The following is a 72,089-nucleotide window of genomic DNA, read 5'->3' as shown; positions in this document are numbered from 1 at the left end:
TTCTACTGGCTATGCATTTTCTTTATTAGCTGTTTTATGTCCTCTCCCGGTCCTCAATTCTTGTTTTTATATAGCTTTATGTGAATCAAACAAGGCCAGACAGCAGTGCCTTGCAGTTCCCATTGCAGATATATAGAAAGGACATATTTATAAATAAAGCTTTTTCCTGCACCTCAAGAAAAATAAAATTTAATTCCTCACATATGATGGTGGTGTTTAATTTCAATAAGCGTATTGAGCAAGATATTTAGATTTACTTTTTTGGATGTCCAAATTATCTGTTAAGTATAAGAAAAACAAGTCATTGACCTAATTTGTATTTATTTAAATATCACATGTTAATACAACAGAAATATATTGAGATGTGTTCATATTTTAGTTTTTTTGTTATTTTATATATTTAAATGCATGGCTTATAATAAATCATAGTTGAAGTTGCAGTCCTAGATATAATTAATTTTTAATGTTTAGCTCAATAAGAGACATACTGTTTAGCTATCCATTATCTAACTAGTGCTGAGAGAACCTCGCTGAACTTGTTTCACCTTGAGTTTTGTGAAAACATGAAAATGTCAGTAATTTCAGTAAACTTTGCAAAACGCATGCAGTTTTGAGTGGATTATAATGGTGCAATTGCCATTGAAAAGTCCCCGGGGTCTAGGGAAGCATCAGCCAACTATGCAGGACCGATTATTGTGTCCATAATGTGATGCAGCAGTGCCTCCCTGAGATAAAATTATACTTGGAGTTCACAATACGGTAAGTTCTTAATCTCTCGTTGCATCTCCTGAACTTCTATCGCTCCTAACCCCTATTGGAGTTCCAGTGAGATTTCTTGGCCTGCGAAGGGTGAAGGGAGTGACTGGCAAGGTCTTGACGTCCACTGTTCTGTGAGATCTAATAAAAGTAGTGTTAGCTTTCCATCAAGCAGAGATAAGTATTTTTCTTGCTGCTGAATGTAATTTGAGCTCAGGGAAAACTAACAGAACATTGCCCTGAAACTACTAGAGCCATAATGATTAAGAAAAATATAGTTGGCTTATTAAGCGAATATTCTAGTTTTGTATGCAAGGTTGAACATTGAGTTGTGATATATTTTGGCTTAGTAAATTATTGATTAATTAGTGAACATCTATTGTTCTGTCTTCTGCTGAATTAGAAAGTGTGTTACTTTTATTTTCTCTAAGCTATACTTTGTTTGAATCCTTTTCTCGATTCAGGAGAAAGCATTTAAATTTAACAGAATTGATTTGTGTCCAAAGCATTCTTCAGTAGAGCATTGACTCTCATTTTTGTAATTGCCATTTTATTATGCTGTATTGAAGTTGAATTATTGCAGTGTAATATTAATGCTTTAAAGTTTGTTCAGTGCTTATATGAGTGGGAAAATGTTATTCTATAGAATTTAAATTGTCTATAGCAGGGGTCGCCAAGTCCGGTCCTGGAGGACCATCGTGGCTGCAAGTTTTTATTCTAACCCTTTTTTTAATGAGTGCCCTGTTTGTGCTGCTAATTAACTTCTTGTGAATTCATTTTAATTGAATTGCTTTTTTAAGATATGCTCCCCAGAAGTTCTTCATTGTTCCTCTTAATTTTTTCATTTCTTTCCTTAAATGGCACCCAAACAGAAATGAAATGTGAAGTGAGGGGGCCAACAGAAGATCAACTAAGTCAGGGCCTCAAACTCCAACCAGTTTCACTCCAACCAGCTGCTTAATTAGGTGCCAATTCTTGTTAATTTAACCCGTTCTTTAATTTCATGGCTTGTTGCTGCTCTCATGGTGCATTAGCAGACATTTCCAAAATTGTTGATGTTCTCTTTCTAAGAGCACTGTTAAAATGTTTTGGGGACCTGAGCAGATCAGCATTCCTGAGACATTCATATTTTTTTATTTTCAGATACTGTATGATGGACACCAGTTGTTTTGGCTCATTTTGTATCTCATTATTGTTTGGCTGCTAATTAAGGAAAAATAAACAATTAAGGGGTCTGAGTCTTCAAGAACAAGTCAATTCAAATTAGTTCAAAAGAAGTTAATTAGCAGCAAAAACAGGTCACTAATTAAGAAAAGGGTTAGAATGAAAACCTGCAGCCATGGTGGTCCTCCAGGACAGGAGCTGGCGACCCCTGGTCTATAGGACTGCATTAAATATGAATATGTAAGAGAAAACCAACTGGTTGTACAACTGATTATGCTGGAGAGGATATAATAATATCCCTTGAGTTTAATTGTGGTTAATTCTATAGTTGAAATAAGTATTTTTATGTCGAGCTTCCATTAAGTACAGCAAAGTACTTAGTTTTGATACATTTCCTTCCAATGAGGAAACCTAAATTGATTGTTACTATCTAGAGAGAGTGAATTACGGTTAGTCCCCATGCCCGAGTTTGTAGCTGGAATTTAATAAAGGAGGATTTACACAAACCAGAGCTATGACTGTTGAATAAGGGAGTAGTCCCTGCATTGTTTGAGTGGAACAATGTCTCCATTCCACTTTCAAGACAGGGGGGTTTTGAGAGATGAAAGCAAGTGATAGAAGATGACACACCAGGTGAGGAGTCTTCTTCTTCTTTCGGCTGCTCCCATTAGGGGTTACCACAGCGGATCATCTTCTTCCATATCTTTCTGTCCTCTGCATTTTATTCTGTTACACCCATCACCTGCATATCCTCTCTCACCACATCCATAAACCTTCATTTAGGCCTTCCTCTTTTCCTCTTCCCTGGCAGCCCTATCCTTAGCATCCTTCTCCCAAAATACCCAGCAATCCCTCCTCTGCACACGTCCAAACCAACGCAATCTTGCCTCTCTGACTTTGTCTCCCAATCTTCCAACCTGAGCTGACCCTCTAATGTACTCATTTCTAATCCTATCCATCCTCGTCACACCCAGTGCGAATCTTAGCATCTTTAACTCTGCTACCTCCAGCTCTGTCACCTGCTTTCTGGTCAGTGCCACTGTCTCCAACCTATATAACATAGCTGGTCTCACTACCGTCCTGTAGACCTGCCCTTTGCTCATACCCGTCTGTCACAAATTACTCCTGACACTCTTCTCCACCCATTCCACCCTGCCTGCACTCTCCTTTTCACCTCTCTTCCACAATCCCCATTACTCTGTACTGTTGATCCCAAGTATTTATACTCATCCACCTTCACCAACTCTACTCCCTGCATCCTCACCATTCCACTGACCTCCCTCTCATTTACACACATGTATTCTGTCTTGTTCCTACTGACCTTCATTCCTCTCCTCTCTAGAGCATATCTCCACCTCTCCAGGGTCTCCTCAACCTGCTCCCTACTGTCGCTACAGATCACAATGTCATCAGCAAACATCATAATCCACGGGTACTCCTGTCTAATCTCGTCTGTCAACCTGTCCATCACCATTGCAAAAAAGAAAGGGCTCAGAGCCGATCCCTGATGTAATCCCACCCCTACCTTGAATGCATCCGTCACTCCTACCGCAGACCTCACCACTGTCACACTTCCCTTGTACATATCCTGTACAACTGTTATGTACTTCTCTGCCACTCCCGACTTCCTCATGCAATACCACAGCTCCTCTCGAGGCACCCTGTCACATGCTTTCTCCAGGTCCACAAAGATGCAATGCAACTCCTTCTGACCTTCTCTAAACTTCTCCATCAACATCTTCAGAGCAAACATTGCATCTGTGGTGCTCTTTCTTGGCATGAAACCATACTGCTGCTCACTAATCATCACCTCACTTCTTAACCTAGCTTCCACTTCTCTTTCCCATAACTTCATGCTGTGGCTCATCAATTTTATTCCCCTGTAGTTACTACAGTCCTGCACATCAGCACCAGTACACTTCTTCTCCACTCCTCAGGCACCTCTCACTTTCCAAGATTCCATTAAACAATCTGGTTAAAAACTCCACCGCCATTTCTCCTAAACACCTCCATGCTTCCATAGGTATGTCATCTGGACTAACGGCCTTTCCATTTTTCATCCTCTTCATAGCTGTCCTTACTTCCTCCTTGCTAATCCGTTGCACTTCCTGATTCACTATCTCCACATCATCCAACCTCTTCTCTCTCTCGTTATCTTCATTCATCAGCCTCTCAAAGTACTCTTTCCATCTGCTCAACACACTCTACTCGCTTGTGAGTACATTTCCATCTTTATCCTTTATCACCCTAACCTGTTGCACATCTTTCCCAGCTCGGTCCAACTGTCTAGCCAATTGGTACAGGTCCTTTTCTCCCTCCTTAGTGTCCAACATCTCATACAACTCATCATACGCCTTTTCTGTAGCCTTCGCCACCTCTCTCTTCACCTTGTGCCTTATCTCCTTGTACTCTTGTCTACTTACTGCATCTCTTTGACTATCCCATTTCTTCTTTGTCATCCTCTTCCTCTGTATACTCTCCTGTATTTCCTCATTCCACCACCAGGTTTCCTTTTCCTCCTTCCTCTTTCCAGATGTCACGCCAAGCACCCTTCTTGCTGTCACCCTTACTACATCTGCTGTGGTTTTCCAGCTGTCTGGTAACTCTTCACTGCCGCCCAGTGCCTGTCTCACCTCCTCCCTGAACTCAACCTTGCAGTCTTCCTTTTTCAACTTCCCCCATTTGATCCTTGGCTCTGCCCTCACTCTCTTCCTCTTCTTGATCTGTAATGTCATCCTACAGACCACCATCCTATGCTGCTTAACTACACTTTCCCCCACCACCACTTTGAAGTCTTCAATCTCCTTCAGATCAGCTCTTCTGCATAGTATGTAATCTACCTGTGTGCATCTTCCTCCACTCTTGTACGTAACCCTATGTTCCTCCCTCTTCTTAAAATATGTATTCACCACAGCCATGTCCATCCTTTTTGCAAAATCCACTGTCCTCTGACCTTCTTCATTCCTCTCCTTGACACCATACCTACTCATCACCTCCTCGTCTCCATTATTCCTTTCCCAACATGCCCATTGAAATCCGCTCCAATCACCACTTTCTGTGTCTTGGGTACACTGTTCATCACTTCATCCAACTCACTCCAAAAATATTCTTTCTCACCCATTGCACACCCAAATTTCAGTGCATATGCACTTACAGCATTCATCATCACACCTCCAATTTCCAGCTTCATAATCATTACTATGCCTGACACTCTTTTCACCACCAAAACACTCATGACATACTATTCCTTCAGAATAACTCCTATCCCATTTCTCCTCCCATCCACACAATGATAGAACAATTTGAATCCACCTCTAATCCACCTGGCCTTACTCCTCTTACATTTAGTCTCTTGCATGCACAATATTTCAACCTTCCTTTTTTCCATCATATCTGCTAACTCTTTTCCCTTACCAGTCATACTGCCAACATTCAAAGTTCCTACACTCAGTTTTACTCTCTTTACTTTCCTCCTCTCCTCCTGCCTCCAGACACGTCTCCCCCCTCTTCTTCTCCTTCTTCTTCTTCGGCCAACAGTAGCTCAATTTCTGCCAGCACCCTGTTGGCTAACAGTACAGGTGGCCGTCGTTGTTAACCCGGGGCACGACCAATCCGGTATGGAAATTTGTATTGTTGTCCGTATATTGATTTGGCAAAATTTTACACTGGATTCCCTTCCTGACGTAACCCTCCCCATTTATCCGGGCTTGGGACTGGCACGAAGAAACACTACTGGTTTGTGCATCCCCTGTGGCTGGGTTTTCAGTTTTAATATATTGTGTATTAATTTAAATGATAAGGTGTTTCATTTTTATTCTTATTTTTGTATTTATTGTATTATCCCAATGGGAGAGGCACAGTGTGAGTCATATCCACAGTCAATAGTACCACACTTCAGGTCATCACTGTGACATTGATAGCATTTATGAACTGATCAAACACATGACTGCGTTTGCATGATTCAGTATTCTGTAGTTCATTTTTGTAGGAAAAATATTGTAGTTTTTTTTTTTTTATAAAATAAATGTGTTATCAAGACAAAGCCTGGCAGCTTCTCATTATCATAAAATGTAATTAGGACCCAAGGATCGGGTGCCCCGGCACAGACAGAGTAATATAGTTTACGCAGTTAAGTGCCAAGAGGATTGCCATGAATTATACATCGGGGAAACCAAACAACCACTGGTGAAGTGGATAGCACAACTCAGAAGAGCTACCTCGTTAGACCAGGACTCCGCAGTCTATTTACATCTACAGGACAGTGGTCACTGTTTCAGTGATGAAGATGTGCACATCCTGGACAGAGAGGAACGCTGATTTGAGTGAGAAGTCAAGGAGGCCATTTATGTGAAAAAGGAACGACAATCTCTGAACCGAGGAGGGGGCCTAAGGGTACATCTTTCACCATCTTACAATGCTGTGATTGCAGCCATTCCCCAACTCTCTGTGAATGGTACTCATGGCCATTGATCAATGGACAAATTGCATATCATTGATCACACGGCCCATTGTTAGTCAATGGTGTTAGTTTCGGTCATTATGCAAAGGTACTGTTTATAAGGTTGGAAAAACCTGCAGTCAACTGAGACTGAGGAAGTCACTTGAATGAGTGATATAATGTATCTCCCTGGAAAAGAACTACTGTATGTCCAGATGAACTGAATCAACTTTCTAGAATTTCCTTACCTGGATTATTGAGCATGCATCGAGACATCATAAAATGTACTTTTACTTTTGGTACTTAGATACTTTTGAAAGCACATTCTTATTTTAATTTTACTCAAATATGTTTTAGCTGAAATACATCTTAGTTCAGTGGAGCTGAAAGTACAAAGTACTTTTGACTTTTACTGAAGTATCATTTTTGAGTAGATTTTACAACTCTGAGCAGAATCAACAGTGACCAATACTGTACAATGGCAAACAATGTAAAAAATATCTATAGAGAACAGAAAAAAAATCTCATGTTACTTGTGTGGCATAATCCATATGTCAGTTATCCAGCTGTATGCTCAAAATGTGCAAAACACATGCATGTTTTGCTAAGATATTATTAAATAGACTAGTCATTTAGCCCGTTACAATAACGGGCACTAGAACAGTAGTGCATAAACATTAGTAGGTACAGTCTATATTAAATGGTAAGGGACTTTGACCTCATTCTTTTTGTTGGTCGTATTTTTCTTTCTTTCAGCCTTTCTTTTGTTGATGTTTAGTTGCTGAGCTGACCGTTCTTCGTGGGCTGCCGCCGTGTATTGTGTGTCTTTAATTTTCTGTGACAGTAATACTGTCTTGTACGGCTCTATTCAATAAGGACGCGCACAAAAAGGCGAGCTTCAAAACGGCGACCTCAATTGAGCGCGGCGAATAAAGGTGTTTGTAGATAATTTAGTTCAAATAGCTATGGAATATGCGAAGAGCAACAAAGGTGCAGATCTTTATTTACGCGCACCTTTATTTGCTGCGCCCAATTGAGGTCGCCCTTTTGAGGCTCGCCTTTTTGTACGTGCCCTTATTGAAGGATACTGGCTTGTACGTCCGCTGGCTTGTACATCCGTAATATACCTTTAATTTTCTCTGGCAGTAATACAGGCGTGCGTGTCGGTAATATGCCTTTAATCTCCTCTGACAGTAATACTGGCTTGTATGTGGCTGTAATATGCGTCACTGTGTTGTGTACCTTTAATTTCCTCTCGCAGTAATACTGGTTTGTATTTCCGTAAAACGCCTGTAACTTTCTCTGACAGTAATATCGCACATCACACCGTGCCCCATGCATGCGCACTTCACCAGAAGACATCCACACACGGACACCTGGACGCACACAGGGATTTTATATATATAGATACTTTAGCAAAATATCAGTGCACAAAATAAATGCGTTCCAATGGTACTGTTTGAATTTAAGATCTACATTCCTCCTCATTCATCCATATTTTCTGCATATTCTTAGTTTTTTTAAAGCAAGGAACCAGTTTCTGCCATTATTCTTATGTTTTGCTTTGAATTTTAAAGATTGATCTTCATTAACAGCTTGGTTTACTTTATTGATGTGATGCCATTAGTTGGTAACATGACCTCAGCTACCACACCAATGACGTAATGGGTGTTACTCCATTAATATGGCAGAGTTTGCAATAGACATTATCCCACAGTGAATAAAATAACTTCAGAAGAATCTTTAGCATCCATTAACTTAATTCCCAAGTAGGCCCTAGTGTATGGATTTTGTTTTTGGGTTTCACTTTCTCTTTATATCTGACTATTGAGTTTTCATCTTGTACTTTAATTCTTAGTTGTCATGGTTTAGTTTTGATTTCAGAACTAAAACCATTTTTTTATTTGCCTACGCAGATCTTTTTTCTTGTTATCATCTCCCAATATCTTTCAGTGGTCACGCTATAACGTTAACAACATTAAGTAGTGGCATAACGTTCCGTCACTTCTCTCTGACTTCTAATGGAACAACAAGATATCTAGTATTAAACACTCCACACTGATTCAGAGCATGGTTGCTGATGGAGTGTCCCTGTCAGCTCTAGAACTATACTGTTGGACTTATATGCAGTGTTCAATATGGCAATTGATATCTCCCCCCTTCATATTTATTTTGAAGTTAAACAATGTGTACCTGAGTTATTTTCCCATTCTCCCCTTTTTTATAGTTAAAGTCAGGTTTTAATCCATAATTTGGTCCATGCCTCTTAGTTAACCAGAAAGTTTATTGTATAGTTCCTTTGTTTTGATACTTTGTCTCCTCTCTTGTGTTACCTCTCCCTTAGTTGTTTAAAAATCCTGTCATACACGTCCATGTGGGAAGCAGCTAAAGGGCCTGAATGAGAATAATTCCATGCCAGACCAGGAGGTGGTGGAGTGGACTAACTCTTTCTCTCGATTCTCTGCTGACCAGTTATGGGAAATGCTGCCTGGCCCCAATGACGTCATTTCCGGTTCTGGACTCAATAACGCTACTCCAGGTTCTGGCCCCACTGATGATGTCACTTCCGGTCTTGGCTCCAAAGACGCCAGTTCCAGTTCTGTGCTATATAATCAGCTCTGTTGTGGACTCCAGTCTGTACATATATGTACATTATCAATATCCATTTTGCAGCCAGGAATAATATACGGGTGGCTGCCCCAAGCATTTTTGTGTCTCTTTTGTTGTGATTCTGATCTGCCTTGTTTTAGCCATTAGCATTTTTTGTGTAGTACAGGAATGCCTCAAGACTGCCCCTTACACATTGTCAACTTTTAAGTAAAAACAAAATTTATCTATTTAATAATCATCCTCGACTTGGGACGTTGTGAGTCAGTGGGGGGAGTACTTCGAAGACCTCCTCAATCCCAATAACATGCCTTCCAATGAGGAAGCAGAGCCTGGGGACTCGGAGGTGGGCTTCCCCATCTCTGGGACTGAGGTCACCGAGGTGGTCAAAAAACTCCTTGGTGGCAGGGCCCCGGGGGTGGATGAGATACGCCCGGAGTTCCTCAAGGCTCTGGATGTTGTAGGGCTGTCTTGGTTGACACGTCTCTACAACATCGCATGGACATCAGGGACAGTGCCTCTGGATTGGCAGACCGGGGTGGTGGTCCCCCTCTTTAAGAAATGGGACCGGAGGGTGTGTTCCAACTACAGAGGGATCACACTCCTCAGCCTCACTGGACAAGTCTATTCGGGGGTTCTGGAGAGGAGGGTCCGTCGGATAGTCGAACCTTGGATTCAGGAGGAACAGTGTGGTTTTCGTCCTGGTCGCGGAACAGTGGACCAGCTCTACACCCTTAGCAGAGTCCTGGAGGGTGCATGGGAGTTCACCCAACCAGTCTACATGTGTTTTGTGGACTTGGAAAAGGCATTCGACCGTGTTCCTCGGGGGATCCTGTGGGGGGTGCTCCGGGAGTATGGAGTACCGGACCCCCTGATAAGGGCGGTTCGGTCCCTGTACAACCGGTGTCAGAGCTTGATCCGCATTGCCGGCATTAAGTCGAACCCGTTTCCAGTGAGAGTTGGACTCCGCCAGGGCTGCCCTTTGTCACCGATTCTGTTCATAACTTTTATGGACAGAATTTCTAGGCGCAGCCAGGGTGTTGAGGGGGTCCGGTTTGGTGGACTCAGGATTGGGTCACTGCTTTTTGCAGATGATGTTGTCCTGTTTGCTTCATCAGGCCGTGATCTTCAGCTCTCTCTGGATCGGTTCGCAGCTGAGTGTGAAGCGGCTGGGATGGGAATCAGCACCTCCAAATCCGAGACCATGGTCCTCAGCCGGAGAAGGGTGGAGTGCCCTCTCAGGGTTGGGAGCGAGATCCTGCCTCAAGTGGAGGAGTTCAAGTATCTCGGGGTCTTGTTCACGAGTGAGGGAAGAATGGAGCGTGAGATCAACAGGCGCATCGGTGTGGCGTCCGCAGTGATGCGGGCTCTGCATCGGTCTGTCGTGGTGAAAAAGGAGCTGAGCCGTAAGGCAAAGCTCTCAATTTACCGGTCGATCTATGTTCCTACCCTCACCTATGGTCATGAGCTATGGGTAGTGACCGAAAGAACGAGATCGCGAAAACAAGTGGCTGAAATGAGTTTCCTCCGCAGGGTGTCTGGGCTCTCCCTTAAAGATAAGGTGAGAAGCTCAGTCATCCGGGAGGGGCTCAGAGTAGAGCCGCTGCTCCTCCGCATCGAGAGGAGTCAGATGAGGTGGCTCGGGCATCTGATCAGGATGCCTCCTGGACGCCTCCCTGATGAGGTGTTCCGGGCACGTCCAACCGGGAGGAGGCCCCGGGGAAGACCCAGGACACGCTGGAGGGACTATGTCTCCCGGCTGGCCTGGGAACGCCTCGGGATTCTCCCGGAAGAGCTAGAAGAAGTGGCCGGGGAGAGGGAAGTCTGGGCATCTCTGCTCAAGCTGCTGCCCCCGCGACCCGACCTCGGATAAGCGGAAGAGAATGGATGGATGGATGGATGGATGGATGGATGGATGGATGGATGGATGGATGGATGGATGGATGGATGGATAATAATCATCCATATTTTGATTAATTTGATCAGGGCATTAACATATGAACAGGGGTTAATTCATTCTTACAGTCTAAAATATGCCATTGAAGAATTTCTATTTGTCAGGAATCATCACACAAAACAACACCATACAGCATGTCAGATTTTGTGAGGGCTTAAGAACATGTGAGCTGTATAGCCTCATCTAACACACCCACCATGACAGAACACACTGGAGAGTAGATTTGATGCATTACCTTTAATTCCACTGTCCTGAATTTTACAGTATATTGACAAATTTATTTTGGGAGGAAAAAAATGAGCATTTAATACACTGAACTGAACTTTCCTGTGAACGCTGCCTTGACATTTGTGCTTCACAGAAAAGACCACACCAGCTGAAAGAATGTGCCAGGAGGATCTCGGTGCAAATTTGCAGACTGAGTTTTACAACCACATAGTAAAAAATAATGGAATTACTGTGTGGCTGCATTTAGAGCCGTTCCATAACAGATGTTCATAATTATGTATGGCAAAAACAAAAAAGCATGTTTCTTGTGTCCTGTAGTTTGATATGTAGATTAATATGCATATGCATGTAGGTATAATGAATTGGAAAAAGAAACCAGACAAAGGATACAGAATTTTCAAACAACCCAGTGTCAGAAGCGCCAGATTGAAAACCACAGGTTGCATTAGGATTTTTTTATTCATTAAGCCTGGTTGTGTTTCCTGGCATGTCTTTGAGAACCGCGTGGGTTAAGACCAACTGCAGCAGGAGCAGCTGGCATCGAAAACTAGTCCAGAAGCACAGCTCTGACTGTAGGTCTGGCCATTCAGGCACTGATAAAAATGATTCTTGTTGGTTGGGTCAGGGAAAAGGCCGTTACTCTTGCCTGCACAGAAGCTACTGTTGCCTCCACTGCTGCTGCCTCCACTGCTGCCTCCACCAGAGCTGCCACCACCACCCCCACTGGGAGCCGGAGTTGCTGCAGTCGTTGTGACTCCTTTAATAGGCGGCAGGGCTGTTGCTGGTGGTTTGCAGGCTGAAAGACATAAAATGATTCAAGCATATAAGTTCCAAATTGCTTTGTGATTCATCGACTTATGTTATTTTTGGACATGATGACTTACATGTGTATCCCTGCTGTTCATTTTATTTCTTTGTTATAGTTTGGGTAAACAATTCTGATTTTTTTGGTGTTTTTGTTTGGAGATTTAATTTGAAAACAATTTCATTATTCAACAATGTATATGCAGAGACATACCGTATGTAAGCTTAATAAACATTTGCCATTTAGTATCAGTCATCCTCTGACCTTTGTAAGTGAAACTGAGTAATCCCACCTCGCAGAAAAGCCCATTTCAGTAAAACAGCTGAAACTGGCTAGGCCAAATTAACCATTTAATATTTGATGCTCTGTTTAATGCTGGATTCTCTATGGTCTTAAAAGCTACAATCTCATTATTCGACAGAATCACCAGAACTAGCACTTGATGTGTGCAACATATGGAGGACAGTTTTCTGTATTTGTCCTAAAATAAAAAGCATGGCTCAGATTTGTTTGTACAGAAAAGAGAGGCTCAATACTCTGCGACAGAGTTAGCACTACCGCGGCTGCCATCATTGGCATGCTTGCACCTCTTGGTCAAATCTAGATATTCTTTTGCTAATATTGTTGCAAATACTTTTTTCTTTGATTTGTCAGTTATTATTTGTCTTTTCTGGCCCGTGTGTGTCCTGGAATTCATCAGAAGGAGATATCGACTGCCGTTGAGCATACAGTGGTCTGGTCTTTACAGTCTGATAAGTTACTACTGTGGCTGTCACAGGGAGAAGCCAACCAAAATGTGTGTGTGAGTGTATGTGTGTGCGTGTGTGTGTGTGTGTGTGTGTGTGCGTGTGTGCATGTGTGTGTGCGTGTGTGTGTTTGTGTGTGTGTGTGTGCGTGTAAATACAGGATATCTGAGGACAGGGATGTCTGCAAGTATATACAAGTAATCCTTGTCATTCTGCAACTCCTAAACTTCATGATCAGCATATAAAACCATTAATAATAATGACTGAATGTTATGATTTATTGTCTTTATAAAAATCAAAAATGGTTAAGCTTCTCACTATTGCTAAAACTGATTCAGCAGCAATCAGTGAACACCTTTTCAGTTTTTGTGCTCATCCTCTGTATGGCTCCTACTCAGGTCTGTTTATAGCACATGATTTTTCTCTCTGCATATATTTTTTTACTTCTTAATCTTCTGTAGCTAACATGTTGATGACTTTTCTATTCAATTGACACTTGATCTGAATTTACACTGGTGTATTATCCTTTTTTTTATTAATTATGTGCCCTACATTTCTCTATCATTTATTTGAATTGTGTTTTATTGCTCTTTTTAAAATCCCTCTTAGTGATATGCTCTGCGAAATAGACAGATAGATAGATAGATAGATAGATAGATAGATAGATAGATAGATAGATAGATAGATAGATAGATAGATAGATAGATAGATAGATAGATAGATAGATAGATAGATAGATAGATAGATAGATAGATAGATAGATAGATAGATAGAAGTTTATATGTCAGTCAGTCAGTCAGTCAGTCAGTCAGTCAGTCATTTTCCAACCCGCTATATCCTAACACAGGGTGACGGGGGTCTGCTGGAACCAATCCCAGCCAACACAGGGCACAAGGCAGGGACAAACCCCTGGCAGAGCGCCAGTCCACCGCAGAACTTTATTTGTCCCTAAGAGAAATCTGGCTTCTTACATAAGCTCTTTACATAAATAAATGCATAAGGATTTAGGAGGATTTAGGAGTCATAGTGAATTCTAAGCTATCGACTTTCCGACAGTGTTCAGAAGCCATTAAGAAGGCTAACAGAATGTTAGGTTATATAGCACGATGTGTGGAGTACAAGTCCAAGGAGGTTATGCTCGACCTTTATAATGCACTGGTGAGGCCTTATCTTGAGTACTGTGTGCAGTTTTGGTCTCCAGACTACAAAAAGGACATAGCAGCACTAGAAAATGTCTAGAGAAGAGTGACTAGGCTGATTCCAGGGCTACAGGGGTTGAATTATGAGGAAATATTAAAAGAGCTGAGCCTATACTGTTTAAGCAAAAGTAGATTAAGAGGTGACATGATTGAAGTGTTTAAAATTATGAAGGGAGTTAGTACAGTGGTTCGAGACTATTATTTTAAAATGAGTTCATCAAGAACATGGGGACACAGTTGGAAACTTGTTAAGGGTAAATTTCGCACAAACATTAGGAAGTTTTTCTTTACACAAAGAACGATAGACACTTGGAATAAGCTACCAAGTAGTGTGGTAGACAGTAAGACTTTAGGGATTTTCAAAACTGGACTTTTTTTGGAAGAAATAAGTGCATAGGATTGGCAAGCTTTGTTGGGCTGAATGGCCTGTTCTCATCTAGAGTGTTCTAATGTTCTAATAAATAAATATACACACACAATATGGTCTGAACACATGCCAGAATGACTAAAAAGGAAGTAATTTTAAAAAGAAAGAAAAAAAACACAGTCATAGTGAGGTATTATGCAGGTGTATGGAAGTGTATGAGGTGTATGAAGGAGCTCCAGTAGCATTTCTTGAGACACTTCTACTGAATAATTTATTGTGTGATATTTAAGATAACCACTTTTTGATTAATTATCTAGGTAACACAGTAGTTCAATAGGAATTGTAGTAGTACGAAGTATGGTTATTCAGTCCTTTGAATAAACAAAAATTTGAAATGTTCTTACAAGTTATTTTTGCTGTTTTTATTTATCACAAAATATTTTGGGTGTTTTTGGTCTTATCTTTTTTTTATTTCCTTTTATCCAAGATTACAGAATTGCAAAACTAAAACTAAGTTTAGTGTTCCTGGTAAAAGATATTAGTGGTTGGAGTTTCTGACTGTAAATTTTGTTTTTTTTGTTTTGTACTAGACATCAGATTGCATTCTGTTTTTTTTATTATTTGACTAGATTATTTAACTAAGGTTTTAACTCCTGGTCTTAAAATAAATCCAGGTTGACATCTGGTCACTCCAGGTAGGAAAACCATTGTAGCAAAAGACAGACCCCAAGAAAACAACAAGAGCTGGTGCCTCATTTATAAAACATTGCATGGATTTGACCATGAAAATATGCAAAAGACATAAAAACAGGAAAATACGTACATCAAAAAAATAAAAAAGAAATTAGAGGTATCAAGTCTGCACATTACTATGTAATTTACTGTTTATAAATGGATGCTAGAACAGCCTCCCTCCTGATGCATCAGGATTCCACCACCTGCATTAAAGAGTTTGTAGCTATGCTATGCAACTGAGAGTGTAATATCATGCATGGCATAATATTGCCTCTCCTCTGCGTTCTAGGGCACGGTAAAGGCATAAGGCACCAGGATCTCATCGAGTTGCCACCATCACCTGGTACATGCAATGACATGATTGCTGTTACAATGAATAGCACAGGCTACAGTAACTAATAGTTCAGCCAGTTACCTTACCAACCAGTCATTCACCATGTAAAATACCATCATGTCTGCAAATGCTGCTTTGCCTCAAAATAAATGAATCATTGGTTGAGCCAGGCCACTGAGTAGTGACATTTGTCAACCAACCACATCATGGCATCACAGATTACTTGTACATTTACAGAATGTGACTACTTACAGCTAACAAAAGCAGCTTCATTCTCTCTAGGTGCCCTTATTACAATATGAATGCAGTAAATTGGTCTGATTATGTCAGGAGAACTGGACACTGTTGTAAATAGCCTTTTTTGGTTGTCAAAAACATGTTATACTTAATATATATGCACCCACACCAAACAGAAACTGGATGTAGTGCCTCGCGGTCAGTTAATAGCTTTCTGCACGGCAGACATAATGAAGTGTAGCTTAGGTGAGATATTCCTAATCAGTTGGCTAGCTCCCTGAGAAGCAGCAATAAGCAGCCAATATAAACTGACAAAAAAACATAGTTCTTCAGTGCCTTTATGTAGCAGTGGCCTTCTTAAAAGGGAACTACAATGAAGTCTGCACATCATATTCATTACATTTAAGGTGTAATATATTTGTCAAATTGTAATAAGTGTATAAGTTTAATATGTTATTATGCTCTGTGCAAATATATTTTATAAATCTGCCTTTTTCTACTCACATGCACAGATGACACAGAGCCAGATTTAGCACAGGAGTTCACCATATAAGAACTGCTAGGCAAGCATTTTAAGACAAGAAAAGTTAGGGACAACTGCGAAATGGGTAGTCACACTGAGGCCATTGTATACTATATTTGTGTATCAAACTCAATATGAAATTGTATCCTCTTGCCTTGTTTGGAATTGTATTATTCACCTAAGTGGGGTCTGCACCTTTGAAGCCAACGGACGGATGGGAGATAATGTCATCCGATCCTGAAAATCCTTCCAATGCAGTGATGAAAATGGCAGACTGTACACATCGGGCCCCCACTCCCAAACTGGCTTTTTTGCCATTGGCTTCCTTCCTCTGTTATGTAGCATAAGCTGTCATTAAAGAAAGCTAAGTTATTTTTCCTATGTGATTTCTTACCGCCATATCACTAAGGGAGGGGAATCGCCTTTTAATATCATATCTATATAGATTTTGGTTATGTAACACGCTGCAATTACAAAAGAACTCATTCCAACAAGGGAGCTAACGCCCCCTGCTGGATACACACATCAATGCTCATTACAATCACAGCTCAGTGATATGTATTATTATGCCTGTGAATCATTATTTAGCTGGTTTGCCTCATTTCCCTACAGTATAAAGGGTGTTGTCATTTCCCAGTTTCTCTGAAATATATGCATGTTTCCCCATCAGGTTTTCTTTTATAAAACCAAACATTTGCATGGCAAGTTGTGTACGTACATTTCAAGCTTCTTTTTGTGTATACAAGTCAAATCCCCTTATAGTGAATACCGAAGTAACACAATTTTCAGAATAATGATTACTTTTTGTTGGCCTTATCAAACATTTCATTTCATGTTTAACGGGTTTCATTTTAACAAAATATAAATTTCAGTATAAAGAACTTTTTTTGTCCAAAAATGGCCGCTGAAAATAATAATGTGATGCAAAATATAGTTAATGCTACGCCTATACTTTCACAGAGTCTTGGGAACCAAAAGAAAGTGTCAGTCTCTTGTGAAATTTCATACAGGTATAGCCGAATTCTGTGTCAGTACTCCACCAAGCATCCGTGTGGGTAGTTGTATCATTTGCGGATTCTGTACTGTTCGAGATTCATAGCGCTTCTCAAAGTTTTCTTTGCAATGAACAAAAAAAATTGAGAAATGGTGTCAGTTTATGCTGAAAAAAAGTAACATCTAACATCTCATTTTCATTCTGTTTTCATACCTGTATTAATATTAAAAAAATTACATCTATCCTCTCATTTTCAAATAAAATATTTTTTGCAGTTTAAGAAGGCAGGCACAGTCTCAAGACTTCAATCAAAATAAGAGCTGTTACTTCAGCACACAAGATAGGAGCCGCGATATGAAGGCAATTGTCCTGATTTAGCTCCCATTTTCAGCTTACAAGAACACCAACAGCTCGGAATCACTTCTGTGGCAGACCAGGAGAGTAAAAGGAAGACCAGGTTCAAGGCCAGTGTCAATTTTTCTAAAAATCATTTGACAAGCACAGTACTTGGTAACCCTAATCCAGCAGAGGGCAATTAATTGCTTTGCCCTTGGTTTACTGTTTACCAGAAGCAGCAGAGCAGCTATGGAGCTGTCCTTGAGCCTCTCCCTTTAGAATTGCCGGCGATGCCAGTCACAACAGTATATGTATTTTCCCCTTATTAGTTATAACAAAATTTCTGTTATAACAAAATATTTTTATGGTCCCATGAATTTCGTTACAATGGAATTCCACCTGTACACAAGTTTTATGAATAAGGCCCTTGGAGATGAGAGAAAAATTTGTTGTCACAAAGCAGGCTAGTGTCAAAAATCAGAAATCATAATACAGTATAGCCAAAGACCAATACATTAATCTAAAATCTAGTCAAAGAAAACATGTAAAAGTCCTGAATGCTAAGCTGATTTTGAAATAACTATTGTAGGTTAGTTGGTTCAAATTTCTTGAAACTTGGACCCAGAGGAGATGGCCTTCCCATCTTTAAATGAGTGGTGCAATTATGTCATTGTACTGATTGCTCAAAATGATAGCAGTCAGAAATAAAGATGAAATCAGGAGTCAGGGAAAAAGAGTATCAACTAGCCAAAGTCAAAACCCAGGACTACACAAAACAAAAATTGTAGTCAGAGTGAAGCAAAAAAATGAAAAACTAAGGTTTGTATGTAAACTGAGCCAAAATGCAAGTGGTTAAAAAGACAGAAAGGCGTTTGTAGCCAGGGATCAAAATAATGTATAGAAATTAAGAGTAGGTGCTGCACACTCCCTATCATCTGGTCTAACCACATTTCGTTAGCTAAGAAAACACAACACACAAAACAGTCATGCCCACACTGAAACTATTTAAAATGCGTTTAAAGCGGATTTCTGGATATCTCAAACTCCCAAAGCTATGCTTAAACTATTTTTTGAGACCAAGGAAAATCTACAAAAAAATGAAAGTAAAAGTCATAACAATCACAGTTTGCACTTCTGAGATTCATGTGGTAGTCACCGGGGTGCCGTTGCTAACAACAAAACATACACAACAACTGTGCTTGCATTCTTAAACAATCAACAAACTGGCTATAAGAAAACTCAATTTCACAACACAGTATTTAGCCCATCTGACTGTTCCTGACTATAGTCTTGTTTTATTCCATTCAGTACTTCCCTGGGTGTATTATTTTTCTATCCTTGCCTTTTGACATTCTTGTATTCACATTTCCCTCTCTCTTTTTAGTTTATTTTTCCCAGGCTGTTGTTAAGGCTTCTTGCACCACCTACCGTTTTCTTTTTTGGCTTCCTGTTATTGCATAAAACATGAGTAACTCAGTAATACATTTACCCCTCACTGGACATTTTACATTTTATTTTTTTATGACTGACATAGTAATAGCATTAAATAGACACCACTGCCTTGCAGTAAGGAGATTGTGGATTTGCGTCCTGGGTCCTCTGTGTGTGGTTGTTCCTTGAGTAGTGAGATAAGTGCTATATAAATGAAATTAATTATTATTATGATCACTGGAGAAAATGGTCTTCTTTGTGACTGCTTTTTACTGTTAATTTGTATACCTATAATTCATTGGCCCAGTGCACATGATGTACCTCCCAATTTCTAGTGGGATCATGATGAAAATGTCTTACCGACTTGATCCAATCCAAATGCTTTGTGCAATACGTTGATCAGTGGGTATTTGCCTTGATTACAGAAGGTACCCAGATAGTCATCCATGTCAATAGTCCAGACAACAGCTCCTCCAAACTGATTGTTCATAAGCCACTGAGCCTGAAACATAAAAATGACTGCTGAGCAAACTTAGAAAGAAGATCTGATTATGAAACATAATTGTGGAAACATAAGAATGTTGAAAAATGAGAGGAGACCATTCAGTTCATCAAGCCCATTAGTTAGGCTAATAGCTAAGCTGTTCCAATTTCTCATCAGGATTCTTCTTAAAGGTTGTCCAGGTTTCTGTTCTAACTAAACTAGGGGGCTCCGCCCCCTGCTCGCTTCGCTCGCCAACCCCTGCCGTTGGGGCATGACAAAGATTGAGATGTATGAATTAGATATAGAATAGTGTGCAGGTTTGGATGATGCCTATATAAATAAAAAATAGAGTGTTTGGCATAGAGTAATGTTTTATTGGAATATTTCTTTGTATACAACATTAGTAGTAAAGATGGTGTCTTGTCTTTGAATGAGTCTTCCTTGGCATGGATCATGTATAACTTTAACTTTAACGTCAGATGAACGTCGAACACGTGAGAAGGCAACATAAAGTTGTCCATGTCCAAAAACGGGTTCAGAGAGGTAGATGCCAACCTTGTCCATGGTTTGTCCTTGTGATTTGTTGATGGTCATGGCAAATGCAGGTTTAATGGGGAACTGTCGGCGTTTCAATGTAAAAGGTAGTTCTAGGTCAGAACTCGTAAGGTCAATAAAGGAATGAGAACAGTATTGTTAGCATGTGATTCGGTAAGAACTGTTGCTTGAATAACATTGTGTGTCATGGTGTTGACGACTAACCGTGTGCCATTGCATAAACCCTGTTTAGTGTTAAGGTTTCTTAATAGCATGATTATTGTTCCGTTTTTAAGGGTAAGGTTGTGTTGTGGTCATCCGTCCGGGTTAATAGTGTTCAAATATTCTAAGGGGAAATTCAGATGTTCATTGTCGTCATCAGAGTCAACTTTGTCAGAGCTTAGAAAGAGCCGTGTCTCTCCAGGAAGTAATGAAATGACCTGGTTATTAATGTGATTAACATTAATATTTTTTGGACATAATATAGTGCATTGTGTTAACCACATATGTGAAAGCAGTATGGGCCATTGCCTTTTGGTGGCCTGATATGTACTCCGGTAGATGCAAAAGCAAATGAACTATTGTAGGATCTAATGCAGTTCATAAAGTTTTTACTTTCAGGCACATCGTTAGTTAGAAGCTTCTGTAGATATTCAGGATATGAATGTAAAGGAGGCAGTCTAATCTGCCCCTTTTGACAACAACGTGTAAATTCATTATTTGTATTGCCAGTTGTTTCTTCTGGGAAGTTAAGTGAATGACAATGATTGCAAATGACATTCATTAATCCCAATGAATTTTCCTCAATAGTGGACTCATTATTGAAGGCGTTGTCAGCCAACTGGCGTAAGCGTTTAGCAGGTGTCTGGCGTTGATGTCCGCGACGGGCATGTTTTGCTTGTGGCGTTTGAGTGCCGCGTTGTTGCATGTCCATTATTTATGACGCGCTATTTTTGAGTTTTAATTGATTCGCCTCCGCTTTGCGAAAAGTCCGTTTCAGTCTACGTCGTGCATTGTTTGTATCGAGCCTTGTCCGTTTTTGTATGTCGGTCAGTTGAGCTTTCTGCTTTTGGAGTCTTGCTTGCTTGTTTTCTGGCAGGTCATATGCGCGTTGTACACGTCTGCGTTCATTTATTCTGTCTCTTCGCTCCCTTTTTTGTATGTCTGAGACGCGAGCTCTTTCTTTTGAAATCGTGCTTGTTTCGATGCAGCACTTTGAGACGCGCGCTGTATGCGTCTACGTTCATTGTGTCTGTCCATTTGGGCATGTCTCTGTAACGGGGTTACTTGAGCTTTGCGTTTTTTGATCCGAGACAGTTTTTCTCCCGGAGTTTCCGAAGCGCGTTGTATGCGCCGCCGTGTATTTTGTTGTTTCATTCATGTTCGTGTGTTTTGTCCCGTTATCCGATCCGAATCGTTTTGTACCCGTGACCGTGTATTCATGACTTGTTTGTTCCTCAGCGTGCGAAATATGGATAAGTAATAAGGAGGATCGCACTCACTGTTAATATGGAGTCTTTTCTGCAGTTGAACGGTTGAGTGCTTTATTGTAAGGAGATCCACCTATGCTGCCTAGTGTGAAGGTGTTGAGATGACGTATGTTTAATATGGACGTTTCCTTTAGATATGTGGCTTTGGGTGTCACTTCTTATTGATGTGTGTGTGGGGGGTGGGGTGGGTGAGGATTGTTGTTGCGCGAGCGTCTTCTTTCTTTTTGTGTTCCAGGGGCTTGTTGAATCCCCCTCTTTGTGTGTGTCCCGTCCCTTGCTTGTAGGGTGTGTGGGGTGGTTTTGTGTTCTTTTTTTTTGTGTTCCAGGGGCTTGTTAAATCCCCCTCTTGGTGTGTGTCCCGTCCGGTGCCTATAGGGGGGGGGGGGGGTGCCTTGCTGTTGTGCGCGAGCGTCTTCTTTTTTTTTGTGTGCTAGTTTCGTGTGCAATGGGTTTCGTGCGGCGCCTGCGTTTGACTACTTTTTTCTGTGCCTTTTCCTTTTTTCTGTGCTCGCGGCGCCTCATTTCTTTGACTCCTTTTTTCTGTGCTCACTCCTTTTTTCTGTGGTCTTGTCCGCCTCTCGCGGCCCCTCATCCGCCTCTCGCGGCCCCTCATTTCTTGGGGCGCCTGCGCAGTACGTCTTTTTGCGGCTACGGCCCATGGCCGGATGTCCCTGCGTCCATCCGGTTTAGCATTCTCGGTTAGTAATATGGATTCCTTTATATTTTGTTCCAGAATCCCACAACTCTTTTCGTAAAGAAGTGTTTCCTGGCTTTAGTCCTAAACGCACTTCCCCTTAATTTCTACTGATGTCCTTGAGTATGTGATTCACCCTGCAGAAGATTGCATGATACTAAAATACATAACTCTGAAAAAGATCAATCTGAGTAGAATTAAAGTCTAAGAAGAAATCATTTCCGAAACTTTAACTCACTTCTCAATGACAGTCTATCCTGACAGCATCTCTGACTGGAACATCATTCCATTACAGTGTTTCTTCATGAACTGACATCAGGCCATTTAAGAAACACCAGTTATTTAGCACATGCCTTTTATGAAGAAATTGGACTTCCTGGAGTAAACCCTGACAACTCCCAGGCTAGCCAATGTACCACCAGGCCATGTTTAGGCAATATGTTTAGATAGGAAAATCATTATTATTGTCATAATTTGTATTAATATGAAGAGCGAAAAAGTTTCTTTCAATTTGTCTTTGACCTTTTCTAGAATTTTTACTGGATGGAGTGAAGTGGGTGACATCTTGTTCAACTATGATATATCTCATCAACCTCTTCCTGTAATATTTCAGGAAACGTGTCCTGCCAAGATTTCCTCCAGGAAAAATTAATGTTGAAAGTCCTTTCTTCTTGCTTAGTGAAAGTTAAAGACATTACCTTAACTAGCCGGTCCATAGTAATTTCTAGGCAAGTAGCTCTGGAATATATATTTTTATTCACTCAGGTGATTGTTAAACCACTACTAGACACATTAAGACATTTAAAAAATTACCTTAATTCCAAAACTCTTTTCATTGTCATAGCCAACCCACTGGTTTCCTTTGTATGCATACGGCACATCTTGTGGGGTATACCACACTTCAGTAGCTCCTTCCAAAAAGGTACAGACCTGTAACCAGAGTAAAAATGGCACTGTATTATTTTCCTTTTTATTTGGCACTAATACAAGGCTAAACACACAACTACCATTATCTGAATAATGCTTGTTATATTTAATGGCCTTCAGGCTTAGTTAGGTTGGACGCCAATAACGCTGTAATGCATCTTCTCTTCATAGGGAATCAATTGATCCAGGTACTATTGACCTTAATAGCCAACTCTCAAAGTAAGGTGCTCTTGACATGTCTTGCCTACTTTGTCCCCAAAAGCTTCTTCCCTTCAACTAATGCTTATTATGCTTTTCCCTGACATTTTGATTGAGATGCAAGGAATGTGGGATACAGGATTAATGCTCTATGACATCATGGTTCACTAGATCAGTCTATTTGAAATTAACTTTTGACCTTGTAGTTTTTAATTTTTAGAGTCAGAGACAAACATATGACACACTAAACCTATTTGTAACATTTCAAAAAGTCAAGGGCCATTTTCCATAATGATCTGAATAAACAAATATGTCAAAGAAAAGACGTTTCACTAAGCTATCCAATAAACTGGACATCAGGAAGTTCACAAAGCCAACTCTTTACATTGTCGTGGCAATGACGTCACTTTCAGGCATAAGAACATAAGAAATACGACAAAGAGACCATAAAGTCCATCAAGCCTGTTTGTTTAGCTAATTGCTAAGCTGTGCCAATCATCATGACATAGCAACCAGAGTAGATGCTAACATAAAGAAACTCACAGAAAGACAAAACACTAGCACCAGTGAAAACTAAATCATGGCATGGCAAATAATATAAATAATATATAAAATGGACAAAATAGATACAGAAATGAATTATGATTTTAAAAACAGCAATAATTACAAAAGGACCAGTCTGAAGTTGCCTAAACTTTTTAAGAGCAAATTTAGCACAAATGCTACAAAGATGTTTTTACACATGTACAAAACTCAGCTTGAAGTAAATTAGGTGAATTGGACTGGTAAGCCTGTTATTGAACAAAATGGCCTGTTTTTGCCAACATTTTTTCTAATGTTTGATCCAAAAGAATGGATTTCCTGTGCAGTAGTAGCTCACACTTAGCTAGTGTCAAATGATACCATAAATGAACTAGGCAATATCCACACTATCTAACACTTAAAGGCTTATCTAAGCTCATTTATTTAATTTTAAGTGCAAGCTACTGGTTAAAATGCAAACTTCTGTGTACTTTTCTCAACAAGTTCATTCTGATTAAAATAGGGAAAGCCAGTGCTACACTGAGGTCTTTATTTCGTCTCCTCCATTATAATCAAAGCTTTGTACAGTGTTACCTCAAAGTAAGCAAGTTCTCCCGCCTCCTGTGTATATTTTCCAGGTTGACCTGCACCAGAGATTGGAGCGCCTACGCCATTATTTGAAGGGTTCCTAAGAGTGAAGGTCTGTCCGTAAGTGGGAAATCCAATAAGGAGCTTCTCAGCTGGGGCTCCATTGTTCTTCCAATAATTCAAAGAGTAATCCTGGCAAAAGACAAATGAGCCTTTAAGTACTTTACATATTAAAATAGCCCCTCTCTTAGTTGGGAAGGTTTAGCTGTTTCTGCTACACATCATCTTTGCCATGGTGTGAGCTATGGGTGAGAGATATCAATAAGAAATAAGCTTTATGAGCTTGCTGATCATCTAACTCATTCACGCTTTTTTAGAGTCCAAATGTTGTTTCCCTTACACCCTTTCATGAATCTACCAATTATTTTTTTAGTCACCTTTTACTGTTGATAGTCACAAGCCATACATGTAAAGAAGCCCCAGCCTATTGCACAGCTTATTCCACACACTGATTAACTGTATTTTCTTAGACTAAGGTAAAGAAACTGAAATGTATGGAGAAAGCCCAAATAAACACAGGTACATGCTGTGCATACTTTACACAGAACACCTATTATCATACCAGAAACTGATTATTTTAAAGTGGCTACATGGGTGGGTAAAGGGGCTTGGGTTTATTCCATCCATCCATTTTCCAACCCGCTGAATCCAAACACAGGGTTACGGGGGTCTGCTGGAGCCAATCCCAGCCAACACAGGGCACAAGGCAGGAACCAATCCCGGGCAGGGTGCCAACCCACCGCAGGCTTGGGTTTATTCCACATATTAATTGCTTCTTATTCAGGTGTCATGATTTCCTTATCATTTTATTCATAAGAATTGGTCGCAAACAGAATAAGGTGGCAGAACTATCTTCTGGATCACCAACCAGTTAAAATACATTGATTTAAAATTTGTGTCTTGCAATGCTACTTACAATATTGAAGTAGATGTCTCCCCCCTGATCAGCAGGGCCCCGGAACAGAGGACTGTTTTCTCCAGTAAATGGTTCCCAAGAGCCATGCATGTCATAAGTCATCACATTGATCATATCCAGTGCTCTGTGAAATAAATGGTAGACCACATTCAGAGAGTGTCCCACTACTGGAAACAGAGTCCACTTTTGCATTATGGTGGTAGTGAATAATATATAAGGAAATATTTGGGAAGCTGCTATTATATAAACCCTATCATAAAGACAAAGACGAAACAATGTTTACACCTAACATTTTAACACCACTAATGTACAGTGAAGTTTACACTGCTTCCAGTTTGAATGTTTTCTTTTTTTGCACTTACAACTGATGTCAATTAAGGACTGTCTGTCTGAATTTGACCTGTAATGGACTGGTGCTTTGCTCAGAGTGTCTTCCTGCTTTATGTCCAGTGTTGCAGGTGTAGGCTGTAGCTACCCTAAGCCCTTAAATTTAATTGAGCAGGCTCACTAAACAGATGGATGGATCTGCTTACTTGCATTTTTATATCTGTTAACTTTGCAGTGACTGCATGAAGGTCATGAATCATTTTTTGTTTGACTCCTATCAAATTATTGCATTACTAGCAGAGCGAAATAGTGCAATAGTGAGTCAATCTGTTTCAATTGCATCATTCATTTACGAACCTCTGTTCACCACATATGCCTTACACCCCTCTTTATTTGTATGTCTTGTTCTCTGTTTTCATTGGACATTCTAGCACTTACATCCCTCTTTCTTTCTACTACTTGTTGCCTTATTTTGTTAGATATTCCAGCCTTGTTGTGGACACCAGATGAAATGACACACAGTTGCATGGACATACACTGCATGGTTTATCTTATACTGGCCCCTTACTTTTGCCCATTGGACATTCCTGCTCTCTTGCAGATGCTGGGTGACATTATGTCTGGGAAAAGGCACAGATACCTGACGGGTGGATGTCTTATTGCTTTATTGACCAATGGAGTGAGGAATTTACAGTTTTCTCTCAGAATTGAAAAATAACTATTTGATATGGTGATTTTTGAGCCTAATCATATTAAGCATACATAATTTTTTTTTTTTAGCCGAAACAAGGACAATTCTTTCAGGTAAGGACCTTGAGTAATTAGAGCATATGCACGGTTCACAGATAATAAAAGAATGTGCTACATTGGAGTCTTAGAGAGAATAATTGATACATAGCACTTGCAGATAGCTCACTCAATGTGCTAATTTGGTAATATCCCATAAATAGTATTGGTTAATGGAAAGTTGGCATATATAAGACCTCTCAAAATGCCTCAAGCCAGAAGCTCCGTTGGCACAGATGTGACGAACCATACCTTTGTTCCTACCGAAAGAGTGAACTGATGTCTTCAAATACATCACTGAAGATCTATAAGACTATTGCACTGTTCTAATGGCTTGTCTTTGGCTATATTTGTATGTTAGATTATACTGCATTGTAAATTAGGAGTGAAATCTGCATTTTAAAGCATATGTCCTAATATGTCTGTTGTGTTCACTAAAATAGCATATATATATATATATATATATATATATATATATATCTGCAGTGGGCTGGCGCCCTGCCCAGGGTTTGTTTCCTGCCTTGCACCCTGTGTTGGCTGGGATTGGCTCCAGCAGACCCCCATGACCCTGTAGTTAGGATATAGCAGGTTAGATAATGGATGGATGGATATATATATATATATATACTAGCCATCCCCCGCAGCTTGGCCCATGTATTAGTGAAACAGGTCAGTGAGGAGGGCCCGGCCCAGCTCTCTGCTCCTGACATCACTCTTACTCTCCCCTTGGCCCGCAGCCTCTGTCTCAGATTAGCACGAATATATCGCTCCTGCAAGCGAACTATGATTCTTAGCACAATGAGAGAAGTCACAAAATCAACCAGAATGTTCAAGCAAATTATAGAAAAAAAAAGATCTAAATCCTTAAGTAGTTCTCTCGTTCGCTAACTAAGCAGAGTTACCCCCCTAGGCAGATTAGTGAGTGAGGAGGGCCCGCCCCTCTCCCCGCAGCCCGATGAGTCTCGCACGAATGCTATCCAAAAAAATCGGTACTGCAAGCGAACTATGTTACTTAGTGTGATGAGAAAGGGAATGAAGTGACCGGAGCGACGGACGGCCTTATATAAGCAGGCAGCCAACTACGTGGGAGGCATGGGGATGGGGGACCCAACGCCACCTCACACGTTGACCGAGCTGCAGGCTATGGACGTATATATGTACGTAAGTAGGATTCAGTTAGCGTTGGGAACCCGCATACCAAATTTCTTGAAGATGGGCCCATAAGTAACAAAAACCGTTGGAAAGTTCAATATGGCGGCCGACAGTGGCGTCATACCACCGAAATAAGCACGTACATCGGTTTCGGTTAACGCAGGGAAGCCGCCTACCAAATTTCTTGAAGATGGGGCCATAAATAAGAAAGTTTAACATGGCGGACATTGTCGACTGTTATGACCATTACGCATTGAATTTCAAAATGAAACCTGCTTAACTTTTGTAAGTAAGCTGTAAGGAATGAGCCTGCCAAATTTCAGCCTTCTACTTACATGGGAAGTTGGAGAATTAGTGATGAGTGAGTCAGTCAGTGAGGCTTTGGTTTTTATTAGTATAGATATATACTGTATACTACATATATATATATATATATATATATATATATATATATATATATATATATATATATATATATATAAAATATTGGTTCAAAGTATGAGCTGCATTTCTAAAAGAACACATTCCCAGAGAACATGCTTCAGGACACAATGGTTTTTGTTTTTTGCTGGATTATGTCTTACTTGGAAAGTAATATTTTGCAAACTGCTATTTTGATGGTTTATTAAGACCGTTTTCTTCAAATATGCTCACCATTGCCCTTCAAAGAAATAAATTCACATACTGGCCAAGCTGTGGAATTTGATAGGCAGACTGGATAGTGCCCACTCCAGAAGACACAGCAGCAGACAGTAGTAGTCTTGCCCTGTTGGTCTGTTGAGCTTCCTTCTCAAAGGCTGCCCGCATTTCCTAAGAAAAGAAGAAAAAGAAGGATGGTTAAATTCACCCACTTGAACAACTTTTATTTAAAGCATATAAATATTGTGGCAGGCGGCCTGGGCCCATGCCCGTCCGGGACGCACCTACAGCATATATTCCAGGGGAGCAAGGATGGGAAACCCAGTATCTGCCCCTGGGTTGCAGCAGTGTCTCAGACTCCCCCAGGACTTCATGGGGGTTGAAGTTTTGTGCAGTCTTATTGGGTTCTGCAGGTGCCGCTGGACCCTTCTGGGCATTGGTTTCGCCACACCCAGAAGTTCAGCTGGATGTCGGCAATCAAGCACCTGGAGCACTTCTGGGTGCCCAATAAAAGGAGCCAACAACCACTACTCAATGGCCAGAGTCGGGTGGAGGAGGATAAGGTTGCCTAGGAGGAGGAGTGGTGGTGGAAGAAAGAGAAGAGAGTGGTGTTTTGGTGTTTTTGTTTTACACTCGGGACTGTATTGTGCCTGTGGGGATTGCAGGGAAGACGTGCCCCACAGGTGAAGAAAAATAAAAGTTTATTTATTTTATACATGCCTCCAGTGTGAATCTGTGTCGGGTCAGGCGCCTATATAGCGCCTTTTGTTACAATATATAAAAATCCAACTTTGTCTATCCATATATTCTATCCTCCTTTTCCATTTCAGAGTTGTTGATGGATAAATACTGCCTTGTCATTTTCAGACATAAACTAGTAAAATTTTGATTTGTAATAATCAGATTTTTTTTCTTAATATGTTTCTTAAAAATATAAACACAAAGTCCATTCATTTTACATTTCCTAAGCCTGTTAAGTACAATTTCTATGTTGTGAAAAGTCAAAGCCTATTCCTTCAAGATTAAGTGTAAGGATCAACCCAGCCCTAGTTGGGATGCCAAAACAAAGTGATAAGCAACATTTTGATATTTTTAAATTTACATGAATCTGTTAAGATATTGTTGATTTTGATCTTAAACACAACACAATAAAGAGACACACTGATAATGTTATTAAGCACATACTGTAGCTTAATAAATATTGTATTATCAGCTAATCCTTGTAGAGTGACAATATAATTTCATTAGGAGCCACTAAACCAAAACCACGTATGTCTCCCGACAATGAATGTCACGCTAATGAAAGTGGTTACTCACCTGCAACAAAACAGAGTAGAGCTGCTGATCCTGTGGAGGGCTGCCTCTATTAGCTGGGTATTCCCAGTCAATATCCAAACCATCAAACTCGTTCTGGCGTAGGAAGGTGATAACAGAACTGATGAAAATTTGACGGGTCTCAGCTGTTGCCACCATGTTGCTAAAACTGATTATAACAAAAGAGAAAATCTGGTGAGTCGAAAGCATGTCATACACATAGCTGTATTATCTGTATTTTAAGTCTTGACCACCCCTCATAATACTTTCCGAATATGTATCTACCTTATATGTAGGGAAAGAAAATAATTGTGTCAGTAGTCCATCGCAGGTTTTTGTGATATGGCTTTATTAAATAAGCATTACAAAACTGTAGCAATAAAAATGAAAAACACAAATAAAATAGGTGGTGCAGTGGTAGTGCTGCTGCCTCGCAGTTAGGAGACCCGGTTCGCTTCCCGGGTCCTCCCAGTGTGGAGTTTGCATGTTCTCCCTGTGTCTTTGTGGGTTTCCTCTGGGTGCTCCAGTTTCCTCCCACGGTCCAAAGACATGCAAGTTAGGTGCATTGGCGATCCTAAATTGGCCCTAGGGTGTGTGCTTGGTGTGTAGGTGTGTGTGTGTGTGTGTGTGTGTGTGTGCCCTGCGGTGGGCCGACGCCCTGCCCGGGATTTGTTCCTGCCTTGCACCCTTGTGTTGGCTGGGGTTGGCTCCAGCAGACCCCCGTGACCCTGTGTTAGGATATAGCGGGTTGGAAAATGACTGACTGACTGACTGACAAATAAAATAATATAAACTCCTCTATGATGGCCAACGTCCATTAAATGAACAAGCGAAGTATGAAATATGAAGCATGATTACTGTGAAAGCATAAAGCATTTGTATAATTATTCCAGCAACTATACAGCCAGCAACCGTTATGCTATGACTAAATCGATAAAAGAAAGCTTCTGACGACCCACTATTGGACAGAGTGTGGAAAGCAATATGATAGAGGGGGGAATGGAGAAATGTGGGAATGTGGATGAAAACGTTAAAAAAACGTTTACATATGACTAGACTGGTGTTTATCCTGGATAAGTAATCAGAGCATTTATAATCTCATCCTCCCTCTCCTGGAAAGCTCAGATGTTGGCTAATACTAATTAGACTTTGTAAAAACCATGCTGACAAAAGTTCAAAATCAATTGGTTTATGAAAAGAAGATAACCAGCGATGAATATTAAGAGTCAGATAGGATTTCCACTTGAAAGTTAACAGGAGCTTGGCAGCAATAGTTCCTGGGGGAAAATGATCATTTGATAGAAGGACAAAGAGAGATTAGACAGGTGTATAGGAATAAATATGTGAAGAGAAAAAGAAAAGAGAAAGATGTAAAGAGGATAAAACATACAAGCAGCAGACAATCAGGGAAAAAAAAAACAGAAGGATGAGACCGAGGTATTTGATTTATTAAAGGAACATGAATGGCATAGAAATTAAGGATGTTTTCCCTAGTTTAAACTCAACATGCCATCTATGAGAAAACAAAAATGGGGTGAATTGGAAACTAGGCCTTCTGGAGAATCATTTAATATTTTTGAATATGGTATTCCAACACAATAGGAGTAATGGAAAAATGTCACAAACCCAGACACTGAGAGAGAGAAAACATTGACCTGGGACCATATACTAAATGAGAGAATTAATCTGTAAATCAATGAAGACATCGCAAGTAAGAATATGGTAGTCAACACATAGTTTTAATTGTCAGTCAAGTAATTATTATCACGGTGCAACCTGAGACTGGCTGTCCTCCCATTTTCGACAATCAGTTCTTGAAAATTGGAGACTGACAGCATAAAATTAGTTTAGAGCCCAATTGCTTATCTGACCAATGCATCATATTTATGGAAGCCAGCATCACTCCTAGATAAAGATTTGCTGATTTACATTTTATATTTTAAAAAAAGGAAGCATTTCTTAGCATATATGAAGTATGTATTGTAAAAAGAAGTGTACTTAGATCGTATTTTGTTTCCTGCATCAGATCAGATAAGGCAGTGGTGACAGAAGGTCTTGTCACTTTAAATGACTTTTCCATTGATTTTTTTAATTCCGAGATTTCATTTAGATAATCTTAGTGAGTCATAGACACTCATGGTAGTCTGACATATTAAGCAACTCTGTCCAACCAGTCTGCAACTCGCCCCAACAAAACCATACAGGTTGTAGCCATAGTGTGTAGTGGGCTTTGTGCATGTATGTGTTGAGAACCAATGAGTGCTCAGCTTGAAGTACAATACATACTGTATAATGCAGCTACAAGGACTATGTAACATAGGTGTTTTGGTCCTTGCAAACAGAAGAGAGGCACAAGAGTTTGATGCTTTGTGTTTTACATACCACAACAAAATGAAATAAAAAGAACTGAGGTTGTAGTTGAACTCATTGTACCTTTAAAACATTCATAGAGCATTCAGTTCTGTCAAGCAGTCCATTAATGGCTGTTAGGAAAAGGGACAAAACTTTGGAAATTTGAATCTGTGCTGGAAGGTAGTCACAGGGTTGTGTAGTTTATCATGCCCTGCGAGATTTAGTCATGTAATCTAACAGATGTAGGCGGCAACATTGTCAAGTTTAACATCCCCTACGAATAGAAGTAGTGTAATGTGCTGCCAGCTTTAGGGGATCACTACTACTGCTGCATTCGACTAAAACACGGAAGTGTAATTTCTGATCTCTGACTCAAAAAACAGAAAGAAAATGAGCCTCAAACTCAGAATTCCAACTCGCAAACATGGGCCTAGTCTCCCAAGTCTAACTTTGTCCAACTTCAGATTATGACTTCAATTCAAAATGGAAATGTACACTGCAATCAAGACGTACAGTAACACTTTACAGGTTAAATTTGTTTATGACAAAATTTTACTTTAAATGGATCCAAGTCCATACTATTGAATATTGAGAATTTAAATGTTAACATTACCAGAATGAGCTGTAATGGATTAATCGATATAAGCTTGATGGTTGTTTTGTGCAGTTTTATAATTTTAGCGTCCAAGCAGAAATAGTACTTTTTATTGTGGCCAACAGCATAAAAATCTTTTTTTTAAATTTGACAGCATATTTTTTGTACCTTTCTTTCTCAGTGGAGGCTCTGATCGGGGCACTCGAGAGACTGAGCGAGGAGTCTGAGTGTCTGGGCTTGCGAGTGTCCTGGATTAAAAACAAGATCCGGGCCTTTAGTGACCTCTTGGGCACAGCCATCAGCTGTGTGTCTGTTTGCGGAGAGAGTGTTGACCTTGTTGAGAGGTTTACTTACCTTGGCAGTGACATTCATGTCTCTGGTGACTCTTCCTATGAAGTCAGTAGATGGATTGGGAGAGCATGGGGGGTCATGAGGTCGCTGGAAAGGAGTGTGTGGCGCTCCCGATATCTATGCAAAAGGACAAAGGTCCAAGTCTTTAGAGTCCTGGTGCTGCCTGTCTTGCTATATTGTTGCGAGACATGGATGCTCTCCAATGACCTGAGATGAAGACTGGACTCCTTTGGTACTGTGTCTCTCCGGAAAACCCTTGGGTACCGTTGGTTTGACTTTGTGTCGAATGAGCAGTTGCTCATTGAATCCCGAATGAGACACATTACCTGCATGATGAGGGAGCGTCAGTTATGGCACTATGGCCATGTTTCCCCAAGGGTGATCCGGCTCGTAAGATCTTCATTGTTGGGGTTCTGAGTGGCAGGACCAGACCAAGGGGTCGCCCACGTACCACCTGGCTGTGGCAGATAGAGGGTCATTTCCGGAGGGTGGGACTGGACTCCGTGTCTGCCTGGGGGGATGCAAACCGGGATCCCGAGTTGTTTCGTCGTGTAGTGGGTGCAGCAACGCACTGTACCAGTGCATGCTCCCCAACTTGGTTTCTGCTTCAATCTGGCCTATAGAACTATTGGTTAGGGTTGGTTGCTAAAACACAAGCTTTCATGGCAGCATCCATGTTTACTTTCTCGCTTGGGTAGCGTGAACATGTGTAGGTCGCAAATAACACAAGTGCAACTTCTGACCTCCCAGCCCTGCCGTATGATGAATGTATCATAAGACTTTGTCTTCTACAATACGTATTGTTTAAATGTTACTGAATGGAATTAGATGTCTTTGATTCCTAAATACATGAATATTGTTTAAGCATGTACTGAAATTTTTAATTTTGCAATGCAACTCAAGCAAATGAAAATATAGTCTGGGAGCGATAATTAGAAGAGTGACAGTAAATAATGTTGCATTCCATTTGAACAGGGAAGTCGGATATTCCGAGTTCCAAGTAGGAGGTTTCAACTGGAATACCCCCACTAGTTAGATTTCTTACTCGGAGAGTCAGGAGAGTCTCAATCCAACCCAATCCCAACCTCAAAATTCAAGATGGCTGCACCACACATTAACAGTTAGTGATGGCTATAGTAGTATATTGTTTATTAACACTTCTATTTGTAACTCATTAAATCAGTCATGCATACATTTTCACCTGTGTCACCTAAATCAGTAACTTACAAGTGAAGCAAGCAACTTAGAAAGATCTACAATTAGGTGATTATGTGAGTCTAACTAACTTTAGCACCTACCCTGTGGATCCAAAGTTCCAGCCACCAACTGACAAAAGAGTCTTCAGGTTTCCATTTCTATGAAATGAAGAAAAAGAGAGAAAAAGTTAAACTGCATATGTATAGGAGCTTAATATCTAAAAAAATACTATAATAACTGATTCATTACTGCTGGCTTTTTGTGCTCAGATTTTAACCTCTTTAAGATTAAGTTCTCAATTCAGTTTCTTTGTGCAAATTACAGGAATTTGACACTCCACATTGTATCAATCACACCTTTGTGTGGGCATTAGCGTACTCACTGGTTCTTGAGGGCATTGAAGGTGTTGTACAGACTGAGATCATCCCACTCATAAGTTGCAATCTGGTTGTTCTTCATGGTGGCGAATGCATAGATCAAGTGGGTGCACAAACATGGATCAATGTTATGAGGCATGTAGATGGTTGGTGGAGGTCTGTACTGGGCCCAGTTGGTGAAATAACAGGACAGGATAAAGGAAGACCCTACCAAAAAGCACAGAGCAAAAGCAGATTGTATCGTATTCTTTTTGTTTATGATACTCATATTAGTATTGTTCTGTGAAGGATTTATTTAATAGCCATTATAAAGGTATTTCTATAATAAACACAGAGTTTTGTTTTTCACCATTACTCAATAAAGATGCTAGAAATGAGGCAATTTTACAAAGTGGTAACCATCTAATTTAAAAAAACAAAAAGCCATACTGGACAGATAGAAGAAAGATCTACAAAGGGGAGGCAAAAGGTAATACATTGACCAGGCAGGACCCTGTGTTTTAATGCATTAATAGAGCATTAAGTGAACATTAAAGTAACTTACCCAGCTGCATTTGCAGCAGGAAGGCCAAAGCTGGAAGGAAAAAAAAAATATTAGATAAAAGTAGAATATATACACGGTAGGCAATGAAAAAATAGTGGTAGAGTTTGAACACATTTAGTATTCCAAAGAGAATGATGTTTTGATTTTAAGTAAAATACATAGGATAAGCATAAACATGCAAAACACCACTTGCCCAGTTGCCCCATCCACTGTATCATCAAAAACCGTCTACCTCACCTTCTCTTGTTCACTTTTTCTTATATTGCATCTTTCACAAACCAGGTTTTCTCCTACCAGAAACACTTTTAAATAGCTTTTGCACCCTGGAATCCCAGCTGTATGGTTCATTTTAATTTTATTGCATATTTCTTTTGGGAACAGTTTTTTGCATTACTTTATGTAATTTTTTTTTTTTTTTTCTGATTTACCTTATTAATCCTTGGGGAGAAATTGTCTTTTATCTCTGACTGTTGGAACAATTTTCAGGTTAAGGGCCAATGGAATAGGATCCCTTCTGACAGTAATGGGACTTGAAATGGCAACGTTCCACATACCAATGCAAATCCTAAGCCACAGAGTAACCATGAAGCGCCATTTTGGGCAGTTTCCAACAGTATTGTTCTGTGCCAGTCATGTGGACAGGTGCAGTTGTTTTGGGTAATGTTATCATGTGGATAATATTTAAGATGTCTGTGCTGTACATTTAACATTTGCAGTGAGTTTTATATTGAAATCAAAACAAAAACAAAGTTGTTTGCATTTGTTATTTTAGAAAAGGACATTAGGTAGCCAGGAACTTTACCTGTCAAATGCTTTAATAGCTGTCTTTCTGTTTCTGACCTTTGTGACCTGCTAGACTACCCCTTGCAGCTACTGTTTTGGTGTAATTACATTTCTCAGGTCCTTTTAGTACAAATACTTTGCTTTTGGGACAGGCTGTTTCATTTTCTTCATAACAGCACTAAACTTTCTGCCTGATCATAGACTACTCAGCTTTCAAGCCATTTCTGGGGTTTCTAGAACTAGAGGGGCTGCAGTTTAGGTCTTACATGTGTTCTTTATAGGGGAAAAGTATTGGACCATGTCAACCCTGTTTGTCTCTTTCTACCTCAATCGCTTCCTCTTGTCAGTTGAATCCCTGTTCCTAATTCAATTCTCAAGTCCAAGATATTAAAATTATTTTATTTTAATTAACCTTGTATTTGCTACAGCAGCATATAGAAAGCACCAGTTTTTAAAGGAACAGTCTTCGAACAGGTGTATGTCTGATGCATGTTCCGTCTATTCAGTCATTTTGTCAATACCAAATCATTAGACACAAGTCATAGTCAAAGTTTATTTCACAATCATTACAAAACTAAGCTGTTTGTATGATGTTTATGTGGTTTAGGACTAAGCTTTTGTAAGTTTTTGTTGTGTTCCATACGCTCACACACCAATATGTGCACACTGTCATTTTTATAAAAGTGGTGAGCTGATATTGCACGTCACATCGCAGTTGGCTCTTGCAGCTAATAAGTGCCATTCTTGCTGATCATAGCATGGGGGCACCCATAATAAATTACAATAAAAATGTATTCAAACAAAATAACCACAGCAGTAACTCCAAAAATGTAATAAAATAAATTAAAACATACCCTGATGAGATCCTGATAATAACAACAGTAGTAAATTCAATAAATTTTAAACAAATTTCTAATTACCGTATATGCTAACGTATAAGTCGGGACTTGAAACCGAAAAATCGATCATAAAATCAGACCCCGACTTATATGCCCTTCATAATTGCAAACTTTTTTTTTTTACACCTTCTTGCCTCCTTCAATCTTGCATCAGTTTCTCAGACACATCAAATTTTGTTGCAGCAGTGCAGTTACCAATTTCTTTCGCTACTTCAACGATGTTTCATTTAAAACCGGCTTCATATTTTCTTCTGATCGAACGTTCCATCGTAGATAAGGGATGCTCCTATGATAAAGGTGTGTGAGGGTGTGAGATACAAAAAACACAAAACAGTGCAAACGTCGCTTCGGAATAGTTTGGGTATTACCGTGTGGTCACATAGACACAATAGGGAGCGAAAGCGCAAGCAAAAGAGCGAGCGAGAGAGAGAGAGAGGTTAAGTGCACATTGCCGCAACACATAGAAAAAAAAAGGCTGTATGCTCCGTGGTTACTCTCTCAGGTGGGCGTTAGCATATCATAATCCCTTGTACCAACAGCATGAGTTTTGTGCATTCAACTTATATGACCGATATTATAAAATACCAGAAATTATACTGTAAAATCAACTCCCGAGAGAACTTATCCGCGAGTATAAAACAATATTTACAAACATTATAAGAAACAAAATGTTCATTAATTAGTTCCTGACACAGGTTCAGTGAGGTTTTGGCTTAAAGGGGCTTTAAATCAAAGCCAGGATCACTTTCAACCCTACTTGTGCAAATGGACACTAGAGCAGAACTCCCTTTAGTGCGTCTCTCCAAGGTCAGGGCTTTGTCTCACTGAGAGGATAGCTACACTGGGGCCATCTTAACACATGGGCACACTGGGCAGTTGCCCGGGGGACCCACGAGTATAGAGGCCCCATGCTAACCTATGTATGTTGTGACTTCCTGAGTGGTTGTGTAGGGGCGCCAGTGCACAGCTTTGCCCAGGGGCCTACAATGCTTTCAATACGGCCCTGAACTGCACCACTTGAAAGAGAAACCTGGTCTCCATTTTACCTGCTTAGGACCAAGTCCTACTCTCTGTTAGCCTCGGGGCATCTGATCTTCCACCAATGGTAGTTCTCTGGCTAATGGAGCCTGTGCTGGTATTTGGAAGGTTGCTGGTTTGAATCCTGGTAGTGCAGGGAGGAGTGCTACTCTGTTGAGCCCTTGAGCAAGGCCCTTACCCTGCAATTGCTCCAGGAGAGTTGTTCAAATAGCTGACCCTGCCCAAAGGCTTCTCTCTCCCTTTCTTTGTTTCTCTGGAGAATAAATTAGGGTATGTGAAAAATGACAAGTTCCTAATGCAAGAAATTGTATATGGCAAATTAAGTGAATAAAAGGCCTCCATGGCCTTAACCTTTTATAAGAAGGATCAAGCATTTCTGGTACTTGAAAGGTTATTAGCCCTATAAAGGAGAAATGGAAAATGGATTACCACAGTCATGCACTTTTATGTACTTTGTTTATAAAACAATTACTGTATGTGGGAGGTAGATAAACACATTTTAAAATGTCTAAATAGTGAAATTCAACAATTTAGACATGAAACAATAACATCCAGGTATACCACTTGGAGTTTACTACAGTGGGTTTGTTTAAATATGCTAAAGATGGAAGCCAGGAAGCACCTCTTAGTAGAAATGGTTATAGGAATTGAAACAATCTGCTGAGTCAGGGTGATGATACGCCTTTAGAACTTATAAAAATGTCTTGATGAGATATTTGGAGAATTTAGCTCTTAGCCAAATAAACAGTCATGATGGAGTAAAAGGCCTCTTGTTATTTATCAATCTTGTCAAGTTTTAGCCTTCCACCTGCTCTAATAATCTTATGATATATCAGATACTTTGTTTCCTCCAGATGCTCTTGATGCAAAAACACACCAGTTAACTGAACCTTCAAGTATTAGCAGTGCTGCTGAGCTTACGTGGTAGAGGCAAATGACTGCTACCTGAATTAGATGACAGATTATCTTAGAGGGTCATATAGAAAATTGTATTGTTAAAATTGGTAGTCTCTATGTATTAGAAACGTATTAGAAGCACATGAGAAAAGTAGACACTATATTTTATTAAGCATTAAGATGTAAGAGTTTGAATTTAAAAGCATTATGTCTACATATTTTTTATTATTTTGTATGAGCTAGAAACCACTAATAGTTTATTAAGTCAAAAGCTAGACGTGCAGGAGAGCTGGAGAAAGATGGGCGCCTTGCTTAGAGAGAGAATGTGAACTCTTTGGCTGTAAATTATTGTAGCAAGCAAGAATAGTCCTTATCAAACAGGTAAGATAGACAGAGCAGGGTTTGACACCCCCTAACTAAGAATTATTGGTGGCATCAATTAGAGGCAGGACTAGAGCAATGGAATGCTAGGAATCAGATGAGGATGAATAATGCCTTGTGTGATAAGAATTGTAATAAATGTAAGCATTGCTTTTAGTTGTTTGCTCATTGTTCCATCTTAAACGAGTTGGTATGCACGCAATACAGTAAAGCTTAATTCTGCTGTCTGTTCTGAAGTCTCTGAGTTGCCTTCATTGGGGCTGAGGACACCCATGCTGCTAATCTGCTTCAACAGATCCTCAGCCCGTGATTCTTAACCTACTTTAAAATCCAACGGCCTCAGTCTATGTTGTATTGCATCTGCATTATTTTATATTATACTTTCATTGGCACGACTCTGAATACAGTAAGTTTAAAATGTATGGCTGCATGGACACTTCCAATTAAATCAATTTACAAGTTACAAGTGCATTGTAAAACAGTGAACATGATCCTACAGTCAGCATGGTTGTGGGGTACATTGGTTCCTCACTCAAGGAGAAGAACTGAACTGATATCTCAATGGTTTACTAAACCATAGCCACTAAGCCACACCACCTGAATATCCTGAATGTCTTAGTAATGTGATTCCACTTCATCGGATGGGCTCAAACTAAAAAAAAAGTTATATGTAATCTATTGAATAAAGAATATGCACTGAAAAATGCCTTGAGATGATTTTGGCTATGTATTTTTTTATTAATACTTCTACATAATTGATTATTGTCCCTTCTGCCCTCTGCACTTTCTGTTCTGGTGGAGGATGTTCTTGCTCTTCTCAATAATAATAATAATCTCTATATTATAAACAAATCTTGGGACAAGACAAGACTTTTTTTCCTGCGACGTGATGTGATCTTTTGAAGAGAGACAGAGTAGAAAGACAGAGATACAATATCACGTCCCGCAAGACGGTCAAGTCACGTCAGACTTACAGCCTTCTTGAAGCAAGTCCTGTGAGATGGTTCTTTAGCAAGTCGCACCCTACTTACAACCATTTTCAAACAAGACTACGATCATCTAACCTCTCAGTTGCTGGAATGCTTTTGGCAGACACACTTCCTGTGTTCTCTTTGTGCCAAGAGATTTAACCACGCCCGGGGCCGGAAAAAGACAAAGTAGAACGTCAAAGAATTCAAAAACGTTGGAGCGATACACATGCAGAGCAGGTTAGAGATAATGAAGTAGGAATATTCGAAAGTCTCAAAAAATGATAGTAAAGATCGCATTAGCGCAAACATATGGAAAATATTACTTGGTGAAATAACGGAACAGCGAAAAAAGATTGAATAGTGTTCGAGGATGTCTGGGGGAGAAGAGAGACAAGGCATTGAGACAAAAGGACAGCTGCTGTACATGCTTTTAAACATTTGAAGCGTCGCACGAGATGCAGATCATGTGACACAGCAGCAGCAGCAAGCCAGGAGCTGATCAAGCAAAGAGGAGGTAAAAAAAAACCTCTATTTGTTTCCCATTGTATTACCATTCAGCACCCCTTTTCACAATGGCACGTAGTGTGGGGGGGAGGGATTGGTGAGCAAAGCGAGCAGGGGGCAAAGCCCCCTGGTAACAAAAATAATAATAATAATACATTTTATTTATATAGTTCCTTTCCCATGCTCAAGGTGTTTACTCTTTGATACCCCTCAATTCTGAATATCTTCATTCTTCCACCCATTTTTCTAACGTGCATAATCTGTTCAGGCTCACTGGGGGCCACTGCCTGTCCAATCAGCTTTAGACATTTGGTGATAATCAGGACTGGATGGGGGACAAATCCATTGCAGAGCACACTTATACACACATTCTTACTTACACTGTTCCAAATCTGAGTCAATAATTAACTTAAACCACCTTTTTTTGGAAAATGGGAAGAATGCCCACACAAACTGTAAATAGAAAATGAGCAGGCCTAGACTGGATCTCTGAGGCAGCATTGCTAACCACCATAGCACTGTACTGTCCTTCATATTTCCATGCTTCTGCCTAATTTACATTTTTATATGAATTAAATAACTAAGTGCATACAATAATAAATTCCACATCTGATTTGTGCTCTTTCTCACTCTGACAGCAGATGGAAAAGTAGATGAATATAAACAAATCTGTTACAATGGCAAGGAAGAGGTAAGATAAACAAGAGTTTGAAAATGTACCGATTTAAAAATAAAAGAAAAAATAAGACATATAAAATTAATATAAAAGTTTTTGATAATAAAGGCAGAGTAAAAATAGGTTATAGAGAAAAATTAGGGAAAAACAAATTAAACATTGAGTTTGACTCAAGTCTTACTAACCCGATGCCAGTAGTAGCTTGCCCATCTTTGCCGTGGTGCAGACCCCCTAGATTCAGAGCTGGGTTTTTATACTTCTCTTGTTGATATCTTCAGTCTTATCAAACACAGCTGCATTAACAGTATTGACCTGAGATAATGCCCTAAAAAGAAACCTTCCAAAAGCAGATTGAATTAATGCTATCAACAGTTCTGTATGTTTATATAAGACAATATTATCTTAAAACTCCACTTGGGATTATGAATTATGATTGTATAGTTTGAATGTATCAACTGCAATTTAAAGTACATTTTACAGAGTATTTAGATTGAATTCGTAAATATTTGGTGTTGTCTAGAGGTGAAATATTATTAGAAACAAAATTCCATTTGTGTGTCCGCTTGCTATTTCAGTTCCTGATGGTGTCTCAGTCAGTTAAATGCTATTTTATGTGACAATCAATGGTCAGCTGAGAGCACTGCTTTAATTTATGGTTCAAAATGTTACTTGACTTGCTGTTCAAATTAAATGCCAGTCCTTATTTATAGTGACTGAAAAGACAAGACCAGGGGGTCAAAAGTCAAGAACTGATGTGTTGAACTTCTCACTTATAGGCTGACAAAGCTAGGTTTGACCACTTTTATGAATAAACAAGAGCAATACTCTCATGACCAATAAGCATTCAAAAATTTTATAACTTAAAACAAAATCAAAACACCAAACGAGATCCCAGATTCAGGAAGCTTTGAAAGTTAAGCTCAAGTTTATCCAAGGATCTTTTGACATTTATTACACTCAGAGGTCAAGTAGACTGTAGCAGATAAAACGATGCAAGAGAAGCTGCAATGGATTATTGACTGAAAGAAGGATTTATTGATTATATGTAACACTTCTTATCACAGAACATTAGCAATGAAAAAGACAGAAACAATAATAAAGACATAGTACTTTAATTCTTGTTCTGTCTGTTAAAATGGACACCAATTGATTTAAAAGAAAGTGCTGATAACTGAGACTAGTGCCAGAAGTCTAAAGGAGTCATACATGTTTTAAAGGTGCCCTTTTAGTGTTTGTGCAAGTAAGTGGATTATATAAGTCTAGGACATTATCTCTGAGCTGTGACTTTCCACCACTATTTTATCTAAGTGAAGAGATTATCAGCAAGGATATTATGTGTAAGTCTAGTTTGTGTGATTTTTATTTCAATGTGAAGGGTATGGTGGTGTCTGCCTTCAATGTGTTTGTACATATGTACATGTCTTTTTAGCCTCTATCTATTTATTTATCTATCTAGAATATTTTGAATTTATATTTTGAGGTGGTGTATATGAGCAATTGTGGGTATGAGTAAATGTGTCCTGTGATGGACTGGCGTGCCATCCAGAGTTGGTTCTTGCTCTGTATTCAGTGGTGTCAGGATAAATTCTGGCTCCCTGCAACTCTGTATTGGAATAAGTGGGTTTGTTAAATAGATAGCTGGATAAATGGATGTTGAAGTCATAGTGATCCTGAAACACATAAGGTGTTGTGGAAATCAGACAACAGTATTGCCTTTTCTTGCCCCCACAAGGCCCTTCTGTTCCATTAATCAAATCAAGAAATTTTGCTCCCAGCTCAGTAGCTACAGTTGTGTGCCAAGAGCCAGGTTAGTTGCTCATGCCAACTATTATTTGACATGTGCACAAATTGTAATCTGGAATGTCATTTTTTTTTTAATGTATAATTATTGAATGATTCTAAGAACATGTAATGAAAAGTGCAATAATTATTTTAAACAGGTAATCTTTACCTCATTTAATGACAGCAAAATATGGAATGCCTGAATTTCGGTTGGGGGCGGCACGGTGGCACAGTGATAGCGCTGCTGCCTTGCAGTGACGAGACCTGGGTTCACTTCCTGAGTCCTCCCTGTGTGGAGTTTGCATGTTCTCCCCGTGTCTGTGTGGTTTTTCCTCTGGGTGCTCCGGTTTCCACCCACAGTCCAAAGACATGCAGGTTAGGTGGATTGGCGATCCTAAATTGTCCCTATTGTGTGTGTGCCCTGCAGTGGGCTGGCACCCTGCCCGGGGTCTGTTTCCTGCCTTGCGCCCTGTGTTGGCTGGGATTGGCTCTAGCAGAGCCCCGTGACCCTGTAGTTAGGATATAGCAGGTTGGATAATGGATGGATGAATTTCAGTTGTAGCCACTAGGGGGCATATCAGAGCAGCAAATCCCAAACACAACTAAAGCAACACAGTTCCAGGTTCAAATAAAATTATTTTATTTATAAAAATTCTTTAACAGGCTACTTTCAATCAGTCCAGTCCAACACAGCACAACACAATGCAGTCCTTTATTTCTCTCTCCTTCCACTCTTCCCTGGAAAGCCTTGTCCACCACCTCCTGAATCCAACTCCCTGAGTGAGCCAGACTGGTTTATTTTATGTTGGACCAGGGAATAATTCTGATGCCATAGCATTGAATCCAGGGAGCACTTCTAGATCTGATGGAGCAGCTATAAAGTAGGGGCAGTGTCCCCTAGCACCCACTAAAGCTGTCCCCCTCAGACTACGACTCCCATGAGCCCAAATTGGGGGCACAACAGTTGTGCACTACCACCTAGTCCACTGAGGGGACTCTTTGCCCCCAAAGAACAGTCACCCATTGTCCTTCCTTTATCCCTTCCTTCACATCTGAGTGAGGGAGTAGTACTCATTCTTCTCATTGATCTCTCCAGAATGGTGTCCTTCTGGCCAGATAAGGTATGGCCTTCTATCCCGAAAGGTGGCTCAGTCCACAATGGAAGAATGGAAGATCTTATTTAGGATATTGTAGAGTGCATGTTCATATATCTGTGCACAGGTTATGATGATACTTATGATTTCACAACTTGCATGTATATTCCCAAACAACAGTAATAAAGCTACACAAATGTGGAAATGAATGCATTGACCAGTGTATCAAATATCCATCCATCCATCCATTTTCCAACCCGCTGCATCCGAACACAGGGTCACGGGGGTCTGCTGGAGCCAATCCCAGCCAACACAGGGCACAAGGCAGGAAGCAATCCCGGGCAGGGTGCCATATCAAATATCAATAATATCAAAAACTGAATATATAGATAGCAATAAATGCACACAAGTAATTCCATTTTGCAAAGAATACAGATTTGCTAATGGAGATGTGACTGTTTATATACCATATTACTGTATTCATTTTTGGACACATTTTCAATGAGCAAGTGCCATTTCCTTTCTGTCCATCCTTCAGCAAATGTTAGATGGTTTTGGTATTTATTTATTGTCCGCATGTTTTTGACATGTCCAAGCATATGTTACTTGGTCTGGAGCTTCAACAGAATAAGCTAAAGTAAAATTTATTGATGCAGAAAAGCAAGGAAAAACAATTGCCAATGATGACAGTGTGTTTACTGAAAATATTACAAATAAGGGAGTATGTTATGCCTAAATGTTATTTAATTAGTTACATAAGCATAAAAGTATTAACACAACAAGTTACACATATTCATAAAAACATGTAAGCATACTAATTATTTATTTTCTTTTGCACTTATCGCCATACAGTAAGTGCTGTGCACCCATATAATATTACTGCCTTCATTCCATGGATAGCAGGACGTGATATTAATGGCTAGTATGACCGAATCAGCTCATTTTGCTGGAAAAGTCATCCCATCATGTAAGTGACTTTGAAAAGTTCCACAAAATTTGAAAAAAAAAAATTGATGCCAATTGTAGGAATGACAAACAGAACAAAGACAAAGAGTAGAGAACAGACTTGGGAGTCTTGGTGAAACCTATTTTAATAGTGAAAAACTAAAAGAAAATCAGAAAGTGTAACTCAAATCAAATGTGGCCACTGCCACAAGCAGATACTGTCAATAACTGATGAGACAGTTTCCTGAGCAGGAGGTGCATCTCCCTCAGTTGCAGGTCCAAAGATGAACGACTATTTCCAGTCTTTGGCTGTGTTGTATAAAGGACATTCCAGAAGACGAGGGAGGATGAAGTGAAGTCAATCAACTTTCTAGCAATCTTTATGACCATGAAGGAAAAAGGAGAAGGAGTTTTCAAACATGCGCCTTCTTGGTGTGAAGAGGTATCTCTTACCTTATCGGAGCCCTGAATGTGTCCTCTTATACTATCAAAGTGTTTCTTTTCTTTGTTGCTAAAATTCAGGAGTGATTATGGTATTAAAGTTTTTAAATAAATGACATGTCCTATGCAAGGGTTTGTTGTCTGCCTTACAGGTCAATGATATACAGTTTGCACTAGAGAAGGATATTGGGATGATACCACAAACATACTGTTTGCCATCTTCCTCTACAGCTGGAAGAACCTTGACCCAGAAGTGGTCCTTTGAACTTGCCTTCGACCTTTGATCTTCAGAGTTTTTAGTTTTGAAGAAACACCAAGATGGACAGACCAGCGGGTGACAGTGAGCAAAGAACATATGCCACAACTGACTATGAAATTGAAGTCTGAGGTCCCAACACTTATTATGTCTATTGTTGTTTTCTTTTACAGAAACATACAGTGCATGCATTCTAAAACCCAATCAATCCAATCCAATTCATTAGAACAGGGAGCCATAGCATATCTTAGCAGGAATGGATGCAAGGCAGGAAACAACACAGCAGCAGTAGTAGTACTGATAGTAGTATGATCATCATGGGTACAGTGTACAGTCAAATTCTTCTTTATATGTTCAAGCAGCATGCACCATGTTTCCATTCTTGTACACCATGATAACTAAGGATATAGACAGTGTTACGCACGTGTGATTAGGATGCAGCTAAAAGGACCAACTGAAGGTAATTCCACACCAGGCCATAGGGTGGTGGGGCACACTAATCCTGTCTCTGTTATCTGTGCAGATCAAAAATGGGAAATTCTGCCCGATTCAGCTACCGGCCCTAAAGACATCACTTCCAGCTCTGGCTATGTCACTTCCATTTCTGGCCTTGAAGACATCACTTCCGGCTCTGTCACTTACGGTTCCTGCCCTGAAGACATCACTTCCTGGCAGACACCTTAAAACCCACACCACTTCCTGCTTCCAGTCAGTCAAATGTTGGACTCAAGCCTGTGTATATCTCTGCAACTTAATTTGCCTTTTGCAGGCAGGGCTTAAGTATACGGGTGGCTGCACCAAACCTTTTTCTGTGTGTCAAGGCTTTTTATTTCACAACAGTAAGACGTGAAATGGACTAGTTAACTGGTAGGTAGGTAGGTATATTGATAAATATGAAAAGGCACAATATAATAGATAGATAGATAGATAGATAGATAGATAGATAGATAGATAGATAGATAGATAGATAGATAGATAGATAGATAGATAGATAGATAGATAGATAGATAGATAGATAGATAGATAGATAGATAGATAGATGTACCCCTTACCCCAAATGTGGAAGAATAAACAGAAAACTAGAAGCAAATTCCAGACACAGACATGAGGAGAACATCCCACAACAGGACCAACTTAGACTCAGTAATTAATATAAACTTATCATCTTTGGAGATGTAACAAGAAGGAAAACTATGCAAATATTCGGAGAACATGCAAACTACACATAAACAATGACATGGTAGAGGATATGAACTCAGAATGCAGGGTCTGTAAGAAAGTAATGCAAACCATTCTGCTACCTTTTGATAAATTTATGACAAAAATGTAACAACCCAATGAATCACTAGCTATGGTGCAGGCCAATCTAAAACTGACTTTTCCTTACCTGAATTTATTATCAAACATTTATAACAATCTTTATGTCCAAAAAAGTTTACAGAAAACATATTAAACTTACAATTTTTAAAAAATATTTTATTAGTAGCCAGAAAGCATCTCTTACATGTTTTACATAACTATTAGTATTCAGAAAAAAAATAGTACAAGTCAGCAATGTGTATCAACATAAATAGTCTTACAATATTTCAAAAATGTTACAGAATTTTACCAATCTTTGGGCAGAAGGCAGGAAACAACACCTAGACAGGACAAATGTCCATCATGTGGTGAACACACACACAGCTACTCATCAGGGATAATTCAACAGCACCAAATCACCAAACCTGCATGTCTTCTGACTGTGGGAAATCAGAGCACCTGAACAAAACCCATACAGACACAGGGAGAACATATAAACACAACACAAGGCACATTTGAGACTTCCCTAGTCTACAGGTTGAAAGGCAACATCCTTACCACTGTGCCACTGCAATTTTAAGCTGTTAGGTATTTCTTATTTATAAACATGAAACATTTTCAATATTTTTAAACTCAAACATTTTTTATTTGTAAAGCACTCTGAGCTGCATGTTAAATGTACAGTATGAAATGTGCTATACAAATAAACTTAAAAAATTATTTTTCTGATCCTCACATATAGTATTGCCAAATATTAATAATTTTCAGAAGAAGTCTTGAAAACTTTATTCCATGTATAACATTCCCTTATTTGATAAAATCAGTTTGTTAAAATTGTAAAATAATAAGTTTATTTTAATTTATTAATGAAGTGAAAGGAGGGGATATTTTTAAAAAACTGAATCCAAATGTGTCGTGATGTATGAATCACAATTTGAGAAGCCCTTTACGAAGTCAGAGAGATTTCCAGGATAGTGTAGTGACTAATGCTGTGCTTGATGAGCTTAGATCTTCTGAGAAAGCAGATGGGTAACTACATTATTAAGTTCAAGAGTTTATGAGTGTATTTGGTCCTTTTTTTACAATTAAAGTTTTAAACAAACCACTTGTCTTGTCTTACGACAGGAAACGTTCTGACATTGTCAAGTAATTTTCCATAACTGAAGCTGAATAGTTATAGTTTGTTTTTGTCGACTAAGTTGTGGTCATGACTTGGATTTTCATATGGGTCATGCAAGTTTGGATGAAGGCAGCTGTTGAATCACTTCAATGCTCTAGTAATCATTTATGTTGATATGTACCACAATTAAAGATAAAAAGGGGACTCACACATAAGTTAGATTAACCGTGACTCAGGTCTGGATTTCAAGAATAGGCAGCCTCACCCCTAATAATAGGCTTTTAGTTCTTTAATATTCAAATATTTATTAAAGAATTCAAAAAAGATGCCATAAACAAAGCAGTGTCAAAATAGGAAAAATATGTTTGCCTTTGTGGCAAACAAATCCAAAAATCCATACATCAAGAAACAGCACACTGAAATGATAGCAGGGATCAAAAAACAGGAAATTTCAACAACAAAAGAAGAATGAAATGAAAAAAAACATGAATCCAAATCAGCAATGCCAAATCTGCTGTGAGACCAGCAACTTCCCCGTTTATCCTGCTGGAGCAGCCCTGAGCTGTGTAGTCAGGTGGCCTTGCCTTCATGGACTCTACATACAGGGAACAAGGCAGCTGAAAATAATAAAGCCAAATAATACATTCAATGTTAGCTTAATATACCATTACACAATAACTAATAAACACAAAAGATATTAATAATATTAATATTAAAGAATATTTAATAAACAAACTTGAACAAGGACAACAACATTAATTTTCTAAGTGTTCTGTTAGGGGAAAAAAATCTAGCAGCAAGTTGTTTTGCTGTGTTAGGGTCCTAGGGTGACCCTATTCTCCCCTTTATACTATATCATTTAGGCCTTAAGACAATATCTTAAATTCCATACTTTAACCACACTGTCAGCTATTGTAGGTCAGCAATTCCTTTTAAATGAGAATACATGTCTGGGGACAATCCATTAAAAACTGTGTAACAAATAGTGGCAAAAGTCTGCACTGCAAAGGCTACACCACCAGTGTTTCTTCATAAAACATCCATCCATCCATCCATCCATCCATCCATCCATCCATCCATCCATCCATCCATCCATCCATCCTCTTCCGCTTATCCAAGGTCGGGTCGCGGGGGCAGCAGCTTGAGCAGAGATGCCCAGACTTCCCTCTCCCCGGCCACTTCTTCTAGCTCTTCCGGGGGAATTCCAAGGCGTTCCCAGGCCAGCCGAGAGACATAGTCCCTCCAGCGTGTCCTGGGTCTTCCCCGGGGCCTCCTCCCGGTTGGACGTGCCCGGAAAACCTCACCAGGAAGGCGTCCAGGAGGCATCCTAATCAGATGCCCGAGCCATCTCATCTGACTCCTCTCGATGTGGAGGAGCAGCGGCTCTACTCTGAGCCCCTCCCGGATGACTGAGCTTCTCACCCTATCTTTAAGGGAGAGCCCAGACACCCTGCGGAGGAAACTCATTTCAGCCGCTTGTATTCGCAATCTCGTTCTTTCGGTCACTACCCACAGCTCATGACCATAGGTGAGGGTAGGAACATAGATCGACCGGTAAATTGAGAGCTTTGCCTTATGGCTCAGCTCCTTTTTCACCACGACAGACCGATGCAGAGCCCGCATCACTGCGGACGCCGCACCGATCTGCCTGTCGATCTCACGCTCCATTCTTCCCTCACTCGTGAACAAGACCCCGAGATACTTGAACTCCTCCACTTGAGGCAGGATCTCGCCACCAACCCTGAGAGGGCACTCCACCCTTTTCCGGCTGAGGACCATGGTCTCAGATTTGGAGGTGCTGATTCCCATCCCAGCCGCTTCACACTCAGCTGCGAACCGATCCAGAGAGAGCTGAAGATCACGGCCTGACGAAGCAAACAGGACAACATCATCTGCAACAAGCAGTGACCCAATTCTGAGTCCACCAAACCGGAACCCCTCAACACCCTGGCTGCGCCTAGAAATTCTGTCCATAAAAGTGATGAACAGAATCGGTGACAAAGGGCAGCCCTGGTGGAGTCCAACTCTCACTGGAAACGGGTTCGACTTACTGCCGGCAATGCGGACCAAGCTCTGACACCGGTTGTACAGGGACCGAACAGCCCTTATCAGGGGGTCCGGTACTCCATACTCCCGGAGCACCCCCCACAGGATTCCCCGAGGGACACGGTCAAAAGCCTTTTCCAAGTCCACAAAACACATGTAGACTGGTTGGGCGAACTCCCATGTACCCTCCAGGACTCTGCTAAGGGTGTAGAGCTGGTCCACTGTTCTGCGACCAGGACGAAAACCACACTGTTCCTCCTGAATCTGAGGTTCGACTATCCGACGGACCCTCCTCTCCAGAACCCCCGAATAGATTTTTCCAGGGAGGCTGAGGAGTGTGATCCCTCTGTAGTTTGAACACACCCTCCGGTCCCCCTTCTTAAAGAGGGGGACCACCACCCCGGTCTGCCAATCCAGTGGCGCTGTCCCTGATGTCCATGGGATGTTGTAGAGACGTGTCAACCAAGACAGCCCTACAACATCCAGAGCCTTGAGGAACTCCGGGCGCATCTCATCCACCCCCGGGGCCCTGCCACCAAGGAGTTTTTTGGCCACCTCGGTGACCTCAGTCCCAGAGATGGGGGAGCCCACCTCTGAGTCCCCAGGCTCTGCTTCCTCATTGGAAGGCATGTTAGTGGGATTGAGGAGATCTTCGAAGTACTCCCCCCACCGACCCACAACGTCCCGAGTCGAGGTCAGCAGCACACCATCCCCACCATATACAGTGTTGACACTGCACTGCTTCCCCCTCCTGAGACGCCGGACGGTGGACCAGAATCTCCTCGAAGCTGTCCGAAAGTCGCTCTCCATGGCCTCCCCAAACTCCTCCCATGCCCGAGTTTTTGCCTCAGCAACCACCGAAGCTGCATTCCACTTGGCCTGCTGGTACCTATTAGCTGCCTCCAGATTCCCACAGGACAAAAGGGACCGGTAGGACTCCTTCTTCAGCTTGACAGCATATCTTCATAAAACACCTGCCTCCAATTTCTCTGGTCCATGTCAGAGGTGTGACTAGAACATCATGTGTTGGTGGGCATTTGGCTTGTCTGGGGGGGGGCAAAAATATCCATCCATCCATCCATCCATCCCCATTTTTGTAGGGGGGTCAAATAATAATAACAACATAGTTTTATATAACATATAAAAGCAAAAATTGTGGCATAAATCATAACCTATTGTTCAATAAAATTAACAGAGGCAATGGAACTTATTTTATTATTTTTGTGAACAAATATAGAACTACATCTACAAGGTAAATATCAATAAAGTCAAATATATACAACATATGAGAGCAAGGACAGAAACGTGGCTTATTGTAGTCATGGGAGGCTATAGGACATCAGTTTCCAGTGTTTAACCTGGATATTATCTACAGGACCAGTCTGCGGTTACTCTTGGCAAATTCTGAAATAAATTCATTCATGTCTAGATTTTCTGTGATGTTTTTCTCATGTGCCAGAATGACTAAATTTCTCTTCCTTGAATGCAGCATTGTTCGGCGGAGTGGACTGAGAATGCGGTTCAAAGTAGAGAAAGAGCTTTCGCATGCAGCTAAAGACACGCCAATGATGAGTGCTGTGATGCAGACATGGCACTGACATGCGAGATACTAGATGCGTGTTTGTGGAAGCCGCCACCGTCTTTTTGTAGAGCTTTTTTCCAATTAGTATAGCCATGTTTGGTGAATATGTCCTCGCGGTCCGAATTGGAAACACTAAATTTGCGGCAGGCAAAGCAAAAGCTGCCATCACGGACAACAGAATATTCAAGCCATGGTTGAGACTGATACCAGCTTGCACTAAACATCTGAGTGTCTTTCAGAATGCGCGCTTGGGATAATTAATAAAAATGGGCTATCCATATTTAAGTCAGGCAGACCGGACTGTATATTTTGTTGAAGGCAGAGGTTTGGAGTACCCGACACGGGCACAGAGCTAGAGAATTGTGTAGGCTTATCTACATTTTTTGGAGTTTTAGTTTCCGACGTGGGTGCGCTTTGCTCCATGTTGGTAGCAGCGGTGCTGGGCTCAACCATGGAGCCAGCAGCTTGCGGAGTGACAGAGGTTGAAGATGTCTGCTTTTTAATAAGCCACTTATGCATAGCCTTTGGTGTTACCAACCAGAAAATAAAAGAAGAATGGAACATATACGTTGTTTTAATTAAAGAATGCGGTCAACAGGTTCAAAACATGCTTCAAAATGTGCAGCGAAGTGAACTGTGAGCAGCACGGTGCCTGTCTAGTGGAGGAGACACTGACGGATACACCCCAAATTCAAATGGGCCGATTGGAAAGCAACTCAGTTTTGAAAATCAAATGTTATTCTTCTCCAGAGTTTTCATTGGACAGACAGAGCATTTCGCAGGGTGGGCACGGCTTGTCTCTGGGGGGGCAATGCTCACCCCAGCCCCCCCGTGGTCACGCCTCTGGTCCATGTGTTTTAAACCACTGACAGGGTTTCAGGGAGACAGCAAAAGATACCGAACAAAAGAAAACACTAAGAAAAAATAAAAATCTCAAATAATTGTTTTACATTCTTGAGTTCAGTAGCACAAGGCAATTGAAGCTTAATAATCAATTTGCATGTTGTATTGAATGCTGCGACAGAGGAGACAGAAGGATACATACACACACCTCAGCTACTGGGTTCCACACATTTGAAAAATACCTTAGTCTGCTACAATATCTTTCTGTCATTTTAACTATTGCATCACTTGATAACATAACAAATAGCAAATAGTTTAGATAAGCATTATAGTATATGGATATACATGTGTTTAAATGCAGCAGCTATTTTGTCATGGTATGGTTGCATTTCCAGTTAGATGGTATTGTTAAATTTCTTTACTTATTCGTTTACATGAAGAAGTCTAATGTTGTGTAGCCTCATATGTACATCTACTGGTGTTATTAGGCAGATTTGTTGATTTAGGTGTTTTGAGCACTGAAATCTGCATCTCCTGTGGCTCATCTTTATCAGCTCTATTAATAGCAGTCCTTTTGATGAAGTGTGACAAACCGTTTACTTCAAATGCATGTTTTGTAGTTCTGTACATATTTTCATACATATAGCTGCCAACTCTTTTAAGCTTACATTGACTCCTAGATTATCGTCAAAATGCTGAGCAACAGAACACACAGCACCTGCAACAACATATCAGTTATGTTTACCATGATAATGTTGAAAGCTAATATATAATCTGATGCTACAGACAGGTTTTTCCCTTGTATCAGGTTATTTTTATTTTAAAAACAGATAATGTCTATTTTTACAGTAACATGTGCAATGTGCTCTCTGCATACACATCCCACATTTATATGTGTATATCTATATAAATATTTATAGTACACAGTTTATCATAATCAGAAGCTTGCTCTCTATAGGACCAGGTTAACGAGAGCACCTCTGATCTTTGAAGTTCTAAATCAACACCCTACTCTGAGCACCTCCCTCATGAAGCATTGGATTGGTTTGGAAGCTGACACTCAGTGAGCTGTTTAATTGTTCCCACTCATAGTTGTCTCCAGATGTATAAAATATACGCCTGGCTTCAGCAAGACTAAGCCTTTTTTTGCATTTTATTTTAGGATTGTCTGTGTGTTTCACTATTTAAACATTAAATGAGTTTATAAAATTAAGTTAGTGGAATGATTAGTAGCTTTAATTTGGTTGTTACACTCCATGGAAAAAGTATTGTCATATACAAGATTGCCGTATGCCTTTTACAGGAAATGTTTTTAAGGGCTGTCACAAAAGCCACATAGAGCCATAGCAAGGTTTGGGGCAGCCACCCGTATATTTGGTTTCCTGGCTGCAAATCATCGTTTAAATGATAGCACTGCTGTGCACAAAGCCAAGTCCAAAACAGAACTGAGGGAATAGGAAAAAGGCGGAGGCTTTTAAAGGGGAAGACAGGAAGTGAGATCAAAGGGTTTGGGCTCATGAAGGTCTTCAGCCATTGGTTCGAGCCTGGACGTGACATCACAGGGGCTGGAGCCGGCAAGGTCTCCTTCCATAGGCTCAGTCCCGGAAGTGATGTCAAGAGGGCCAGGTGGAATCTCCCGTGAATGGTCTACAGGAAAGGGAGAAAAAGAGTCAGTGCACTCTGCCACATCCCGGTATGACTCGGAACTGTCCTTACTCAAACCCTTTAGCTGCCTCCCATGCGCATGTGTGTGACAGGGCACACTGGGAAAGGATTTAATAGCTACACAGTTGGTCACATGTTCTTCTCTTCTGCCACAGATCTAAAGGCAAAGGCCTAGAAGAAGAACCCTAGACTCTTTCCAGTGCTCTGTAATGAAACATCTACCAATAAAGGGAATCAGTGCTCAGCTGGCTCAATGGCAAGTTAGTGTTTTCTAATGTCATTTTGTGTAAACTTAAACTTAACAAAGATATGGCTGTTAAATAAGGTTTCTTTTGGTTTCCCATGTTACATCTGCTTGTTTTATTCATGGATTCAATATCTGTTTTAAAAATACTGACAGAGATTCTGCTCATTCTGGGAGAAAACTTTCGTATGTCTAGAAAAACACATGAAGAAATGGTGGGATTTGACCTATAAAAATATCATTTTTCATCTCCCTGAAGTGTGGTTCCTTTTACACTCTCCTCACTATCATTTTGCTGCTGCTGCTTTGCCTCATTTTATCCAGAAAATAATATTTTCTATGACATTTACTTTTTTCCCTTGGCCTTTCTTTCATTGCCCATAGGTTACTGTGGTGATTATCTATATATATAATTCACTAAGCCGCTGACAAGTAGCCACCCATGGAAAGCACGCAAGACAGCCACGTCCACCAACTCTAAGACCATTGGATACGACGACAACTCGCAGAGCCACGCCCACCAACTCGGACGCGACGCTTCGGAAAACATGCCGTCATTTATGTTCATCTGTGCTACAGTCCACATGCACCTCTGAGCCACGTTGACTTTTCGGTTACGACGCACGACCGCGTGTACCATCGCAAACTGTTTTACACGCTACATACAGCAATTCGCATTCGCGACAAACATGCGTCTTCTTAGATGGTCCTGCAGGAACACGGAAAACGTTTCCCCGCCCACCAACACTCCTTATTCCCCGGCCTGCGTCCACCCTTGCTCTCTAGGCATTCACACAGCCTGCTTATGTGCCTGGACGCTACAACTCACTGACCACCCCGTAAGTCACTTTCGTCTGTGCTAGGAGTCCACATGCACCTCTGAGCCACGTTGACTTTTCATTATTCTTTTCAGCTACGACACCCGACCGCATCCACCATCGAAAACCATGGGAAAGGAACAACGAAGCCCCGCCCAGAAACTCTACCCCTCCTCCCACGTGATAGGGAACGCACCTCAGAGCACTGCCCGCCAACTCGAACAGCTCATCAAACACATATTCACTCGCTTTGGTCTGTGCTGCGGTCCAAATCCAGCTGTGAGCCATGTTGACTGTTCATTTGCCCTCCATGGCTACCGCTTCAAATGTTTTTCATGGAAACAACACTTCTTTCAATGTTATACAGATTCCTCCATCAGGTAAATGCACGCGCTACACTGAATGGATCAACGTGCGTCTACCTGGCGCAGAGAGACTTGGGTAAGCCGTTGAACCCCATTTGTGATGGAAACCGGGGCTTGCAATTGTTCCCCACGAACGAGGAATTCCCAGTAAGTACAGGTCATACGCTCGCACTGATTACGTCCCTGACCTTTGTACACACACACCCAAAACTACTACTATGGTCGGGTGACACAAAACACGGCGTCAATCCAGCTGTAAACAGCGTTGACTGTTCATTTGCCTTCCATGGCCACCGCTTCAAATGTATTTCATGGAAAACAACACTTCTTTCAATGTTATACAGATTCCTGCATCAGGTAACTGCAACGCGTACTACACTGAATGTATCAACGTGTGTCTACCCAGCGCAGAGAGGCGTGGGGTGAGCCGTTTGAACCCCATTCGTGCTGGAAACCAGGGCTTGCAATAGTTCCCCACGAACGAGGAATTCCAGTAAGTGCGGGTCATACGCTCGCACTGATTACGTCCCTGCCCTTTGTACACCCTCCCCCCTCGCTACTACCATGGTTGGGTGGACACAAAACACGGCGTCAATCCAGCTGTGACCCATGTTGACTGTTCATTTGCCTTCCATGGCCACCACTTCAATGTATTTCATGGAAACAACACTTCTTTCAATGTTATACAGATTCCATGCATCAGGTAACTGCACGCGCGCTACACTGAATGGATCAATGTGTGTCTACCCGGCGCAGAGAGGCGTGGGTAAGCTGTTGAACCCCCATTCGTGCTGGAAACTGGGGCTTGCAATTGTTCCCCAAGAACGAGGAATTCCCAGTAAGTGCGGGTCATACGCTCGCACTGATTACGTCCCTGCCCTTTGTACACCCCCCCCCCCACCTCGCTACTACCATGGTCGGGGTGACTTGGTGGATTATATATAGAAAAGCAGCCAGAACCGCAAAGAACAATGAAAAGTCTACATGGCGCAGAGGTGCATTTGGACTGTACCAGAGACAAAAGCGAATGAGTCGCTGTTTGGAAAATGAACAGTCAACGTGACTCACAGGTGCATGTAGACTGTGCAAAGACGAAAACGACTCAGGTGACGAGTTGGGGGTGGGCACATGAGCAGGCAGTGCATACTGAACGAGAAATCAGCAGACTAGCATGACGGAGGGGGCGGAATGGGCGTCCTTCCCCTCTCCTCCCGTTCCACCCTCCGCGCTCCGAGCGCCGTCCACCCCCCGTCCCCTCGCTCTGGGAGGAGAAGGCGCGACGGCGGTCCTCCAATTTTTCAGTCACGGACAATTGTATGTTGGTTCGCACCGTGCATTGTTACAATGTTACTTTTCTTGGTGGTTTATTAAATTACGGATTTTTCAAATGTTAATTTTTTCCCTGTGCTTAAAAATCATTAAAAAAGCGGCCTGATTATGCGGCGTAAGCTACGCTGTGGGTTGGCTAGTAATCCCTGTTTCTGTTACTTCTTATCCAGCCTGGCTTTTTGTGTGAACTTGCAAATGATCTGGTAAATAATTTGCATAGAATTAAATGAAAATTTATTATATGACTGACTGGAGCTTAATTTGCTTTCTGGCAGAAGAATGGTCTGCCAGTATAAATTCCAAGATCTTTCAGATTTCACTGGACTAAGATGAACTACCACTCAGCATAACATCCTTTGACCTGAAAGAGCCGCAACAGCACACACTATTCAGTTTGTGAGTTCCAGTGTATGGCAGATGCAGTCTATTACAACAGAGTGGCATCTCCATTACAGTTTCCATTCTATTAATTAAACAAAATGTTATTTTAACTAAAAAAATCAATCTTTCTATTCATATTCAGACCCAATTTAACACACAACAGGGCTGTGAAGGGTTTAAGCCTCTCCAACTGCTTCCACCTTGCAATTGATGTCATTATTTTTACTTTAAAGAGTACACTCATGCACTAATCCATACTCACTCAAAACAGGCTAATTAATATAACACTCATTCAGGATTATTAAAAAGAAGCAGAATTGACATGAAAAAGTGTTGGGGTCCTAGCCAGGAAAACACTGTTTAATGGATTGTATTTTTCTTTTAGCTAAAGATTCTGTCTGTGTGTATGTCTGTCCACCTTTCACGACAGTGCTACTTAATGGATTTATATTGGTTTTTTTTAGAATTTGCTTGAACATTCCAGTTGATTCTGCGACTTCTCTTATCGAGCTAAGTATCATAGTTTACTTTTAGCAGCGATTCATTCATGCAAATCCAACAGAGGGGCTACGGGCCGAGGGACCTCTGGAGACGGGAGCCAGGTGGGGCCCTCCTCACTCACGCAACAGCCTCCGCTCAAGTCGGTCTACCTCTTGCCATGTGTTGGAATGTACCTTGCCTCCGGTTAGCTAGCGATATCTGTTTGTTCAGCAGACATTATTATCTAGAAATTATTAAGGAATATTGTTTGACATTTTTGAGAGAAAGATTAAAGCTACGTGTGTGTTAGAGGGTAGCTGCTGATTGGTAGAGATGTCACAGCCATGTGCTTTTCTCCCCTCAAAGGGGACGCTCTCCTGTCAGAGCTGAACATGATCAGATACAGTTTCAATGTTTGATGTTGGAGCGTACCAATCTTCTGCTTGGCCAGAATTACATTTTTTTATCTTTTCATTGATTTTTAAAGATTGCCCTGTTTTACTAGTACATGGGCAGAGCCACGAGCAACAGCTAGTCTACAATAAAGGTTACTGAACTTTCACAAAGTGTGACACAATCTAAGCCTCTAATCAAGGTAAAAAAATTTTGTTCAGTGCAGAAATAGTTAAAAACATTGAAAAATGCACTTTTTAAAGCCCTGTCAATCAAATCAAAAAGGATGATGAAACAGAGGAGATGACATCATTTTTGAATATAAAGCTTCAGCTCAGCACTGCCACTCTTCATTTGCATTTCTGGACTCCTGCAGATTTGTTGCCAAGTGTTCTTTGCAGCCTGGGTAGAGTGTTCTTCATGTGGGACACAAGTAAAGGTTTAACTGCACTCATCTGATTTCCTACTTTTTGTGAAATTGGATTGTATCCCCCTGTTTTTAACCTGATATTGTGAAGTAAGATTTATTTTTTCATCATTTTGAGGTGAGGTTCATAAGATTTGTGTTGCATGATGATCAAGAGCTGTGATCTCCAACTCTGGTCCTGTGGCAGCAGGTTTTTATTCTAACCCATTTCTTAATTATTGACCAGTTTTTTGCTGTTAACTGACTTCTTTTCTCTTAATTGACTTGTTTTTAAAGACTCAGTTCTCTAAATTGCTTCATTTTTACCCATTAAATGTAACCCAAACAGAAATGAGATGAGAAGTGAGCCAAAGATGACCAAGTTGTGGAGTCAGTTTCTTAAACAGAAGTCAGTTCTTGTTGTTAATTGAAGCCATTATTTAATTCCATGGCTTTTGATGCTCTCATTCTGCCACAGCAGATGTTTAGAAAACTTCATTTTCTTTTTTCTGAGAACAATGTCAAAATGTTTTGTGGACCTCAACAGATCAGCATTACTGAAACCTTCACCTTTCTCTACTTTCAGATATTGCATGATGAACACAGGTTGCTAATCATTATTGTTTAGATGCTAATTAAGGAAAAAATAAATAATTGGGGGGGGGGGGGGGAGTTGCTGATTCTTAAATAGTAAGTCAATTAAAATTAAGGCAAAAACTGGTCTTAATTAAGAATAGGCTTAGAATGAAAGCCTACAGCTACAATAGCGTTCCATAACTGGAGTTAAAGATCCCTGGTCTAGAGACAGTTGTTGTTAGTTGTATTAGATATGTAAAATGTCCCCTATGTGTGTGTGTGTAATAGTGTGTTAGGAGGCAATAATGATATTTAATGATTGAAGCTGAAGCTTTTTTTCTAAATTTGTGAACTCTTATTGTCTGGCAGATTTTAACAATTGTGTATATTTGAAAATCTGCATGCATTCTCAGTTTGTGATGTTCGACTTTAATGACAAAATAAACTACGTGATTAAAGTGCAAATTTCGAGATTAAAGTTGACATTTCGTGCTTTTTTCCCACTGTGCCTATTTTTTTTTCTCTGTACCCTAATAAGCTTTCATATGACACTCAGACGGTCCACTACAAGTCACCTTTTCACGCCCGACTTTGATATGTAACAACTTCTTTTTTATTTCGGGCACTGTGCGACTTTGTGAACTTGAGCTTTCGAGTTTCTCCAACACTATGTCACTCGATCAACTTTCTTTTGTTGATTATACCACTGTTTAAACCAACAAACAGTACGTTTTTCCTTTGCCTCCACTTGGTATTCGCTGAAATTCTTGTATTTTCCCCCGTGCTTTTCCCATTGTCTTTTCACAGAAGGCTATTTATGTCGATTTGCATATTCAAAGAGGCATAATTCTGGGAGGAGTTGGGGCGGGACAGAAGGCGCGTGCATGTGCGCTACTTTTCACGCTGATCGGGATTTATGTAGTGGAAGAACGTGAAAGTTTGCGTACGCACAGATTCCTGCATCTGGATTTTTCTGTGCGTACGCACATTCGCGCTTTTGTGCTTACACCATGTTATAGTGTGAGTTCTACGCACGGCGTTATACATGATGTCCCAGGACACTAGTTTCAAACTTGAGCCCCGTCACTGCTAATATGAACTTTGCATACTCTCTTTGTGTTTGTATGGGTTGCTGTTTTGTTATTCAGACTTTCACAAAGGCACGTGTATTAGGTGAGTGAGTGAATGAGTGTATGAGTGTGTGAATGTACCTTTCAGTTGACGGATATCCCAAGCTTTGCACCTCATACTGCTGGGATTGGCTCCAGCTTTCTGTGAGTCTGACTGGCAATAAGAGGATTACAAAATAAATGGAACTAAATTGAATGAAATTTTGCCATACAACATACTGTAATTGCTTGGAATGTGGTGTCAATATTTACAAACATAAGAATAAAAAAGTACAGTATCCAGTATCTGACCCCATCAAAAGGACTGCCTTTAAGAGGGCTGAAAATGAACAGCCCCAGGAGATCCAGATTTCAGTACTCGAAACTCCTCAATTAACTAATCTGATGAACAACACCAGTGAAAGCACAGATAACCCTGAACATCATCCACTTTCTGTCTGCAGGCGTAAATGAGTAACTAAAGGAAGTCATTAATTCTGTCTTTTTTATTGATATTAATTAGAAACAGATAACATTCCATACAGTAAAATCAAATTTATGAAATCAAAGTAAAATTCGACCTCCACCCAAGAGAAAGAGAGAGGAGCCAGCAACCGACACTACTCTATAACAGCAGCAAGTAAAGAAGAGTATCCTTTTCCTTGAAATGGAAGCTTATTCTAAAATGTTATTGATTAGATCCTGCCATATTTTAAAAAAAGTTTTGAACAAGTGAGAATTTGATTTTTTCTAATTTCAAGTAGTATAGAACATCAGTTACCCACTGACTTAAAAGTGGTGGGGTGGGATTGTTCTAGTTGAGCAAGATAAGTCTACGTGCTAGTAGTGTAGTAAAGGCAATTACAGTAATATTGCTGTCTTAATTAGGAATGCAAACATGCCCTCTTAGAAAATAAACTCTGTTTGTTGTTGTTGTGACATATAGTGATGCAACAGTCAAAGTGAACAAAAGATATGTAGCAGACAGAGACACTTCTCATACGCAGAGCCAAGTAGATGCAGCGACCTGAGTGAGTGTATCTGTCTGTCTCCACTGCTGCAATCATGAAGCTTCAGTTACTTGTGCTATTGAGTTCCTAAATGGATAAAATCAGTTTTAGTTTTTTTGTTTTCTGTCATCATCAAGTCTCTTATTGAGTTTCTTTTTGCTCTCGGGCGGTTTAAAATGGAGAAACTGGGGACAGGTGTTTTAGGAAGAAGCCCCATGAGTGGAGCCTTTGCAGCGCTATTCACGACAGACTTTTTAATGGGTTTTCCCCAGATGTGTATTCACATCTGGCCTTGTGAGACTATACTCCAGCAGCATTATAAAAAGCATTAACCATCATACGGAACGAGTTCAGAATTACAAAGATGAATGAATGCTTTATAGGAGAAACCATTGATATGCCATACTGTAATTGGTATGACTGGCCTGTCAACCTGCTTTATATAGCAAACACCTTTGACTGAATTGCCTGTCCACTTTATGACTCTGTGTGCTGAGCTGCTGAATTGTCTGGACAGCTCATTGCAGTTTGAGCTTTGAGTGAGCAGAGGCTATTTTAGAGAATACTGTTAACAAGTACAAAGAGTGGACAAAGTATAAGAAACATAAAATGAAATATGAGATTAACTTTAAAATAGCTAAATAAAAATTACAAATGCCACTACAAAGGTGAGTCACGTTAGGTTGGTTCATTCAAAATGAGTCATTTGAGTTTTCAAAGCCTCATGAGGTAACAGACAGAACATATACCAAACACAGACGAACTGCTTCAGTAAAGAAAACAGTGATGACAGGTTGACATCAACCAACAGGGATAAATGGATACTTAGCAGAATAGCTGGTAAATGTCACAAAAATATAGTCTAACAAGTTACAACCAAGTATGACCCAGGAATGACACAGTCCTAGCAAAAACTGAACGCCATTAGCCTTCATTTAGCTATAATTTATGGCAGTGTTCTCAATTCAGGAAACCACTTGTATCTAAGGCCAAAAATACATAATCTGGTGTTGTGAGCACAAAACTGGAACCCTGGCATTGAAAAAACAGTATGGTCTAGGAAGTCTTCTTTCACCCGGCTTCAGGCTTCAGCACACAACTGATGCTGTCAGCTGTTAAAGATGGCGTGGGATCCATATTGGTATGGGCAGCCACTTTAGATATTATTATGTCCTATGATTGCAGTGCATGGTCATATAACAGCCCAGGAATTTGAGACCATTTTAAAGGATTAGTTGCACTCACTCTTGCTTTATGATGCTACCATTTTCAGGATGATCATGCCCCCTATATACATCTGTAAACTAATTTAAGAGTCTTTTACGAACACCAAAATGAGCCAAAATGCCTTTCATGGCCTCCCTAATCATCAGATCTAAACACCACTGAACCATTATTGGAAGTGTGAATTCTGCTTCCTGCATCTTCCAAAAGACTGGAAGTATTTCCTGAAGAGTCAAACAGTATTAATTAATTCATTATGTTTATATAGCACTTTTCTAACCTTTACATACACTGTAGGGAACCTCTTGAACCACCACCCATGTGGAGCATCTACCTGGATAATGCAATGGAAGCCATTCTTTTCCTAGTACACTAACCACACATTAGCTATTAGGGCTTGAAGGGGTGAGAGATATAGAAAGAAACAGGATGACTAGGGGCCAGAAATGACAAAACTATGGTGGGCAATTCAGCCAACCTTGGTTTTACATGTCATGCTACTTTTTACAGCACAGAGTGCTCGTCACTACACTGGGGCAGTGGGATTCACACACAGACAACAGGGTAAGTGTCCCCTGCTGGCCTCACCAACACCTCTTCCTGCAGCAATGAAAGCTTTTCCAAGATGGTTTCCTATCTAAGTACTGGCCAGACATGCATAGCTTCAGGTGGAATTCCTATTGAAAAATGCATGTAGTATGGCTGCTGGCCATGTATCCCACTACAATCAGTTCATGACTTCTATAACAGCATTCCAAGAAGGACTGAAGCTATCCAAAATCAAATTGTGGCAGTGTTTCTTATTAGGCCTTTATATTATATTATATTATATTATATTATATTATATTATATTATATTATATTATATTATATTATATTATATTATATTATATTATATTATATTATATTACTAGCAAAATACCCGCGCTTCGCATGCGGAGAAGTAGTGTGTTAAAGAGGTTATGTAAACATATATATACATATACATATATACATATATATACATATCTACATATACACATATCAACATATATATACACACATACATACACACACACATATACATATATACATATACACATACATACATACACATACATATATATATATATATACACACATACATACATACAGACACATAAACACATATATATATATATATATATCTACATATATATATACATATCTACATATATATATATATATATATATATATATATATATATATATATATATATATATATATACACATACAGACACATATATATACAAATACATATTTACATATCCACATATATATATACATATCTACATGTATTATATATATATATATATATATATATGTATATATATATATATATATATATATATATATATATATATATATATATATATATATATATATATATATGTAGATATGTATATATATATATATATAGATATGTATATATATGTGTCTGTATGTGTGTATATATATGTGGTTACCTACCAGGTAACGCTTGTGGTTGGCCAGCAATCTGCTAACATCCGCCACGGTGCCCTCAGTTTGTGAGGAGCAGATCATAGAATGGTTGAAATAAACCACAAGCGTTACCTGGTAGGTAACCACCCATACAATCAGATTGTGACACAGACTACGAATGATGTGAATGTAATTACCCCGATCTACATGCTGTCAAATAAATGAACCACACGCCGTGGCGCAACGTTAGGGGCATCGCCTCTGGCACTGACGTCCGAGGTTCGATTCCCGAGAGGGAGTGGAGTGTGTACACCTGATGAGCTCAGAATGAGGGTGAAACACGTGTCGCGTACTCTTTGCATTTATTTGACAGTAAACTATTTCAACCATATATATATATATATATATATATATATATATATATATATATATATATATATATAGCCAAATCCCCATGCTTTGCAGCGGCAAAGTACCGGTTTTAAATTTTTATTAAGAAGAAAAGAAAACCTTTTTAAATTGAGGGAAAATATACCAATAACAATTTGTTAAGGATCTGTTTTTTTGTGAAGCTGCCTTTACACAGCCTCTCCGCTGTTTTATAAACGAACACCATATAGGGCCGTCCTATCTTCTTGCTTAGCGGTTCTGTATTCTTTTATTGTTCGTTTATTACGATTGTTATAGTTATTGTGTAGCTTTTTGAGACTCACTTTTCTGTTCAGGTACCCATTTCCTTTATTTAGTCTACGGATTCTCCGCTATTTTTTGTTCGTTTATTACGATTATAGTTATTTATTGATTCCCTTCTTTAGCTGACTGCCTGCTCATATAAGGCGCTCTGCTGTTTTTTTGTGAAGCAGCCTTTACACAGCTTTTCCGCTGTTTTATAAACAAATGCCATATAAGGTCTTCATTTTTCCTTGCTTCGCCAAGGAAGCAGCCTTTTTATTTAATCCACGGGTTCTCCGCTGTTTTTTTGTTCATTTATTATGATTGTTATAGTTCTCTTTGTATACCACGTTGTCAGTTCAGCACTCCGGTTGTAATATGACCAAGCCGTGCAAGCTTACTGTTGAGAATGCAACGTATAGTTGTACAGGAGAAAAACAATCTTGCCTCAAATCAATGGCAACCCTTTGTAGGTCTATGAACTTAATTTAAACTTTAGGTTTACACAGTGCTTTGTTTCCGAAGTACCTGCACTCATGAATATGTCTGTATGCGTCAGTCGCTTCATATGTTCATGTGAACCGCTCTCTTGTGTGATGTTGCGATGTCCATGGCTTTATTTAATGTTAGCTAAGACCCAGCACTTAAAAGTTTCTCGCTACAGCAATTTTAACTCCGTTACAAACTGATCCAAAGTCTCGTTTATACCTCGTGTCTTCTCATTAAACTTGTATGTCGCAAATATGGTATTGCAAATGGCAGCGGGAGCGTTTCTATAAACTTAATTTAAACTTACGGTTTACACCGTGCTTTGTTTCCGCAGTAGCTGCACTTATGAATATGCTTGTATGCGTCACTCGCTCGCTTCTTATTGTTTCACTGCCTTCTCAATTGTGTAATGAATGTTTTCTTCAGCGCTCTTTGAGGCTCTTCCTTGTTTTGTACGTACTGCGTTCACAGTCAGTTCACGTGATTACGTGGGTGGCGTGATGACGCGATACGCTACTCCGCCTCCCATGGCCATGGAGGTGCACTCTATTACAGTATATGGACAAAAAAGAGGTTCCAGTTATGACCATTACGCGTAGAATTTCGAAATGAAACCTGCCTAACTTTTGTAAGTAAGCTGTAAGGAATGAGCCTGCCAAATTTCAGCCTTCCACCTACACAGGAAGTTGGAGAATTAGTGATGAGTGAGTCAGTCAGTCAGTGAGTGAGTGAGTCAGTGAGGGCTTTGCCTTTTATTAGTATAGATATTATATTATATTATATTATATTATATTATATTATATTATATTATATTATATTATATTATATTATTAGGGGGCTTCACTGGACCACCCCCTGACATCCCCCGGGCACACTATGCTCCAGCCACTTTGCGTCTCTGCCGCATGCGCTGTCAAGGGTGCTTACCATACGCTGAGGAGATGTGGTCTGATCAGTTGTTGTCTTTTTGCTGCCTTGCTGCATGTTCTGTTTGTCGCGCTGTGCGTCGATCATTTAAAAGCCTGTACAGCAGCTGTTCTTTTGTCTCACTGCCTTGTCTCGCGGGATGTCAAATTGTCTTCCAAGAAGATCACGTATTATCTCCTTCCAAGCCTTCCAATATTTTTTTTTTATAATAGAGGGATATTATATTATATTATACTAGCTGTGTAAGTCCGTGCTGTAAAAACCTAGACCTCCTAGAAACTATTGAAATCGTCAGAAAAAAAATTGAAATTCAGAGTTGGTGGTTTCGTTCTGCAGACGTGCTTGCCCCCTTGGCTATCAGCGGCTAAGTCAGTTTCTCTCTCCTCGAAGGTTTCGTTTTGCCGATGTGCTCGCCTCACTTGTGTATTAGTGGCTAAGTGAGTTTATCTTTCTTCAGTGATTTCACTTTGGTGATGGAGTTGCTTTCTTTCAGCTTCATGCTGTAGATTCACACTTCTTTCTTCTTCTGACTCGTTAACTTGGGGCTGCCTTGTCGGCTCTTTGAGCTTCATGCTGTAGCATCGCACTTCCCAGCTGGACAGACAGACACAAACACTTCCACGCGTAGACATTTATATATTATATTATATTATATTATATTATATTATATTATATTATATTATATTATATTATATTATATTATATTATTATTCATTTTGTAACATGTACAGAGTACAATAAAATATTTTCTTGCATGTACTAACCAACTTGCAACACATTGCCACTTTCAAGTGAGAATTACTACTTTGCCTTAAATAATGAATTTACCTAGAAACATCTGTCTTTTTTATCTGAAAAATCTCTCATCACATTTGCCATAACCTAGTAGTGAAACAAAAAGGAAGACAAAAACTCAAAATACTGAAATGATGTCTTAATACATTGTTACATGTTTGTGCTATTGTGTCCACCGTAAGGCAAAGGTTTGTTATGTTTGCTCTGTAAGATTTAATTTTTCCGAATGCTATGTTTTTCATCATTATATATTTTATACACATTAAATTATCCATATAGTACAGACTGCTATAAAGGTACCTGTAAATCCAAACGATCCTCCAGTTTTTAGTCAGTGATGCTGTTAATGACAGAAAGTGGAAGGTGATATCTCCTGGAACCCAAATTAGTTCAACCACTTTCAGATGACAGATTTTCAAGGTCATACCAATAGATTTATCTCCATATGGCATCTCTACTCCTTTTGAGAGGTCTGGGGGCCATCATTACGATGTCATCAATAAATATAGAGTTTTACTGGGATCCGGGGGGTGTAGATGGAAAAATGTGTCTAAAATGTCAGTTTCTGATCTGGAATACAAAATATATTTTTAAAAAAAGTAGAACTGCAGATCTTTGGTGTTCATTTGTTGTTCATGTTGGAAACAATCAACCATTTCATAGCATGTGAAACAGCAGACTTAATCAAACTAACATTCTAAATATTTAACATTGATATTTCTTAAATGTATTTTTAGGACTACAGCTTTGGTTTGACTTCATTGTGTAGTTAAGAAGACTGCAATCCTTTATGGAGTAGTCATGGATTTTCACACGAGACTGGAATAATGGTAAGTTTTTTGATTGTACACCGTGTGTACATGTTTTTTTTTTGCTATTTTAATGTTTGTATATTTTATTGCTGTAGCTTGTTAGAACTAACATGCACCCATCCATTTTCTATACCTACTTCTCCTGGTCAGATTCACGCAGCCTATCAAGGTACCACTGGGCACAAACCAGGACTGCACTTTGGATGGGATGCCAGTCCATCGCAGGGCACATTTTAGTGTACATACATTCATTGAAACATCAGTCTGATTTAGAGTTACCTTGTCTGTGCTTTGGGAGAAAAGCCGGGTCCCCAGATGAAACCCATGTGAATGCAGGAGGAAGATGTAAACCTCTCATGAGGGGAACTCCAGCTGGGGCAGCTGAACCAGGCCAAAACTTTATGAGGCAGAAAAGCTGTACTCTGTTGCAACATATTCTAGATCATCCTTCTAAAGCTGAAGGACCAAATTTATAATGTTTTAACATTAATAGCCTGTTTTTGGATAGGAGCCATGGACAATATAAAGAATTTCAGCTCCACACTATTCTGGAACTAAATACATCTAAGGTGACCAAAGCAACATAGCCATTCATCAGAGCAAAGGATTAAATGATGAACTGTATTGGGGTCAGAAGTGACACCCTACCTATTTTAGATATTTTAGAATCAAGAAAGGAAAAACAAGGGTGTAATCTGGCATTGACTTGGACATGAACAACAAGCATGGACCAGATTCACTGCCTGGCTGGAACATTCTCTATCCAATTTAAAAGAAAGCTTGCCATTAAAGAACACCTCCTAACAAGCGCAGTGTCTCAGAGCAGGATTAGTATTCTTCAGTTTCCTGAGAATATCATACTGGTTAATGGTGAAGTAAGTAGTACATTCATTAGAGAAATATCAACTTTTGTTTCAATGACTCAGTTTAAACTTCTCACACACTTGAAGATTCATTAATACATATACACCCATTTATTTGCCAGTATGACGGTGACACTCCATAACATGGCACACGGTTCCTCATGCTTTGTGCAGAATCCCTTTGCTGAATTTTGATAATCTGTGGAAATCTAGTATGCTGCCTGTACACAGGGCCCACTTTCTCATTATGGTGCCCTCAAAATAACAATTTCAGGGTGCCATTCAAGCAGGTAAACTGCATTGGCTGGGAAACCTGCTGGCATAGTTGTTAGTGCTGCTACCTCAACATTAAATTGAGTTGTATTTATCACTTACAAATTATTCATACCGTACAATATGTAGTGAAATGCTTAGTTGCTCAACTCCAATGACTGTGCATCTAAGAAGAATATTATAGGACATTAACATTAATAATGAGTTTATAAATATCAATAGAAATCATTAATAGAATTGTAAAATATGTGATAAATAATAAATAATAGCTTAACAGATAACTTAACCTAAGAGGGTTAAAAATGGGTTATAGACCATTTCCTTATTCCAGACGTGGAACTACTATGTAACAAAGCTCCTCCTCAGTCTCTCTGGTCTTCAGGCCATGGTACTATTTATCTGACTGCAGCACAGAAAAGAGGCCGCTGTTGGGATGGCTGGTGTTATGGGTAATTTTCAGGGTATTGGATGTCATTGTAATATCAGTGCAGATGGTGCTTGTTCTCTCCAAAGACTTACAGTTTAGACACATTTTCCCAGCATAGGTGAGTGTAACTGTATGCATGACTACCTTTATGCTCTGGTATGGACTGGATGGCTCTCTGCTTACTTTTTGCCCACTTTGGTAGTTGAGTGAGTGAGTTGTTGAGTTACCAATGTGGGGTTCTTTTTGGATTTGTAGACTGTCTCCAGTCAGGAACCAGCACTCCACAGTTTCTTCCTCTAGCACAGTGGTTCTCAAACTGTGGGGCGGGCCCCCCTAGGGGGCGAATAGTAACAAAAAGGGGGGGCACGAAGATGTGAAAAAAAGAAAACAAGAATCGAAAATATGAAAAATACTTCTACTGAAACCAAAACAAATTAACTTAAACTACATTCTGATACTAGAAAAATAAATATAGAGTTAGATAAATGTCAATAAAAGTTAAGTAGGTATAATAAAATATGCATCTATGATATATCATTAATTAAAAAAGAACAAATTGGTATTAGTGGGCTCCTTTCAAAAAAATGTTAGTGGGGTGCGATTAAAACTGTTATGTAAACTCAGGTCGCAAATACTTAAAGGTTGAGAAATGCTGCTGTAGCAGACGGCATTTAAAAATGGAACATTAAAAGAAACAAGAACTTTAAAAGAATAAAACTAAAAATAGAAGAATAAAAAAAGAATAAAAATCAATAAATAACTGTCCATTAAAAAGTTCAGTTCTTAAAATGTCCACCCGTGGGTTCTTTTAACAGTCAGCATCTATCTCCCTTGCTGTTTCTTCTTGCAGTGTTCAGCCCTCACCGCCTCAGCTCATCCCACTGCTGCCACCAAATGTGACAGTGTGGGTTAACCCTACGCTACCAGGTCCTTCTGGGGAGCCTCTTGAACCTAACGAACCCAAGGGATAAGCCAGGGGATGAGGAAACAACACAAAGCAAGAGGTTGGTGCATAAAAGTGCACAAGTGCTTTTACTAAACGTGGAGGTGCGTCTCACCCCAATTACTCCAACAACCCCGGCAGCTGCATGAGCACGCAAACCCACGGAGAGTAAGCCGGCCAATTAATTAATTATTTATTAATATTGCCCTTTTTTCTGATCCACGGACCCACTATACCAAACTAGCTGCCAGGCAACATGTTATAGTATGCATTAAAATGAGCAAACATTTCTAATGTAAAATTTATATTTTTACTAGGATCAGGCTTGAGTAACTAGGGTTTTATAAGTATAATTGAGTGAAATAACAGAAAGAATTACTTTAGGATAACACTATGACAGTGATTCTACGTGGTGGCAGTGCAGCCATGTCTAACTGCGTTCACTTCAGGAAGACACCTTGTTGTTTCCACCTGCCTTTGTAAACAGAAGAACAGTAGTCTTTGAATGAAAAGCCCCTTCCACTTTGCAAACATTTAAATGTTTGTTCTGATAGCTTTTTATTTTTAAACTAAAAACACTGAAGTGCAAAACTCTTTGAAATAACCATACTTAATATTTATAAATCACATCCATTAGTTCAATGTCAACTTGCTTCTAGTGGTAAATATTTCAAAATCATTCTTTCCAGAAATGAGGTAAACTGCTAACCTAAAGGCACGTGGAATTTCACCATCTTATTATGAGTACATACTCATGTTTGCTGTGAAGGCCAAAGCCTTTACATTGAACCAAAATGGATTTAGTTCTTTTATTCATTCTTTTTAGGGCTTTGCCCCTGACTCTTTCCTTTTTTTAATTTATTTTTCCTATTCTTTCCTATTTTTCTTTATCTTTTACTGTAAGAACTGTGCCTTAATTGCCTCTGATTGCAGTAGCCATTTCAGGCAGGACAATAAAAGGTCCTTTGTTTGCCACAGAATCTTTCTGAGGCATTGTTGGCACTATGGTAACTTAAGGCTATGGCAGTGGTAGCATTCAATTATATAATCTTAGAGAGTTGGAGGTAGTCAGTGGTGTGCTCCTGTGGAGATCAGTCACATAATGTGACTTGCTGAGAAACTCACTACTAGTCTGCAACTCGCTCCAATAAAATAATAATAATTATTATTCTTTACCATTCTGTAGTGCTTTTCTCACTGCTCAGAATGCTTTACAGCTGACAATCAATGAATGCTTATCCGGAAGTACAATATATAGAATACAGAGAGGAGGAATAAGGAACACGGGTGTTTTGGACCTCATAAACAGAAGAGAAACTTGCCTGCCTGAAGTTTCATGTTTTCCATGTTATGACAGATTGGAAAATAGAAATTAAAGGTGGATGTACTTGACTGTGGCTAAACTTGCTGTAGCTGTTTGCATTTCACACAGTTCCATTAGGAAGCACACTATTGGCTGTAACAAAAAGAGGCGAGCACGTCTGTGCTGGAAGGTCAGCACCCAATCTGTAAATTTGACATTGGCAACGATTTTCATTTGTTCAAATTGACATGGTCTGCCAATGAGAACAGAAACTACGGTCAGCAAATTTGACAATACCACATAGCTAGAAATCATGTAATGTGACATTGGCTTTAGCCTGCACTTCTGTTAAGTTTCTTTTCTGATAGTGAGATATGGTTTAGAGTAGGGGCGTCAGACTCAGAACCAGGGTGTCATGGTGGGTTCAGTTTATTGTTTCACCCCCATTCCTAATTTGTAACCAGTTAAAGCTACAAATTTAACATACTTCTTTCGTCTCAGTTATAAATGACTTGCTTCATTGTTTGTTTTTTTTTTTTGTTAACTGGCTTGTGGTGAAGCGAGAATGAGATCTGTGGTGGTGCAGAGTTTTTAAACTAAAAACATTGTGCCTCAGGCTCGATGGGTGTGGGTGCGGGCTGTTGCATGGCCGTGCAGCTGTGG

At 40.0% G+C, this 72,089-nt stretch overlaps 1 protein-coding gene across 1 annotated transcript; it reads right to left on the bottom strand.

Annotated features, from left to right (window-relative positions):
• Nucleotides 1–11,363: 11,363 nt before the first annotated feature.
• On the bottom strand, nt 11,364–41,362 carry LOC114649676 (acidic mammalian chitinase-like). Its single transcript, XM_028799135.2, has 11 exons — nt 41,239–41,362; nt 34,905–34,934; nt 34,366–34,567; nt 34,085–34,141; nt 29,492–29,657; nt 28,221–28,345; nt 25,271–25,394; nt 24,301–24,486; nt 22,873–22,989; nt 19,218–19,359; nt 11,364–11,946 (listed from the first exon to the last, which is right to left on the bottom strand). The coding sequence occupies exons 1-11, from the start codon at nt 41,261–41,263 to the stop codon at nt 11,660–11,662; spliced, it is 1,461 nt and encodes a 486-aa protein (XP_028654968.1). The 5' UTR covers nt 41,264–41,362; the 3' UTR covers nt 11,364–11,659.
• Between the last annotated feature and the right edge of the window lie 30,727 nt (nt 41,363–72,089).

This window comes from Erpetoichthys calabaricus, chromosome 3, assembly GCF_900747795.2.
Source record: "Erpetoichthys calabaricus chromosome 3, fErpCal1.3, whole genome shotgun sequence".
Classification (NCBI taxonomy): domain Eukaryota; kingdom Metazoa; phylum Chordata; class Cladistia; order Polypteriformes; family Polypteridae; genus Erpetoichthys; species Erpetoichthys calabaricus.
The sequence above is the reverse complement of the archived record's forward strand: the minus strand, read 5'-3'. Positions and strand labels throughout refer to the sequence as shown.

What these genes read in the sequence shown, in the direction of transcription:
- LOC114649676 (XM_028799135.2), bottom strand. Translation starts at nt 41,263, where the DNA reads ATGGGCAAGCTACTACTGGCATCGG. An exon ending in TCTACTCTGTTTTGTTGCAG is followed by an intron (nt 28,346 to 29,491) that starts GTGAGTAACCAC and finishes TTCTTTTCTTAG; the next exon opens with GAAATGCGGGCAGCCTTTGA. An exon ending in GAGAACTTGCTTACTTTGAG is followed by an intron (nt 22,990 to 24,300) that starts GTAACACTGTAC and finishes CTCTGGTTACAG; the next exon opens with GTCTGTACCTTTTTGGAAGG.